We start from the raw sequence: 72089 nt of genomic DNA, 5'->3' as shown, positions 1-72089 counted from the left end.
AAAGTGTAAAGGTAAAATTCAAACATCTTTAGAACCTAATGAGGTAATTAGAGAAGTGAAAGTTTCAGAAATACGTCATAAGGATTGTCAGAATAGAATAGCAGCAATAGAACTGCTATAAACGAAGGAAAGACGTAACGAATATAACAAGTAAAAGACAAGACAAGAGTTGGTACTAATATAAAGAGATCAAATTATTTGGAGACAATTAGAATCATGATATAAGTACTACGGAAACATTTCGAGAAGAAGAAGAATGACAGATAAGGAAATGACTAAATTATTAAAGATCTAATGATTCTGTTAATGTTGAAAGTTAAAGATGAAGTTAGTTAAAGGTTAGAGATAAGAAAGAAGTTAAGCAAAAGCTAATTAACGAGAAAAGTTCTCGAAACAGCTAAATGTTAAAGAAATATAGGAAATTCTTGTGAAGTTATTATAAATAAGGAATTGTAACATAAAGGAGAGACATTTTTAACTGACACGTCAATTAATGACTCGAGAAGATTTTTAAGGACTAACTACAGAAAGTCAAGGGAGATAAGAATACAAATAATATCGGTCAAAGAGAACGGCTGTACAAGTTACACGATTAAAGGTATCGTGAAGTGAAACGTCTAGGGTAACGGAAAAAGGAATGAAAGATCATAGTCAACAAGTGACATGAAATTCACGGTAGATCAGAAAAGCAAAGGATGGAGAAATGGTAGATAGTAAGGGTGCAACAGGCTTAGCTATATGAAAAGACAGTAAATATGTTAGATATAAAGTTAATTGAAGAAAATTAATTGATAAAGAGCGAAGTGTCAGACAGTGAAAGAAAGGAGTAAGAAATAACAAGAACCAGTAAGAAAGGAAAGTGATAATTACATATGATAATAACGAACATAACTACAAGTAATGACTATAAGAGAAAATATTTATAGGAATATGTCTAAGGTAAATACATCATTAAGACGAAATTAACACGTCGTGACCATTCACGTATAAAGAAGATGAGTAACAACCCCATGGCTACTGGGAATGAAACAATCAGATAGTAACAAACAGATAGCAATGACGCAAGGACTGTGGTATCAAGTATACGTCCAAAGACCATTTTATCTCAGAAGAGATAACAGACTAGACGGAGGTACCAGTAAGAGAATTCTCAGCGATGTAACAGCAAGCAACTATTAAGAGTTGAATAAACAATCAATTAACAACAAGTATGAAGTTATAGCTGTGCATGGAAAACTAAGAGTTAAGTAAAAGGAAAAGTTGTGATCAAAACGTAGTAATAAACGTCAAGGAAACTGTAAGGATAAGTTAAGATCCCAACAAGATTTATGAAAATTCGAGGACGAATTTTTATAAGGGGGGAAGAATGTAATACCCCAAAATAATTAGTTAGCTAATTGGACCACGTGTCCAGTTTTGAGTCGCAGAAGTGGTGATATTGGAAAGTTTTCCGATATATAAGTTTCAAGTAAGTCGGTTTTGAGAAGTTAATTATGAGAAAATTAAGGTTTATATTTCAACTCTAAAGTTAGAATTGGAATTAAAAGGAAAAATGTCAAGAAAAGTCTAAAATGAAGTGCAGGGACCAAAGTGGTAATTTAGCCACTTTGTGATAAAAATAGAAATATTGGAATTTGACGGAAAGTACTAATATCGAGCTTCGTATTATTTATCGGATATAAATAATACGTATAAGTCGTAATAAAAGAGTTTAACGATTTAGCTATGGACTAAATCGTAAGAAGGAAAAGTTTAAAAGATAAATGATAAGAAACAAAAAGAACAAGGACTCAAGTGAGCTTTTAACCAAATCATATATATTTAAGGAATTATGAATGAAGAAGAAGAATCAGAGTCCAGAAGCTTCAGTCGATCGATTTCCGTCGTTTCGCCGCCGTTTCTCCGTACGACGTCCGATTCACGTGATTTTCGCGGCAATCTCTTCGGAATTCAATCCTCTACTGATCTTGAGCTTCATTTCAAGGTAAAGTTTCGGATTTTTGGTGCTAAAAGCAAGTTATAGGCTGTTTTAGTTTAGGAATTGGAATGATTGATTTAAACTCGATTTTTAACGTTTTTGGAGAAACAAAGTTACGGGTTTTATCGGAAACGAAGTGGTTGGTGTGTGTGGCAAGTGATAGCACGACGGGAAGCCCGGAAACGATGTTTCCGGAGACTGCGTGCAGATCGCACGTGGTGTGCGATCGCACACCCGTGGTGTGCGAACGCACACCTGTGATGGTGTGCGAACGCACACCAGTGGTGTGCGAACGCACACCAGTGGTGTGCGAACGCACACCAGTGATGGTGTGCGAACGCACACCCACAGTGTGCGGACGCACACCGGTGTGCGAACGCACACCCATGGTGTGCGAACGCACACCACCTTGTGCAGACGCGTATTCCATGAGGGACTAAAACGGACTTTTGTCCGAGGGACTAAAATAGACTTAGCTCGACGTTTTACGCGAGTGACGATAATGTAAAGTATTAAAAGAAATATGTAACTCTCGGATACAAGAAGTAGTATTTAATACGTCGTGGACACGACTAAGAGTTTCTGAATACGAGAGTAATACAAAGAATGAAACCAATAGTTAAATTATGAAAGTACTATATGTATTAAAGTATAAAGTGCACGTCTAATCAAAAACAATGTACCAGACGTGTCAGCGAATAGTGGAGTCAGTAGAAGCGGACTAGCGGGGGCATACCATCAGATCGATCATATCATTTCTTGGTTTGCGGTCACTGTGAGTTGCACTTTACTTTCGTGTATTATATATAAAGTTATTTTATATAAATACGTACACTGTTTTTACGCATCGCATGTTATATAATTGATTGAAATGTTATATGCTTTATTTAATTTCTGTATATAAGAACCAGTATGCGATCCGATGAAACTAGCTACCTATTGGGTGTCAATAGGCTGTGTGATCACCAGTATCGAGTCAGTCTAGTATATTTGCATTTAAGAAACGACTTGACACAGCTGGGAGCTGTTGATGATTATAAAATTTATGTGGCTGGGCCACCAGCGAGTTAGACTCGCGATTGATATTTACGATTGGGTATATGATTTAGATACGCAGAGTGAACTCGGCTACGGTGTAGCCTGGAAGTCCCCGTATCTAGTGGCTGGGCCACCAGCGAGTTGGACTCGCAATTGATATTTACGTTTGGATTGAATGATATGTGATTATTCGAGAGATGAGTCGCATGCTAGGATATTAGTTTCGTACGGATCAAATACCTGTTTATATGTTTTACATTAATATTTTCTTGAGATGCGATGCTATGTTTTTATAATAATACCGTTAGTAAACTGCGAACTCACTCAGTATTTTCCCAAATACTGACCCCTCACCTTTGATGTCTTTCAGGTGCTTAGCTTGTGGACTTAGCTAGAGACCAATTTTGGAGTGCAGAAGTCATCTGTATATGTTAGTTTATGACTTCTGTTAATGCTGCAGTAGTGGTCCGGTGTCAGCAGAATAGTAGCCTAGTCAGCAGTTTTATTTTGATTGTACATATCGACTGCTGTCTTTGTTTATATGTTTTTGATAGGCTACGTGTTTGTATATGATCCACGGCCCCAGATGCCGGTGTGACAGTTTGAGACACTAACTGCTATGTATAGTACCGCGAGGCCAGTTCGTACAGGGTACGGTAACTAGAGCCCGCGAGGTTTTGAAACAGTTAGTGTGTATATTTGGTAATATGTTATATACGAGTATTGGCTTCCGTTGTTTGTTGTTATTTGTTTATTTTATATTTGCGAAAAAAAATTAATTGTGATTTTAGGCTTGCTACGGGTTCCGGAGCTACCACTCCCGTTCCCTAGCGCCGGTCGCGGCTCAATAGTTTGGGTCGTGACATTCTTGAAAGTAATTTGAACTTTCAACTTGATTGGCATGACTTGACTGGTTTTATTCAGGTGGTTTAAATCTGGACTGATAAGCAGATTGATATCCAGGTGGATATCCATGTTTTTTGTAACAAATTTCAATGGTATGACCCTCAAAGCCACAGTATGTACAAACAGGTTTCTTGTTGCCAGGTTGAGCATAATAGTTGTTCCTTCTAAAGCCTCCTCTGAAATTTCTATTATCTCTTCCTTTAGCATAAAAGACATTTGAGTCATATCCTTGTTCATCTGAGTCATCACAAAACTCTTGATTGTGTTCCATGCCTTTTGCCATAAAGACACTTGATTCATTTCCTGTATTGCTTCTGCTATTGGAATTTTGTCTCTCATGTTGGATAACAAGAGCAAAGACCTTATTAATTGGGGGTAATGGCTCAATCATCATGATCTGAGATCTTACTGTACTGAAATTCTCATGAAGACCTTTCAAAAACTTGATAGTTTGATCATTCTGCCAGTAAATCTTAACAGAGTTCACCATTCCACAAGCACATTTTGGTTCACATGAGTATAAAGGCAAAGGCCTAAGACTTAACAGTTCATCCCATAAGGTCTTAAGGTGAGTATAGTAATCAGTAACTGTCAAGTTATTCTGATGAAACATAGAAATTTCTTCCTGTAAATCTCCTAATCTATAAGCATCTCCTTGTAAAAATCTATCTTGTAGATCATTCCACACATCAATGGCATTATCAAGACTTAGTATGCTATATGCAATAGAAGAAGAAACAGCGCGCGTAAGCCAAGAAATTACCATATTATTGCATCTTTCCCAAGCCTCATAAATCTGATCATCCTTGTGTGGAACAGGAATTGCTCCATTAACAAATTTGAATTTGTTCTTTGACAGTAATGCTTTTCTTATAGCACGACACCATTGATGATAATTTCCTCTAGTAAAAGGATTAGCAACTAAGATTAAAGAAGGATTTTCTCTAGGGTGAAGAAAATAAGGACCGAGGAGGTTTTTTTCTACTCTCAAAACGCGATCCGCCATTGTTGAACTGATTTCAAGCTAAAAGGAAATAATAGATTGAATTAACAGGAAATGAAATGAATCAAAGAAAGATTATTGAACTCAAAGAAGTATAAAAGATTTTTTAAGAATGAAGAACAGATTGAAAAGAATAGTGTTTGGATGCTAAGAAAATGAAAGAAAGTCTGAAGAAGAAAAGAGAAATGAGACAGAGCAAAAACTAAGCTCTGATGATTTAGCAATATTTTAATTTTTTTAGTTGATTTAATTAATATTTTTTAATTAACTAATTAAAATTTATATAAAATTTAATTTAAATAAATTTATTAGTCAAAGTGAATTATAATCGGAGTAAAAATACAATGTTGAGATAGTTAAGGTTTATTTTAATTATAAATAATTTTAAATTAATTTTAATAGATTCTTCTAATAAATTTATTTTTAAAATTAATTAATTATTGAATTGATTGATTTAGTTAAATTTGGTTTTACTAGTTTTACTATTTGGTTTGATTAAATTGGGTTACTAGTTTGTGATGTTGTCGTATCAGCTAATTTTGCTTAGTTGGAAGTGACATGGATGACATGTGTAACCCCCTTCTCTAAACAAATATGAAAAAAATATAATAAAATCATAAATCAAAATAAAATAAAATATCAAAAATCTTTATTTGGTCATTTATTAACAACTGCGAAATATACAATTTCATTAAGTTTGCAAATATCGATTTTAAAACAAAAGCTAAATGCTAAATTCAAAAATAATAAATAAAATCTAAACTCTGATGACACTGTTAACCCACCTAATCAAACCAATTGACTGATTGCACGAACCTAGATGGATGAGTCACTGCGGCTTATCTCCTGAAAATAGGTGGCAAGGGATGAGCTGCCTACTCAATAGAATATAGCTAATTATATTTATATAAATATATATGACAACAAACAAAACAAACAACAGAATATCATTATTAATAATATATATCGCACAAGATACCAATACATTAGTATCCCGACACCACCCTAGTGTTTAGCAAAACGCACAGGATATTCTATGCTTTCGATAATATCCCGGCACCGAAGTGCCTAGCAAAACTTTGATCATATCCTTTATCTCATCATTTCACAATTTAATCGTCGCATCTCTAAACCATTGGATATAATGGTAAGCAAACTGTTAACCTCCTTAAATATCAAAATTTATTTATAACTGCCTCATCAAACATAACCAATTACTGACAAACACGTATCCATCATTTTCATGCTTCTCAAGTTTCACAAATATACAGCATGAAAATAAAATAAACAGACATTCCTATACTCGTTCAGACCACTAACATATAATAATCATGTAACACAATAAATGACAGTCACATAGTAAAATAACTCACATTTAGCAACCAATTAATGTACATAAATATAATTAACTATACTTACCTCGATCGCGCAACAAACTAATCATCATTTATAGCACCCAAAAATCCACTTTACCCGCGTTTCCTAAAATTAGTTATAGCATGCATACACATTAATTTTACATTAACAATGCTATGATAATCAATAAATATTATCTTGTTTTGCTAATTTCTAATAGCATTTATTAAATATGTCGTTTATTTATTCACAAGTTTTAGGACAAAATTCATACAATTATTATAATTATAATTTTATGGACTAAACCGCCATTTTCCAAAGTTTAAGAATCAAAATGTTGACAAAAGTAATGTTTTTGAAATTAAAGGGAAAAGATATGAAATTAAGTTGTTTCACATACACTGTACCAAATTGAAAAGAAACACACACAAAAGTTTACTGTAACATCGAATAACGTTATAATATAATAATAATGAAACCTCTCTTTTTTTCTTGTGTCCAGAATCAATTATAACACACCATTTTCTCATAATCTATTCTCTTATTAAATACATTATAAATTTTAAAAATACATTCTTAAAGCACTGTGTATACAAAATTGACTTTAATATTTCAGATAATTACATTACGTTATCATAAAAAGAAGAAAAAGAATGAAAATTTAAGTGTTCAAATACCTCAGTAGCTTGTTGATATAGAAATTGAACAGTAGAGAAGGACAACAATACGGCTGCATGTTTCTTTTTTTTTTAAGTGTTATGTTTGATTTAAGAGATTAGGGTTGAATATTTATAATATACAAATGGTTTAGAGTTTTATTTTAGAAAAGGTGGAATACCAACTTTTCCCTTATTTTATTATTGAATTATCTATTTTCTTTTATTATTTTATTTTCCGGATGTTACAACAAGTGTGCAATAAATTCGGTTCGATTCAAAAATAACTAAAAAAGAAATAGAATATATAAGATTTGGTTAAATCTGGTGATTTTTAAAGGTTTAACTATAACTAATGCAAGACGTATAGGTTATGCATTTTTTGGTGACTAAGCCAATTTTAAATTAGTTTTACTTAATTCATTTAATAAATTTATTTAATTTAAATTAGTTTAAATTAGATTTAATTATATTAATTAAAAAATTTTGACTTATTTTAGTTAGTTAATTAAGAAATATTAATTATTTTTAAATTTAAATAAATTATAATAATATAATTAATTAAGTTGATTTAAAAATTGAGTTCTATTTTTGGTTTGGTTATGATGAAGTTTGTCATGAGGTTTGGTCAGATGAGGGATGTTGCCATATCAGCAACTCATTGAGTTGGCAGTGATATAGTGGACAAGTTAACAAATAATTGGTTCTATTTAAAAAATATTACTAAAAAATAACGTATATGCTAAATCAGGCCCAATTATTAAAAGTATGGCTATAGCTGACAAAATCAGCGAAATCTTTAGTAATTTACTAGGACCGAGTCTTTTTTTTAATTCATATGTTAAAAGGCTACATTAAAAATTAGTATTGATGGATTATGAGCTTTATGACGGTCTGTACGTACAAAACAAGATAGATCGCTAATCTGATGTTGGTTGTCCGATTATCTCTCTGATGCTTAAGTCAGTATTGAATTTAAGGAAGAATAGTTGTATAGAATTCAATTGTATGTGTAGTCATACTTTATTACCTTATATAGTGATGACGGAAAACGTACTAGAGTCCTAATAGGAAAGTGATTCTTTAGGAAGTTGAATATTTAGGGATGCGTCCTGTTTAGAATTGACTCTTAAATAAGGTGATAATATTAGACCATAAAAAAACTATCATATTCCATTTAAATTGGGCCAGCCTCTTTTTAGAATTCCATACTTTGGGACTTTCCCTATTATAGATTGGCTCCGAATAGAAGACTATCTTTAGCTTATTTAGAAGATTTTTGGTCTTATAGAATTTTCTTATTTATCGCTGTTATAGTTGTTTTTGGTCTCAATCTCTTAATTATGTTCGTATCCAGATTTGGGTCTTTTATAATTGCCGAATCCTAGGGGATTCAATCGATATCTCTTTAGCCGAATCCGTATGAACTTAGTTCTTCGGTCGGAGAATCCCGTAGGATTCAACTTTGTCACCACGGTTCGTTGGCGTTAATATTCTCTTTAACTTGTTTTGTAACCTATTATTTCGACGGTATTTTTAAATGCTAATCATGTTTACTCTTTTAATGAGTAATTATTTCTTTAGGGTGAGTCTTCTCATTTTTTTGAGTGTTTTATTGGAGCTCTCTTACAAGTATATTGATTTTATGGGGTATTAATGTCCTTCGAGCCCTCTTACAAATATATTGATTTTATGGGGTATTAAAGTCCTTTTTTTAGATCTGGTCACTTTGTGATTTATTATTTCTTTTTTTTACTGTTCATGTATTTTTCTTTATGAGGTGAACCTCGTATTTTCTTTTTCTCCTTTTTTTGGTGAAGCTTTACTTTATTTTTTTTGAGAAAATTAGGAAACATACTCTTTTTTTAAAAATAATATGATTTCCTACCTCAATAAGGAAAAAATAGAGAAAATACCTCACCATTTTAATGTTTTTATTTTTTTACTCTAACACCTATTTATATTATAATTATACCTACTTTTTATTATTATTTTACTCTAAACTTATTTGACAATTCATTCATTTTTTTTCTCTGTCCTTTTCTCTTTTTTCTCCATTTCTTTTCTTCTCCTTCTCTGTTCTTTTTTTCCGCCATTTTTTTTCTTCATTTTCTTCTTCTTCTTCTTCATTCCTTCTTCATTTTTGTTTCTTCTTCATCATTAATTCATCATTTCGTCGTCGCTCCGCCATCATTCCGCTGCTGCTCAGCCGTTTTTCATATTCAATTTTAGCATTTTTTCCTTGACTCGTGGTGATTAATACGATTTGTTTAACTTTCAGATATAAATAATTACTCTTGAATTTTCTCAATTTTAGATCTAAAAATCTGCATTAAAAACGTTTTTATACACAAAAAATGATTTTCTGAAGAAAAAAAACTGCTTCTGATTATCATATGAGTATCATCACTGCATTATCATGCAAGTATCATAACACTGCAGAAAAAGTCAATTTTTTATTAAAAAACATCGTCTGATTATCATGTTATTATCATGTCGCATGACATTAATTATATGATTATGATAAGGTTATGATAATACAAATGTACGATAATGATAATAGTATGATAATGTTTTTATGATAATATAATTATAAGCTTATAACAGTATGATAATATGATATTTACATGGAAAAAAATTACAGAAATAGTGTCATATGATAATGTTTTATCATATGATAACGAGATGATAATATTTATGGTACATAAATGATGATATCTATGATAATGTATGATAAAATAGTGTCTGATTATCATGTCGTTATCATAACACTAGAGTATGATAATTAGATGATAATGAATTATGATAAGGTTATGATAACTGGATGATAACGTACGTGAAAATAGAATTATAAAAAAATTCATGACACCATCATGATAATCAGATGATAATTAAATAATAAATTATGATAATATGATACCTGTATGTTTAAAAATTACAGAAACATTATGATAATGAGATGATAATGTAAAGATAATATGATACCTGTATGAAAAAAATAATTACAAAAAAATTATGATAACGAGATGATAATATGAAGAAAATAGTATAATTATATGATACATGTATGAAAAAAAACAATTACAAAAAAATTATGATAATAAGATGATAAAGTGAAGATAATAGTATGATAATATGACCTTATTATACTTCATTATCATACTATTTTCTTCACATTATCATCTCGTTATCATAATTTTTATGTAATGATTTTCATATGGGCATCATATTATCATACTGTTATCGTAATTTTATTATTATGTCGTTGTCATAACATTATTATTTAGGTACAATAATACATTATCATCTCGGTATCATATGATTATATTATGATAACGAGATGATAATACATAGATAACAACATGATAATCAATTTTTTTTGTAGAAATTTTTTCTTTATACAGTGCTATGATAACAACATGTTAATACAGTGATACTCATATGATAATCAGAGACTGTTTTTTTTACATAAAAAATCATTTTTTTTTCTGTAGTGTTATGATAATCATATGATAATCAGATACTGTTTTTTTTTGCAGAAAATCGTTTTTTTCATCATAACATTGTTTTTTATGCAGATTTTTAGATCTAAAATTGAAAAACAAATCAAAAGTAATTTATTTCGATTTGAATGTTATAAAAATAGCAATAATCACCATGAATTAAAGAAAAGTTTGCTAAAATAAAATATAAAAGAACAAAGCGACGGTGGAGCGATGAAGAAACGGCGACGGAGCGATGAAGGAACAAAAAAGAAAGAAAGAAAATGGAGAAGAAAAGAAGAAGGAGAAAATTGACGAAGAAAAAAAGAAACAGAGAAGAAGAAGAAGAAGAAGAAGAGGCGAGAGTATTATCCTAATGATAGAGTATTATCCTAATCTCGTTATCATCAAGAACCATTATTTGGCGTCGGTTCTTCCTCATTATTTATCTTCTCGGCAAGAAACCAAAATTAAGAATTTTTAAGTAAGTAGAAAATGAACTGATCGTTCCCACAGACGGCGCCAAATAATAGTTCTTGATCTGCCGGTCTGAGTTTGATCCAACCTACAAAGGAAAATAGGTTAGAAGGATTCGAGCCGGTGTTGGCTCGAATACCCTCTAATGCCTAAGTCAGATAAATTGGAGTAGTGTTGAGAGTGAATATGAGTGAAATTAGGGTTGACCTGACTTAGGACTCGGTATATATATACATCGCAGTCATTGTGATGTGTTAGGAGTGTTCTCCTTTATTCTGAGCTCATCTTCTTGTTATGATGAGCTGTTCTTTGTCATTATCCCTGATCTTCAGAGATGACTAGCTTACCCGTGTTACTAGTTGGTTACTGTTGGATTCTGGGTTAGGGACCTGCGACTGGTCTTAATGTTTGTGACCTGCGTCTTGTTGCAGTCTTCTGTTACTGTTTCAGGTGTGATATCCATCATTAGTCCCTCACCACAAGATTGTGTCTTTCAAGCATTTATGTTTGTTGTTCTGGGCCATTTTTGGGCCTGTTTCGTGCTGTCCCTTTTCTTTTTATCCGTTGGGATTAAATGCCTCTTCAATTGCCTTTTCAATTTCGTTTTTCAAAATTTAAACTGCTATCATTTCATGCTCCTGAATGTCCACCACGTTTCTATCTAGTAACTGCTGTCGCGGTTTCCTAGATCCTTCTTTAAATTTCTTTGCTTTTCTTCCCGTTTTCTTTTACTTTGTTCTTCACTGATCATTTCAAAAATTTCTTTGCTTTTCTTTGTCGACATTGTTCCTTTTCGCCTTAGTTCCTCCTTGTGGTTTCCAGGTAAGTTTCATTTTCTTTCTTGATTTTTCGTACTGAGTATGACGCGCACTAGGTCTTCTGTGTCTCTCCCTTCGTCTGGCGCTGCCGTTGATTATCGTAATTCTTTAAATTCGTTTGTTACTAATATCGATAGAGAGTCTTTGGGTGAAATTCGTGATGATTATGGGATACCGGTGGCGTATTCCCTTTCTGTCTGTGGCGCTCGTATGAGTGCTAATGAGGATGTGGGTGATGGAAAAGTAGTTGTCTATAGAGAACAGTTTCATTGCGGTTTATGTTTCCCTTTGGATCCTTTGATTGAGTCTTTTGTTAAGGAGTATGGGATCCCCTTAGGTCAGATCCATCCGAATGCGATTCGAGTCTTGTGTTGCTTTGTTGAGTTAATCTGTGACAAGGGTTTGGTTCCTACTTTGGGTCTTTTGAACGAGCTTTTCTTTATAACTCGTAGAAGTAATGAATTTTACCATCGTTTGGCTGCTCATAGAGATAGGCATCTGATTGATGCTTTGCCCAAAATTACTAAGCGTTGGCAACATTCCTTCTTTGTTGTGGGTCATGATAGTGATTTTGTTGATTTCCCCTCTGATTGGGTTGATGACTCTGAGTCCCTATCCTTTCCCCCACTTTGTGCTACTGACTCAGAAGCAATAGATTCCTTAGTAGATGATTCCCAGTCCCATTTATTCAATTGTTGTGACTTAGTGGATAAACACCTTCATCGTAAGTTTCCTCATATTGAGTTGCCTCCTCGTACTGTGACTGAGGGGCCTCTTGAGAGTGATGGTACACTGTCTCAGTCTTGCCGTTCTCCTTCACCTCTATCTTTTGTAGATTTGACGTTTGCGTCTCAGGGTATGCTTCTTGTTAGTCTTTTCTTTGCCTTTGTCATAATTGAATGTTCACTTATCCATATTGCCTTTGCAGGAATGGGGGACAATTTCCTTGATGCCTTGACTCTTACTTTTGATGATGACTCAGCCGTCATCAATGGGTCTAGGCCTGCTTCATTGTTACTTCCCCCTCGTCCAACTGTCAAGATTGAGAAGAATACTGAGTCTGGATTGCCCCCTTCTTCTAGTAAGAAAGGGCGGGATATTCGTGATCGGACCAGACAGGGGTCTGCGAAACGTCTTAGGAAGAACTTGGATTCCTGTCCTAATCCTAGGGAATGGTTGGAGCAAAATATTGAGGGGTTGTCTGCTTCCTCCCCTGAGGTGTCTTCTTTAATTTCTCAATTTGTGCAATTTTCGGAGGACATGGAAGTTTGGGACAGTTGTACTGGGTCTGGTGCTTGTGACCGGATCGATTCTGCCTTGCTGCAGGTAAACCTTTCTTACTGTTTCTTTCCTTTGTGACTCTTTGGCGTGTCTTTGTTTTTGTGTTCTTTTTCTCTTATTTCGTGTTTCTGTTTCCAGCTTATTCAAGGAAATGCCTTAGTTTGTCGTAAGGTGGAGGAGACTGCGTCGTTGGAGCTGAGACATGAGAAAGAAATGACCCTGTTACGAGACTCTATGTCTGCGGAGAGGGTGAAGCTGAACAAGCAGAATCAAACAGCTCTAGATCGTGTTAAGATCCTATAAAAGAAGATTTCTGACCGTGAAGCTACCATGTTGCAACTTCAGGCCTCATGTGAGAGGCTGACTTAAGAACAGCAAAACAACAAAAGAGATGCTAACATTTACATGAGTGGATGCTTGACTGACTTTTGCGCTACAGTGATCAAGATAGTTCGTGAAGATTATCCAGATTATGATATCAACAAATTTCTTTCAATTGATCTCCGGGCTTTGGGTCAGCATGTTGCGGCTAAGGTTGCTGCTAAGAAGGCTGGATTACCTGTGTCACCAGTGCTTCCTTCTGATGTTATCAGCGAGGGTGTGAGGGATGCCGTAGATCCCGGTGAGAAGTCATCGGGTCTTGATCCAGATGTTTGTAGCGACAAGGGACCATTGGGTCAAACCTCTGCGACAAAGACAGCTTTGGTCTTGGTCAAGGACTCCCATCTTTCTGGTATTGAAACTTCTAATGCTCAGGATCAAGATCCCTTGGCTCCTGACTCAGCCGAGGAGAATGTGGAGGATAAGATTTCAGAAGATATGATTGGTCCAAAGGAGGGAGCGACCCATCTAGAGGAAGTGTAATTGGCCGTATGTTGGGCCTTTAGCTAGCTTTCTAATTTTTGTACTACTTTCATTATAGTACTTATGTTCGTTCGTTTTCTTTGCTTGGAGGGTTTCATGGGAAACTCTCCTTTTCTGGTATTTCTGAATAATTGTGATACTTTATGAATGCTATTTACGTTTTCTTTTCATTGGGTCTTTTTACTGAGTCATGATTGTGCATGATAATTTAATAGATGTGTTAAAAAATGGAAAGAATACGAGATGCAACTTTATTCATTATTTGTTGCTACATCTTTCATTAGAAGTATTTCTTCAAATTCACGATATTCCAGGTTCTAGGCAATGGTGTGCCTTCTAAATGAGCTATTCTATATGCTCCCTTCCCTACGACTTCAGTGACTCGGTAAGGCCCGTCCCAGTTAGGTTCGAGCTTTCCCATTCCTGCAGCTCCTTTCCCTATTTCAGCTTTTTTAAGGACTAAGTCTCCTTCTGAAAAGCTTGGTTCCTTGACTCTAGCATTATGATACTTAGTCATTTGTCTGCGGTAAGCTTCTGCGCGTATGGCTGCTTGGTGCCTTCTCTCTTCTAACAGATCTAGGCACAGCTTTAGTGCTTCTTCATTGCGCTCTTCGTCTATGACTTGTACCCTGAGTGTGGGCATTCCCATTTCTACAGGAAGGACAACCTCTGTTCCGTAAGTGAGCCGGAAGGGTGTTTCTCCTGTGGCCCTTCTGGGAGTTTTTCTATAAACCCATATGACATGGTACAACTCGTCTACCCATCTCCCTTTCAAGTCTCCAAGCCTCTTCTTGATTCCAGATAGGATAGTGCGATTGGTGACTTCAGTGAGGCCATTGGTCTGTGGATGTGCCACGAAAGTGAACTTCAGGTTGATCCCCAGTTTAGCGCAGTATTCCCTGAACTTGGCGCAATCGAACTGTTTCCCATTGTCTGTGACTAGGGTATGCGGTATCCCAAACCTGTTGCGCATTAGTATATTTTTACTTTAAAGGATTTTATTTATATAATTTTGAAATTTTACTTGCTCATAACTTCATTGGAAAGCCAATTGATGATCTTCTGGGACGTTATGGTGCTCATTGGTTGCACTTCTATCCACTTGGTGAAATGATCCACTGCGACTACGATGAACTTAACTTGCCCTCGAGCTGGGGTGAATGGTCCTACTATGTCCACTTTCCATGTCATGAAAGGCCAAGGACTTCCAATTGCTGACTGGTGGGCTGCCGGGGTTCTTATGGTTGTGCAAAATCTTTGGCATTTGTCGCATTTTTTCACCATATCTTCTGCGTCTTTCTTCATAGTCGGCCAATAATATCCCTGGAGCAGTGCTTTCCTGCTCAAAGTGGCTGCTCCCTCGTGTGCCACACATTCTCCTTCGTGGATCTCCTTCAGTACATAAGCTCCGTCTTCTACCGAAATGCATTTGGACCACGGGTGTGTGATCGAGATCCGGTACAAAGTACCTTCTATCATGGAGTAGACAGACGATACTCGTACCTGTTTTGTTGCTGCTGCTCTTCCTTCTGGGACCACTCCATCATTTAGGTATGCGAAAATGGGTTGCATCCAAGGATCTAGCTCTGTGATTGGTAGAATTTCTTTCTCGTCTACTATGAGACTCATCCTCTCCTCTTTCATGTAGAGTGAGAGATATAGGGGACTTTTTGTTGCGGCTGCTTTCGCTAGTGCGTCTCCTCTCATGTTTCTCTCTCTGGGTATTGGAATTATTTCCCATTGCCCACCGTTCTTTTTTATTTCCTTCAACATCACCTTTTTTCTTTCCATGTATTTTGCCATGTTGGCATCTCGTTTGGAATTGACCTAAGATTTGGCTGGTAACCAGCTGGGAATCACTATGGACCCTTAGCTTTTCTGCTTTTACTTCTTTCACTAATGTGAGTTCTGTTAGAAAGGCCTCATATTCTGCTACATCATTGGTAAGGCGTGAGCATCTAAATAAGTTTATGCAATATAAAAAATATCAGCGTACTTGCATACCTGCCACGTTGTTGGTAGCTTTAAACTTCAAATGTACAGCATGCTCTATGACCACCGTCTGAGGTCCGAGTAACACTATTCCTGCCTCTGCCCCCTGCTCACTGGAAGCTCCGTCTACAAACAGATTCCAGGTTATGTCCTCTGTGACTGAGTCAGGTGGTTTCTCCGTCATTTCTGCGACGAAGATTGCCAGTGCCTGTGCCTTCAGCGTCTTCCTTGGCTCGTAGCTGACATCGTGCTCTCCCAGCTGCACTGACCAGCTTACTAGTCTCCCGGATGTTTCTGGGCGATGGAGAGCCTTGCGCAGGGGTTGATTTGTTCGGACAATGACTGTGCGCCCTTGGAAGTACGGTTTGAGCTTCTTCGTTGTGACCACCACAGCTAATGCCAATTTATCAATGGTTGGGTAGTTGAGCTCTGCGCCTTTAAGCGTCCTTCTAACATAGTAGATAGGTTGCTGTTCTTCCCCTTCTTCTCGGACCAGAACGGAGGCGATCGTCTCTTTTCCTACTGAGAGGTAGAGGTATAACATCTCTCCCGCGATGGGTCTACTTAGTAATGGCAGCTGAGTCAGGAAAGACTTCAGATTTTCAAACGCTTTCTGACAATCCTCATCCCAAGTGAATTTTTTCATATTACTTAGTTGCTTAAAAAATGGCAAGCATTTTTTAGCCGATGAAGAGACGAAACGTCCCAGTGCTGTGACGCGGCCATTTAACTTCTGTACTTCTCGGATATTTTGCGGAGCCTTCATGTCAGCTATGGCTTGGATCTTCTCAGGGTTAGCCTCTATTCCTCGTTGGCTGATCAGGTATCCTAGGAATTTGCCTTCTTTGACCCCAAAGGCGCATTTGGCTGGTTGAGCTTCATTCTGAATTTGTATAAGACTGAGAAAGTTTCTTCTAGGTCTTGGGCGTGTGTCTCTGCCGTGAGGCTCTTTACAATTATGTCATCAACATAGGCTTCAACATTCCTTCCTAATTGATCTTTGAACACGAAATTTACCAATCTCTGGCACGTTGCTCCAACATTCTTTAGTCCAAATGGCATGACGTTGTAGCAATACGTCCCTTTGTCTGTTACAAAGGAAGTCTTCTCTTGATCTTCCTTATCCATGGGTATCTGGTGGTACCCTTGCGCAACGTCTATGAAACTGTACAGGATGTAGCATGCGGTTGAGTCTACTAACTGGTCTATGCTTAGGAGCGAGTAACTATCTTTGGGACAAGCTTTGTTCAAGTCAGTGAAATCCGCACACATTCGATATTTCCCATTTGACTTTTTGACTAGGGCAATGTTGGCTACCCAGTCTGGGTACTATACTTCTCGGATGAAACCAGCCACTTCTAGCACTTTAACTTCGTCTGCGATAACCTTCCACCTCTCCTCTGCTAATCGCCGCTTCTTCTGTACCACGGGTCTGCTCCCTGGCTTTATGTTTAGCTTGTGTGAAGCTATTTTTGGATCAACTCCTTTGATTTCTGCTGGTTCTATAGCGAACGACTCCGCGTTGTTCTTTAGGATGGACTGTATTCCCTCTTTCACCTCTTTTGGGACATCTGTCCCTACCTTTACTACTTTGGTTGTAGTTATTTCGAAGTCCTCCATGTCTCCGACTGGTTCTACGCCTCCTACTTCTTCTTCGTCTAAGACCATCCCAGGAAAAGTGGCGATCGGTAAGCTTTCTCCTTCTTCTGTTGTTATCATACAACACTCCCTGGCCATTTCTTGGCTTCCCCTTACTACTGTTCCCTCTGAGGTGGGTATCTTTAAAGTCAGTAACCTGATGCTAGTTACTGCGCTTGATTGGTATAAGAATGGTCTGCCGAAGATTCCGTTATATGCTAGAGGTAAATCTACCACGTTGAACTGGGCATGTAGTTTCTTGAGTGGCCCCTCGGTCTTCTCACCTAGCTCTACATACAGGTTCACAGTTCATTCCGGCCGGATTGGCTTTCCTCCCAGTCCGATAAGTGGGACAGACACTTTTCGTAAGTCTGTGATCGATCCTTTCATCTCTTTAAAGGCTTCCAGGGTTAGCAAGTTCACAGAACTTCCTTCATCTATTAGGATACGCTTGACCCGGTGGTTTCTTATCACTGCTTCTATCACCAATGCATCATTGTGAGTTCCTCGTACGTGTCCTCCATCTTCTGGGCCGAACGAGACTTCTTGAGCTATTTCCCTTTCAATTGCGAAAATTGTCGCAGAACCTCTTCTGTTCCTCTTCTTCTTTTGGGAGTTGCTGTAAGGCTCACCTCCATCGATAACATGTATTACCCCTGCGACCTCTTTGGCTTTCTTGTTCTGTTCTTCTTTTTCTGTGGTGTCTCCTTTCCTCTTTTCTCCTGTCTTTTCGTGGACGAATTTCCTCAGCACGTCAGATTGGATTAGTTGTTCTATCTCTCTTTTAAGATTCCAGCAGCGATCTGTGTCGTGGCCATAGCCCTCATGAAAGCGACAGTACTTGCTCTTGTCTCGTTCCTTGTCTGGGTCCATTCTTCTGGGGGTGTTGAACATCACCCGGTTTTGCTTCATCCAGCTGAGTATATAGACTGGGGCTCGGTTCAGTGGCGTGAAGTCATAAGGTCTGCTCGATCCTCCGAATCTCTGCGTTCGGGGTCTCTCCTCCTCTTTCTTTCCTCGATATTTGGAGTTGTCTTGTTTCGTTGTCTCCGACTGCTTGGTCAAAGTTCTCCTTGCTTCGTCTAGTTCTACATACTTGTGTGCTATCAGCATTAAGTCTTGGAAGGTGGTTGGCTTTTTCATCAGAATTTTGTCTCGGAGCTCTTCAAATCGGGTCCCAATCTTCATGGCCTCTATGGCTGTGTCGTGATTAAGATTCTCGATTTGGACCGCCTCTTTATTGAATCTTTCCACAAAATTCTTCAACGTTTCTTGGTCTCCTTGTTTACATTTTTTTAAGTCGCTGGAACCTTTCTGCATTGGGATGTTGGTCCTGAAGCGCGCTTTGAATCTTGTGGCCAAATCGAAAAAGGAACCGATTGAGCCAGCCTTGAGATATGAGTACCACTTCTGTGCCGAGCCTTGCAATGTTGCTGGGAACACTCTACAGAGCATTGGGTCCGTCACGTCTTGCAGCATCATAATAGTTTTGAATTTGGAGATGTGGCTTTTTGGGTCTCCTATTCCATCAAAAGAGTCAAATGTTGGTAATTTAAACCTTTAAGGGAATCGTACCAATTAGATTTCAGATTTGAGGGGGGAGTCCTCGTCCTCCTCGTCTTCGTCTCCTCCCTTTCATTCCTCTCGAAATTTCCTCATGGCGTTGTTGATTTTCTCGTCAATGTCTATTTGCTCCTCTGCTCCTCTTCTTTTGTTTGAGGAGTGGCTTTCTTTGTCTTTCTCTGGGGCCTTCTTCTTCTTCTGCGCTGAGACGGCTGTTAGCAAAAAATACTAACTTGTAATAATCCGGAAATACGGAATCGATCCCACGAAGACAAAAGGTTTAAAGTGAGCGAACGCGTATTTTGAAGTTCAATTCGGAAAGCAACGATCAATTGAAATTATAGTAATGGTTACGGAATTTAAAACTAGTGAAATTAACACTTGAAGCAATTAAAAACTAAAGTAATTAAATAATAAACGGGATAAAACAATAGGTAAAAGGCGTTTAGAGGTTGTTAATTAGATTTGAAACGTTCTAGTTAACCCGGGTTGATTTGGTAATTGGTTCGGGTCAAGTCTTTCTAAAATGCCTAATACACTCTCTCGAGTCCGCAATTAGAACTAATTGTAATTAAATTAATACACCAAAATCTAAATCGCTCTCGCGTAATTAAATTTCGATTATACCAATTTAATCCAATCACGAAGCTAACCTATAACCGATTAAGCCTTAAACCGCTCTCGCGTGATTAAGCCCTAACTAAGTGATTTGCTAATTCCGGGTTATTAAGTGACTCTCGCCTAATTAATTACCCTTTTAACCTAGGATTAGGAGATCAATCTATCCTAGGCATTAAGCATACAAATCACTACAAACCCTAATACCCAATCAAACCCTAGTCAACTAATCACAACCAAACTTCATCAACAACCCCTAAACTAGGGATTTAGCTACTAATCGCAAACATCATAGCAATAACTAATAAGTAAGCCTTAGAAGTAAACATAGTTTAGAGATTAATTACCTTGCAATAATTGAAATGGGGGCTACAAATCTAAATCTAGTGCATAACCCTAAAAAGGAAAATAAGGTGTCTTTAAATAGTACTACCCAAAACAAGGAATAAAGCACAGCCCAATCTTGGATGTTTGGCCCAATAAGGAAATGTTTTGAGAAAAGCTGGAGTCCCTTCTTTCTTCTTGTCTCGAATCGAGACACACAACTTTTGGATGTGTCTCGATTCGAGACACACAACTTATGGATGTGTCTCTATTCGAGACACATCTTGCATACAATTCTGCTTCTTCTTTTTCTAGTGTCTCGAATCGAGACACACATATAAGTGGGGTGTCTCGATTCGAGACACCTCTTAACAAGGGGGGGGTGGGGAATCACTTCTCTTGCTTCCGGATTTAGCTCCTTTCGCACTTGACTTCCGCTTCCGCTCATTTTCCACTATTCCGGCCTCAAAACTCTCCGTAATGCTCCTGATTTCCTGAAACATACACACCCTCTATAAGGTATACAATTCCAATGAAAAACGAGGTGAACGCATATAAAAGCATACGAAAAGACATCCTAAAGATAGGAGTATTTTACTCCTATCAACGGCTTCCTTGGATACGGGCTCATTGTTGATATGGATTTGATTTCTCTTTATTGTTTCTGCGCCTCCGTCATTCTCTTTGTTCCTCAATTCTCCTTCTTTGTTTCGTGGAGGAGCATCCGTTTTACCTTTGTTTGCATCTTTCTGCTGAGGCACTGGCTCGGACTGCCCCCTTCCTGCTCCTTCTTCTCCTGCTTTTCTTCATTGCGTCAGAGCTTCGGGTCTGTGCCTATCTGCTGGGACTGTAGGTTGCGCTTCCTTCCCTGCATATGGCAGAACCGATGTAGTCAATGTCACTGTTCCTTCTGTGTCTAAAGACGGGAAAGGAATGGGGTTGATTGGCCTCTGGTATCCTTGATAACTGGGGTGATTCCAAGGAGGATATCCTAGATACCATCCGGATTGCAGATACGTCATTGGTGCTTGATATTGGGGGTGTAATAACTCCACGGTGATTGCGTCTGCCCCGGGACTCCTCTTCTTAGGGGCGGTGGTGTAATATCGTACGGTACTCCAGTTGTTGGTGGAGTAAGGTGTTAGTAATTTTACTTACCAACTTGTGAATAGTGGACTATAAGTCCGAGTTATCGTACCCACAAGGATGAGAGGTTCAAAGTGAGTCAATTAGATTTTGATCTTCAATTCGTTTAGCAAGGGAATAAGCGTTTTTCTTATTAACCAATCAACCAACTACTAAAAACTTATGCTAATCTAGGAATTATCAAATTACTAATTTAAAAGAACGAATAAACACTATAATAGTTAACGAAATTCAAGTGATAAAGAGGTTTGGGAGTTAATAATCCTCCTAGGTCATGCAATCAAGGGTATCGGGTTTAGGGTTCTAAACGAGGGCCGAGCGTTCTAAGATCGCAACTCCCGCTCTCTCGAGCCTCTAAGAGCTACAAAACCACGACTAATCGAGCTTAACCTACTCTCGTAGCACTAAACGCAATTAGAGGCAATTAACAAATAAATCACAACTCATAGGCCACCTAATTACTAACCCACTCTCATGGTGTTACTAATTAAGTCTCTAATTAACAAATCCAACTAATAAACCCTCTCTCAAGGTGAAAATTAATTTAAGAACAATACTTAGGTAGCTAATCTAAGCAAGCTTTAGGCTCCTTAATTAGAACAATCAACACAACCCCAAAACCCTAACCCCATCATACACAACTAGGATTCAAATTAACCCCCAAACATGGGGTTTAGCCAACCATGGTGAAGATAACAAAAATTACTAATTTATCAACAATCATTAAACATCTATTGCTATTCATAATTAGTGAAAGATAATTACCTTAAGTAGAGCTTGTGTGTAAATAAAAGTATTCACTAGATAATGAAGCTTGAGATAATAATAAGACTTGTAGTAGAAGAAAAATCATAAAGAAAACTAAAATCTGGAAATTACTTGTCAAGAACAATAAGAACAATTTTAGATCTCTACTAAAGGAGATAAAAAGTACTATATTAGGATTGAGGCTAAAAAGTGTAGAATGGTTTACCCTAAAAACATAAAAGGCCTTATATAGCCAAGCCAAAAGAGGCTAAATGACAAATCCACTAGTACAAAGGTTTGGCCAAAAGGGGAAATGGGCCCAACTAGCACACGGACCCAAAAGGATTTTCATTCCAGCTATTTTCTTCATGTCTCGATAGAGAAGCTCTTATGAGGAAGCTTCTCGATCGAGACCCCATTTTGGCTTGCTCTCGGTATCTTTTGGAGACCATGGTCTCGATCGAGAAGCATAGTACAAGAGCCTTCTCGATCGAGACCTGCCTAAAAACAGGCTTCTCGATTTGCATCCCTTTGTCTCGATAGAGACCTTGATACACCTTGGGTCTCTTTCATCTAGCGTTCTAGCTTCCGTCTTCTAGATTTCTTTGATACTCCGCCCTTTTATTGACCAAAACCTTCATATTCGCTCTGATTACCTGAAATAGCACATACACGTAATAAGGCATACAATTGCTTTAAAAATGCATATAAAACGTTCGAAGCGATGCTAAAAAGACTCGAATCGATAGGAGTATTTCACTCCTATCCAACCTCCTCACACTAAGCTCTTGCTTGTCCTCAAGTAAGAAGAATTTCTCACTTAACAACTACGGAACACAATCTTAGCAAAAATTGGACTACTCACCAACAACTATACTCCCAATTTATGAAAACGCAAATGCAACATCTAGTGTCAACAACTCACGAATCATGCAAACAAATGAGGAATGCAATAGACAAGACATAAGGAATATGGCACTTTGAACAATTCAAGAAGTTAATAAATCTTTCAATTGGCACTTATGAGAGCACTATCATTTAAGGGACATGCGATACTTTGGTCAACTTTAGAGGTGGCCATGGGCCGGGTCAGCCCGTGAACCGGCCCGGAACCGGCCCGGTCAAACCCGGACCGGAACCGGTCAAACCCGGAACCGGACTAAAACCGGCCCGGAACCGTACAAAGGGCGGTTTCGGGCCGGTTCCAGATTTGTTGAACCGTGACCCGGCGGTTCCGGGTCGGAACCGGCGGTTCAAGGGTCGAACCCGTTAATAAAAAATATATATTATATATTTAAAATATATATTATATTTTTATTATATAATATATTTACTTTTTGCAATAAAATATATGTTATACTCCCTCCGTCCCACTTTAGAAGTCCCATTTGACTTTACACACAGATTAAGAAAACATTAATTATTCTTGTCTTTTCATGTTTTTTCATGTTTTGCCCCTATTAATGATAGTGGAATTTTCCATAGAACTCTTTTAAGAGAACTAAAATAAGGGTAAAATAGGGTATTCAATGGAAAAATATTCTAAAAATAGTAATGGGACTTTTTAAATGGGACATCCCAAAATGGAATATGGGACTTCTTAAACGGGACGGAGGGAGTATTTATTTTAGTAGAAGTTTTGGTTAATATTTTAACTTTTTAAAAAAAAAAAATTATTTTCTTGTAATACTATCTCCGTGAGTTATTTTATTGTTAAATTACATTTTTTAGTAATTAAATTTTAATTTTATTTTTAATTTTTTTTCTAAACTGTCTTAACCCGGAACCGGAACCGGAACCGTCCGGTTCCGAACCGTCATGGAACCGTCTCTTAGACGGTTCCGGGCCGGTTCCACTTTTTCTTGAACCGTGACCCGGCGGTTCCGAACCGGAACCGCCGGGTTATGAACCGTGGCCACCTCTAGTCAACTTAGAATATGAACACCAAGTCAATCACCCAAGAGCATTAAACACGAGCACATAATTCTCACATGATTTCTCTCTTTCGCACAAGTGTTTAAGGCAAGGAAATGCAACACACAATCACGGAATTCCCATAGGTTTGCTCATAGTCCTAGACTCCACTACTAGCTCGGTAATTGATAATTATCATATGGACTTGTAAGGGTTGTAACGTGGCCAAGGTTCGGGGACGGTTTAAGTTGATATGTAGGCTAAAAACTTGACTTGAAACTAGGTGATACTCTATCATCGGACTTAGGTTAGCTTGGAATTTTGGCACATTTGAACTCTTGTTGCACCCTAATGCCCTTATTTCTTTTCTTTTCTTGCTTTTCTATCTCTTTTATTATTATTATTTTTTCTTTTTCTATAAACTTTCTTTATTCTTTCTTTGTTTTGTTTTTCCCCCCTTTTTTTCTTAGGCATAGACTTCCGGCTTTTAAACTCGAGTTCAATCTATCTTGTTTCATCAAGCTTCTACACCAACCTCCTCACACTAGTTTTCCAAGTCAAGTTTTTGGGTGTTTTCAAGCGGAAATAGAAAATGGGATTGCTAGGTGACAATGGTGATATCAACAAAAAGTTTAGGCTCAAGCTTGTGTCTCTAGAGGTACAATGGTAGGCTTTTAAAGTGGTCTCTAAAACAATGGTTACACCTAATGCCATATTCATCTAATCATCAATTACTCAACATTGCAATTTCGAATGGACACCGAGCAAATTCTAGGAATTCTCGGCAAAAAGACACTCACAATAATCTATTAGGCTCAAAAGTGCTCACATAAAAGTGGTGTTGTGCTCAAATGCTTAAATCAAATGAATTCATGCCAATGTATGTTCATAGTCAAAGCGACACAACAATGTTCCAATTCAAGGTCACACATCATGAATCCGAATCAAGTATCTCGGTCATGCCTAGAGATCATACAATTGTAAAACTTGCCCTAATGCCAACTCAACATGTCTAATTCCATTGCATTTCATTAAGCAAGCATCAACCGTAAATTGTTTAACTAGATAAAAACATTTAAACATTCATAAACCGGGAGATAATACTTGTTTTGACGAATTTTCTAAATTTGCACGGATTCTCATTCCATAATCGAGATTTCAAACAAGAGAATTACGGAGGTGACTCACAAACTAAAACAACTATCACAAACTAAAACAAACTAGACCCAAAAGACTCGACATAAAGCGATAAAAGCAATGAAATAAAACACACTAAAACGAGATACAATCTTTGCCAACCCTCCTCACACTATTTCAAGCTTAGCCCCTAAGCAAGAAATAAAACAAAAATAAGCAAAATTGTATGAGTTGAGTTAGAAGGATGCAAATCTCGATTTAGTTGAATTTCGGAGGCTCGGGAGAAGGAGAAGGAGTATCAATCCAAATGTCGCCCGTGCCGTTCACATAGTCACGAAAATCGCGCCCATGACGTTTCACTTTTTCCCTCAATCGCTCTTGATAATACTCCATCTTGCGCCACATTTTCCTTTGGTCCTCCATGAATTGAGTTTGCGTCGCCATGAATTGGCGTTGTTCCTCATAGAACCCCATTGGTGGACCGTGACCCCATTGTGCATCCGCCGGAACCCTTTCGCCTTGGGTGCTTGATTCTACCGGTTCTTTCCCCGCTCTTCTCGATCTCGAAGGTGGTCATGTTGGCTCCGGTGGTGCCTCCCCCGGATATTCCGCTTCTTCCCCAAATTCGGCTTTGTAAGCCGCCACAACTCCATGTTCCTTGACCCACTTCTTCCTACGGTAATAGGGCAACATGTCATCCTCTTTTGCACACCCGGGTTTCTCCAAGTGATCGGAGTCGAGCTTTCTAGCCGGAATCGGAGTGAAGTTTGCAAAGGCTTCGTCGGAAACACCCAACATCAAAGAAATCCGAGTTACCAACCAACCAAATCCAAGTTTGGTATCATCATTCGGCACATCCCTCAAATTCATGATCAATCGACACGCCATGTTCAACTTGTAGGCCTCCACATCCGGATGCATAATCGCATTCATCATAAGAACTTCGGTTTCACCGATCTTGTTGTATTCATGCCTTCCGCCGAAAGTGTGCCCCACCCATTTCAAGATAATCACAAGGACGAAATCCTTCACATCGACCATTTTGGCCTTGTAACCTTCCATTCCCGACGCTTCCAACCAAACATCTTCATAGCTAAATTCTTTAGGATTGTCCTTGAGTCCCGTAGTTGGCAACCCAAACTCCGCTTGTAGCATTTCCATTGTCAACACATGCTCCACACCTAGGAGCCGGAAATGGAGTGTCAAATTGTCGTCACCTTGAGCTCGAAGCGTGGTGAAGAATTCCCATGTTAATTCTTCGTATCCGGTGGTGGAGCATTCCGCTAATCGTTGCAACCCAAGAATTTCAAAGTAGCGCTCCACACGGGTTCGTACTTCCAATACCACGATGGAGTGCCAATCAAGTATGAACGGGATAGCAAAAACCCCCTCCTTAATTTTCTTAAATCGCTCTCCTTCCTCCACCGACCGAATTTGGAATGGAGCATCATATTGCCTTGTGAGGGCGGCCGGAGTGGTGGTGCCGACAACTCTTGAACCAAAGGCGGTTGTCTTCTTCCTTGAACGGATTGGTTGAGGGCGTGGTGGTGGTGGTGGGTTTTATGGTTCAAGTTCCTTGGTTGGGAGGCTAGCGGAGCTCTTTTCGAAGTTCCGGATTTGCCCATGTTGATTGGTTGCAAAAGGGTGTTTGATTATGTGTTTTCCTTGATTTTTAGTGGTGGTTTGAGTGGTGTTTTGTGGTGGCCGGATTTCTTAAGAGAATAAGAATGGTGTTTATGGCTTTTGCTATAAGAGGAAGGCTTTTTAAAGAAGATGAAGAGGTGGGTGTGCATTTATGGCAAAATTTGATTTTTTGAAATGGATGTGTGAGATTAAGACAACTCAGCAATCCATGTCAATTGTGTTTCCTTTGAATGGTTCAAGATCGTGTCACCTCAGCAATCCATGTGCTTCTCTTTTTGTGTCTCTTGGAAATTGCAACTTTGACTGAGTTCAGAGGGAGTCTCGATCGAGACCCACCTGGGAAAAAGAGTCTCGATCGAGACCCCAAAATTGGCATGCTCTCGGCTTCTCAAGGAGAGGAAGGTCTCGATCGAGAAGTCTAATTCCATGAGCTTCTCGATCGAGACCAGGGAAAAATTTGGGCCATGGTTTCTCAACGCAATCCTACACACCACAACAAAAAACAAATACCTCGGCATTATCTTGAATACAAAATGATAAATAACAAAGAGAGTAAAATATAATAAAAAAACAAAACTAGATTTAACTCAGACAAGGAAACGGAATAAACACAAATAAAACTAACCTCTCGGGAATGCCTCCCGAGTGCGCTTTTTAAGGTCGAAAGCTTGACCGTCAAACGGTGAACTCAAGTAGGAGTAGTGAAAGATATCTCATCTTCCACTCGGTTCGTTAAGGGCCCGAGATACGGCTTACACCGATGCCCGTTAACTTTGAAGGTTTCGCCCTTAGAATTCTCCAATTCCACCGCACCATGATTCGCCACATTCCGGATTTTGAATGGACCACTCCATTGGGACTTGAGTTTACCTGGAAATAACCTCAAACGTGAATTGTAAAGTAACACAAAAGATCCCGCTTCCAATATCTTAGGAGCGATATGGGCGTCATGCCACTTCTTCGTTCTCTCTTTATATAGCTTAGTGTTCTCATAAGCCATAAACCGAATCTCATCTAGCTCATTGAGTTGAAGCAACCGCTTCTCTCCCGCCGATTTAAAATCGAAGTTCAACTTCTTTATAGCCCAATATGCTCTATGCTCAAGTTCCAAGGGAAGATGACATGCCTTCCCATAGACAATACGAAACGGAGACATCCCAAGTGGAGTTTTGTAGGCCGTTCTATAAGCCCACAATGCATCATCCAATTTCAATGACCAATCTTTTCGGGATCCATTCACCGTCTTCTCGAGAATTCTTTTCAATTCACGGTTCGAAACCTCAACTTGGCCACTAGTTTGGGGGTGATAAGGAGTAGCGACTCAATGGTGCACATTATACTTCCTCATAAGAGCTCCAAATTGCCGGTTGCAAAAATGTGAGCCACCGTCACTAATAATCACTCTAGGAGTCCCGAAACGGTTTACTAACCCCTTTAGGAAGTTCACTACCACCTTGGCATCGTTAGTGGGCAAAGCCTCTGCTTCCACCCATTTCGAAACATAATCGACACATACCAAGATGTATTGGTTCTTGAATGAAACCGGAAAGGGCCCCATAAAGTCGATTCCCCACACATCGAATATCTTCACTTCTTGAATCGATGTCAAGGGCATCTCATCACGTTTGGATATGTTACCCACCCGTTGGCATCGGTCACAATGGTCAACAAACTCGTTGGCATCCCGAAACAACGTAGGCCAAAAGAACCCGCTTTCAAGCACTCTAGCGGCGGTTCTTGCCGATCCATAATGGCTGGCTTCATGACAAGATGATAGAATAGGCATCATTTCTACCAAAGCCACACATCGCCGCAACATCCCGTCTCCATAAATTTTAAACAAGTAGGGTTCATCCCATAAATACCTCTTAACATCGGATAAAAACTTCTTCCGTTGATGCGATGTCAAGTCCGGAGGCATAACTTCCGATGAGAGATAATTGGCGAAATCAGCATACCACGGCGTTTCTACTTCCCGAATCATCATAAGTGTTTCATCCGGAAACCGCTCATTAATCTCCATACCAATAGGAATCAGCTCCGGGTTTTCAAATCTTGATAAGTGGTCCGCTACCACATTCTCCGTGCCCTTTTTATCCTGGATTTCTATGTCAAACTCTTGCATCAAAAGTATCCACCGAATAAGTCTTGGCTTGGCGTCTTGCTTAGTAAAAAGATATCTCAAAGCGGCATGGTCGGTATAGATGATGGACTTTGATCCGAGCAAGTATTGCCGAAATTTATCCAAGGCAAACACTACCGCCAACATTTCTTTTTCGGTGGTAGTGTAATTGAGTTGTGCTCCTGCCATCGTCCGGCTAGCATAGTAGATCACATGCACCCGCTTGTCCTTTCTTTGCCCCAACACGCAACCCAATGCTTGGTCACTAGCGTCACATATTAGCTCAAAAGGCAAACTCCAATCCGGAGATGAGATAATAGGAGCGGTTACAAGTGCCTCCTTAAGCTTCTCAAAAGCACCTTGACATTCCTCTGTGAATTCAAACGGCGCATCTTTAACTAGCAATCTTGTCAAAGGCCGTGCAATAGATGAAAAATCCTTAATGAATCGCCGGTAAAAACCCGCATGGCCTAAAAATGCCCGAACTCCTTTGACCGTGACCGGAGCAACTAGCTTCTCAATAACCTCCGTTTTCGCTCTATCAAGCTCGATACCCGCTTCCGAGATCCTATGCCCAAGCACAATACCCTTTTCTACCATAAAATGGCATTTCTCCCAATTAAGCACCAAGTTGGTCTCCTCACATCGTGCAAACACTCGCTCAAGATTAGCCAAGCAACCATCAAATGAATCACCAAAAACGGAGAAGTCGTCCATAAATATCTCCATTATGTCCTCCACCATATCGTTGAAGATTGAGGTCATGCAACGTTGAAAGGTTGCGGGGGCATTGCACAATCCAAATGGCATCCGTCTATACGCAAACGTACCGTAGGGGCAAGTGAACGTTGTCTTCTCTTGGTCATCCGGAAAGATCAAAATTTGGTTATAGCCAGAGTATCCGTCGAGAAAGCAATAGTACTTGTGACCCGCCACCCGTTCAAGCATTTGGTCAATGAATGGTAGCGGGTAGTGGTCCTTTCTAGTCTCCGCGTTCAACCTTCGATAGTCGATACAAACTCTCCACCCGGTAACCGTTCTTGTGGAGATTTGTTCCCCCTTCTCGTTCTCTACTACCGTCATTCCTCCCTTCTTAGGTACGCATTGAACCGGACTAACCCAACCACTATCGGAAATCGGATAAATAATCCCGGCATCAAGAAGCTTCACTATTTCCTTGTGCACAACCTCCTTCATGTTAGGGTTCAATCTCCTTTGCCTTTGAGTACACTTCTTGGCTTCATCCTCAAGATGGATCTTGTGCATCACCACTTGAGGACTTATGCCTCGAATGTCGGAAATTTGCCACCCCATGGCTAACACATGCTCCTTCACTACTTGCACAACCCTCCTCTCTTGTTCCTTAGAAAGCTTGTTCGAGATAATTATTGGCAAGGTCTCATTCTCTCCAACATAGGTATACCGAAGATGAGATGGAAGTGGCTTCATCTCGACAATTGGAGGCAACTCGGAAGATGGTGGGGTCACACCATTCTTTTTGTTCAAATTTTCCAGCTTAGGTTCCTCTTCTTCGGTGTATTCATCATCCACAACCCCGGAATGAAACGTGACACTTGAAACACTTGGAAGTTCTGCTTTCAGATTCTCAGAGGGGATCTTGATCGAGACACAGGGGTCTCTATCGAGACCAGGTATAATTTTGCCTTGTCTCGATAGAGAAACCCCCGTCTCTATCATGACCAATGGTTCTCTGAGATACAGAGAGCAGCCATTTTTGGGGTCTCGATCGAGAAGCATGTAGGGATGAGCTTCTCGATCGAGACCTGCTTCTGAATCCCCGAAATCCTCGAATTTCTTTGGAACTCCCCGGTTTATCGCTTCCATATTTTCCTTCAACTGGTCCTTCACAAGTTCGTCTACCAAATCAACGCGCATACACCCCTCTTCCTCGATGGTACCCCTCATAACCTTCTTCATGTCAAACTCAACCGTTTCTTCATCAATTCTCAATGTCAATTTCCCACCATAGACATCAATTAAAGCTCTCCCGGTATTCATAAAGGGCCGCCCTATGATGATTGGGCATTCCTTATCCACCGCGTAATCCAAAATAACAAAGTCCACCGGGAATATAAACTTATCAACCTTCACAAGAACATCTTCAACAATTCCATACGGCCTCTTCAATGAATGATCCGCTAGTTGGAGTACCATCGAGGTGCTTTTCACGGTTTGATCTCCACATAACGTCCTGAAAAGATTTAGAGGCATAAGATTAATACTAGCGCCAAGATCACATAAACAATTTATTGAACTCATAGTGCCTATAGTACAAGGTATGGAAAAACTCCCTGGGTCCTTCAACTTAGCCGGTAAATCATTCAAGATGATTGAACTACAAACTTCCGGAATGGGAACCGTTGTACCACTATCCCAACTTCGTTTGTTGGTGATGATGTCCTTCAAGAACTTTGCATATTGCAGCATCTCCCGGAGTGCATCCGCCAAGCTAAGATTTATTTGCAATTTCTTGAAGATCTCAAGGAACTTGTGAAATTTCTCATTCCCTTGAGCTTTTCTTAGCCGGCTTGGAAACGGAACCGGTGGTACAAACGTGGTGGCGGTGGTGGTCTCACATAAGGCTCCTCAACCTCGATAACCACTTCCTCACACTCTCTTGGCAACTCTTGACTTGAGCTTGCTATGTCAACAACCACTTGAGGTTCATCCTCCTCCACAACATGCTTCTTCCCATTTGCTTTCTCAAGGTTTCTCCCACTTTGGAGCTCTACCGCCTTAACATGCTCCCTTGGGTTGTTCTCCGTAGTAGAGGGCAATCCTCCTTGAGGTCTACCTTGAAGGGCTAGGCCAAGTTTGGAGATTTGAGTCTCAAGGATTTGGTTAGTAGCGGCTTGGTTCTTGTGAAGTTGTCTATTCTCAAGCTCCATCTTGTCTAACTTTTCCATCATCCTTGCCATCACATTTCCCTCATCCGTATTCCTTGGTTGTTGGAACCCGGGAGGATGTTGTGGTCTACCACCGTAATTGTTCCCATGGTTTGGGATTCCATGATAGTGACCTTGTTGTTGTGGAGGCCAATTGTTGCTTTGGAAGCTTGGACCCGCTTGATTAGACCCTTGAGCATTGCCTTGCCCCTCTTGATTTCTCCACCCGAAGTTTGGATGATTCCTCCATCCGGGGTTGTAGGTGTTAGAGTAAGGGTCGTTAGCTTGCCTTTGTCCCCCAATGTAGTTTACTTGCTCACTCAAGGCTTGACCCGTAATTAAGCACTCTCCTCCCGAATGGCCAAAGTCTCCACAAAATTTACAACCAACTTGAACATAAGCCACCGGAGCGTTTCTTTGCATAGGAGCGACTTGTTTCTTGAGAGCATCCACTTGAGCTTGGAGCGAAGCATTTGCAGCTTTTATGGAGTCCATCTCCCGCACTTGATCAAGAGTCATGAGTGACTGTTGAGTGGGTGGCGCTCTTCTATCCATAGGACCCCAAGTACTACTAACCACAGCTAACTTTTCCAACAATTCAAGAGCTTCTTCATAAGTCTTTTGCATGAGCGAACCGCCCGAAGCCGCATCAATAGTAGCTCGGGTAGTGACATTTGTCCCATCATAGAATATTTGTATAACGTGCTCTCTATTGAGCCGATGATGAGGTACACTCCGTTGTAAATCCTTGAACCGCTCCCACGCCTGATGAAGTGATTCTCCTTCAAATTGAACAAACTCAAGTATGTCTTTAGTCAACTTTGTAGTCTTGCCATGAGGAAAATATTTGTTGAGAAAGGCTTGAGCTAACTCCCTCCAATTGTGAATAGACTCATTTGGTAGAGAATGTAACCAAATGCTAGCTTTGTCCCTCAAGGAGAAGGGGAACATCCGAAGCTTAATTTGGTCCGCCGTTATCCCATGAAGCTTGAATGTGTTTAGAACACCCAAAAACTTGGCGATATGCTCATTAGGATCCTCATGACTCAACCCAAAGAAGGCACAACGATTTTCCAAAAGTTGAATAGTACTTGGCTTGATCTCAAAGGTTGCCGCTTGAACCGGCATTGCGAAGCATCCAAAAGTGGCATTATCCACATCCAGCAAGAAAAACTCGCCCAACTTTTGTCTTTATTGGTTTTGCACTTGTGCGTGCACTTGGGGTCGATCATCCCTTGGGCGGTCTTGTTGCCTTGGTCGGTTCACATTCCCTAATGGAGGAGCGGGTGGAAATTGTTGCTCCCCTCCATCCATTAGAGGATTGAACCTCTCTTCCTCATCATAATTGTTTCCCTCGTTATTCATTACTTCGGGTATACGGGCTCTTCTTCTTACACCTCTTTCGTAGTTACCGAGGTTATCTTGGTAAGGTTCTAGTGGTAGATTTGCTCGTCGCGTATTGTGCATACACGAAAAACGAATTCCTTCACAAACAAAAACAAGAAAACCGAGCGTAAATCACGAAAGACAATTAACCATCAATAAAATAAAAACAGAAAATAAGGCTAACTCGACCGAATTTCAAAATACTTTCAATCAATTAAACGCAACCTCATCCCCGACAACGGCGCCAAAACTTGTTAGTAATTTTACTTACCAACTTGTGAATAGTGGACTATAAGTGCGAGTTATCGTACCCACAAGGATGGGAGGTTCAAAGTGAGTGAATTAGATTTTGATCTTCAATTCGTTTAGCAAGGGAATAAGCGTTTTTCTTAATTAACCAATCAACCAACTACTAAAAACTTATGCTAATCTAGGAATTATCAAATTACTAATTTAAAAGAACGAATAAACACTATAATAGTTAACGAAATTCAAGTGATAAAGAGGTTTGGGAGCTAATAATCCTCCTAGGTCATGCAATCAAGGGTATCGGGTTTAGGGTTCTAAACGAGGGCCGAGCGTTCTAAGATCGCAACTCCCGCTCTCTCGAGCCTCTAACAGCTACAAAACCACGACTAATCGAGCTTAACCTACTCTCGTAGCACTAAACGCAATTAGAGGCAATTAACAAATAAATCACAACTCATAGGCCACCTAATTACTAACCCACTCTCATGGTGTTACTAATTAAGTCTCTAATTAACAAATCCAACTAATAAACCCTCTCTCAAGGTGAAAATTAATTTAAGAACAATACTTAGGTAGCTAATCTAAGCAAGCTTTAGGCTCCTTAATTAGAACAATCAACACAACCCCAAAACCCTAACCCCATCATACACAACTAGGATTCAAATTAACCCCCAAACATGGGGTTTAGCCAACCATGGTGAAGATAACAAAAATTACTAATTTATCAACAATCATTAAACATCTATTGCTATTCATAATTAGTGAAAGATAATTACCTTAAGTAGAGCTTGTGTGTAAATAAAAGTATTCACTAGATAATGAAGCTTGAGATAATAATAAGACTTGTAGTAGAAGAAAAATCATAAAGAAAACTAAAATCTGGAAATTACTTGTCAAGAACAATAAGAACAATTTTAGATCTCTACTAAAGGAGATAAAAAGTACTATATTAGGATTGAGGCTAAAAAGTGTAGAATGGTTTACCCTAAAAACATAAAAGGCCTTATATAGCCAAGCCAAAAGAGGCTAAATGACAAATCCACTAGTACAAAGGTTTGGCCAAAAGGGGAAATGGGCCCAACTAGCACACGGACCCAAAAGGATTTTCATTCCAGCTATTTTCTTCATGTCTCGATAGAGAAGCTCTTATGAGGAAGCTTCTCGATCGAGACCCCATTTTGGCTTGCTCTCGGTATCTTTTGGAGACCATGGTCTCGATCGAGAAGCATAGTACAAGAGCCTTCTCGATCGAGACCTGCCTAAAAACAGGCTTCTCGATTTGCATCCCTTTGTCTCGATAGAGACCTTGATACACCTTGGGTCTCTTTCATCTAGCGTTCTAGCTTCCGTCTTCTAGATTTCTTTGATACTCCGCCCTTTTATTGACCAAAACCTTCATATTCGCTCTGATTACCTGAAATAGCACATACACGTAATAAGGCATACAATTGCTTTAAAAACGCATATAAAACGTTCGAAGCGATGCTAAAAAGACTCGAATCGATAGGAGTATTTCACTCCTATCATAAGGTTAATTCTTGGCGCAACTCCTCCTCCAATGCTGGCTACGGGGAGAAGAGTCGGCCCGCTGCTTATGGGCAAAGCCCCCGTCGTTACTACCACTCCTGGTGGCGTCGGTTCTTCCTCATTATTCATCTTCTCGGCAAGAAACCAAAATTAAGAATTTTTAAGTACATAGAAAACGAACTGATCATTCCCACAGACGGCGCAAAATAATGGTTCTTGATCTGCCGGTCCGAGTTTGATCCAACCTACAAAGGAAAATATGTTAGAAGGATTCGAGCCGGTGTTAGCTCGAATACCCTCCGATGCCTAAGTCAGATAGATTGGAGTGGTGTTGAGAGTGAATATGAGTGAAATTAGGGTTTACCTGACTTAGGACTCGGTATATATATACATCGCAGTCATTATGATGTGTTAGGAGTGTTCTCCTTTATTCTGAGCTCATCTTCTTGTTATGATGAGCTGTTCTTTGTCATTATCCCTGATCTTCAGGGATGACTAGCTTATCCGTGTTACTAGTTGGTTACTGATGGATTCTGGGTCAGGGACCTGCGACTGGTCTTATTGTTTGTGACCTACGTCTTGTTGCAGTCTTCTGGTACTGTTTCAGGTGTGATATCCATCAATAGTAATTGTCAATTAGAATGGGACACCTAAAATAGAAAATATGTTCAATTAGAATGGGACGGAGGGAGTAACAACTTATTAAAATAATGACAATGATGGCAATATTGTGATATCATCATTAAGATTTTAATGCATTTATTGCATAATTATTACAATATTGCCATCATTTTAATGAGGTGTTGTATTATGAATGGCATAATATACCACGTCATCCATAAACTAAGCCACTCATAATATAACACCTCATTAAAATGATGGCAATAATGACAATATTGTAATATCATCATTAAGATTGAATGTATTTATCACACAATTATTACAATATTGTCATCATTTTAATGAGGTGGTATATTATGAGTGGCTGAGGCTACTGATGACGTGGTAGACTCGGTCTACCTAAGAATTTCTTAGGTAGACCGAGTTACTGATGACGTGGTAGACTCGATCTACCTAAGAATTTCTTGGGTAGGCCGAGTCTACCACGTCATCCGTAAACTAAACCACTCATAATACAACGTCTCATTAAAATGATGGTAATGATGGCTACATTGTAATATCACCATTAAGATTTGAATGCATTTATTGCATAATTATTATAATATTATCATCATTTAATGAGGTGTTGTGTTATGAGTAACTTAGTTTGCAGATGACGTGGTAGACTCAGTCTAACTAAAAATTTCTCTAAAATGCTTAGTTTCTTTAAGTTAAATATATGATTAACCATTAAATAGAAATCGCCAATTCCCCCCTTTCCTATGTGAATGAACTTTTCATTCTCAATAAAATTAAAATTCACTTAAACATTTTAATAATAAATAAATAATATATAATTATTAAAAAATTCAAATATTTATTTAAAAATAAAATTATATATTTTTAAACAAAAATTATTTTTTAAAAAATAAAAAAATTATTTTTTTTAAAATAGAAAATAAAAATAATTTTTTTTTTAAAATATATAATTTTGTTTTAAAAAATACAATAAATATGTTTTTATTAAAAAATAAATAATAAATAATAAATATTTTTTTGCAAATGTATACCCATTTTGATTTTTATACTAATTTAGTGAATCAGACAACATATGAAAATAATCATTCTCTTTCCCATTCTTTCTCATTCTCATTCTCATTCCGATTGTGATTACCAACCTTGAACCAAATGCCCCTTTAGTATGATACTTACATGAAAAAACAAATTACAGATAACGTAGTAAAATCATAATTATTTTAAAGCCGAAAGTAAAAACATAAATCTGGAAAATATGTGGAGTATTTTTTTTAAATTTTTTCATGTCGAAGTAAAAAGTACAAATATTTTTATTTTTTAGATAAATACGTAAACAACCCATAATAACACCTTCTGAAAATCCAGTACATAAAAATATATTTTACATTTAATTATATGAAGAATCAATTTATAAAAAATTAATATTCTTTTTTATCGTTGGAGAAGGAGGAATTTTAACGCTTGTGGGGATCCTATAATCAAAACAAAATTATAGCTTGCATAATTACTATGTAAACTAGAATTCATGAATAATAATAAAAAAAAAACTAATACTCATAGTTAAGTTAAAAAAAAATATTATTACCTGGTCGGTGTGATTATTTGCCTAGTTTAATAAAAATAGTCGTTACCTATGGCACAAGAATCTGGTTATTAATTATAAAAGCAATTGCCATAGTAGCGCGAAAAAGGGTGTGTTGTTGAAGAGTAGCACAAGGGATAATATAATAATATGCAGTTTTCTCAATTAAAAATTTAAACAGCAGACCCTTCAAGTCATTGAAAACTTCTTAAGTTTCATTGATTGGACCTTTCCATGTATGGAAATAACTTTGAAGCTTTCATTTGAATATTTTACCAAATTCAGGTGAATATTTCCTCTCTAATTTGTTTTCGCTTGACAGGGTCATAATTGGACGAGAGCTTTGTAGAATGTAGTAATCAATTTGTTTCTTGTATTTATGGATTACATTAAATTTAAAAGACAAACTTCCAATTTTTAAAGCGCGGGTGGTAAGACTCTCTTCTAATTTAAATGAGGTTACGAGTTCAAATCGTATTCAAGATAAGAGCTTCGTATTCCGGATGGGAGCTATCCGACTCGACTGAGAATTAGTTTGGATGTAAAAGAACTAGACACGTTGTCTCATAGTTGAAATTCGTCCTCTATACCTCATACACTTTGACCCAAAAAAATAATCTTTCAACAAGGGTATTTTTAAATTTTAGAAGACGTAATAACTTTGATATCATATCGAGAGTGAGAGTATCTATTGTTCAAATTAAATTCGTTTTAGAAGTTTAGATAGAGCTATCAAATGCTGACTTATTGTATAATTTTTTAAATTTGCCTCTAGATCTGTTCATAGCATTGACTTGTTCATAAAGAGAACATGTGTAAACTGTCTGGACATAAATATATATAATTATCATACCAAATATCTATACTTCATTGAGTTTCTCTAGCTGCGGAAAATAAAAACTATGAAGATCTTTAATTCTTTCTGTTCTCTGTTATTTCTGTTCTCTGTTCTTTCTTCTTTGCAGAGTCCAATTCATGCTGCCAAAAAGGCAAGAAAATACTATAACTTGTCTTTAATTCCTTTTATATATGCAAATAAATATGTGTGAAATGGTCCATATGTATAATTTCAAGAAAATAATTGGAACTTGTCTATTCTTTCTGTTATCTTTTTACTGATTATTATGTGTTATTTATTTTTGTACAGTCTTATGTTGTCTACTTGGGGCGGAGTTCGGATCGTGTATCGGAACTTTCTTCGACATTGGATAAAAATGGAACTCCTCACTCTTATTATGAATTGTTGGGCTCTTGCATGAAAAGGTGATTACATTTTCTTGCTTAATCTCTTATTATGACCTCCTGACTCTTATTATGAAGTGTTCCATATGGAAAAATTATTTCTTGCGGTATTACACTTGAAAGGGTATTGAACTATTTGAAAACTGCAAAATGGGTATTGAACTATTGTTTTGTTATAAATTGAGTATTAAAGTTAGCGGAAACATTCAAATAGTGTATACTTTCAGCCACGTGTTTTCACTGATTGGACGAAAAATGGCTGGGAGTTCTAATTTTATAATGTTTTGTTAATTTTAGTATCCATTTTGTTCTAAAAAAATATTTAATGTCTATTATGTAGTTTAGTGCTCTTTCAAGTCTAATATTCTTATTTCTTGCTTTGAGATCTGCCTATAAGCATCTTTGATGTGGAGTGGTAGTAATCTTTGACAAGTCATAACTTTTGAATGAGTTGGAGTTATATGGTGCATAATATATCAAATCGAACAAAACCCAACTTTTTGGTTACTTTTCTTGCTGTTTAAGTTGCATCTCATTAATTTATAGCATTCTGCTTATTTGTTTTCGATTCATTATTTATTTATTATATCCATTATCATTCGAGTTACTATTTAGATCCTAAAATATGTCTTATTTTGTTATTTTAATTATTAACAACTTATATTTTAAAGGATTAATTTTATATTAAATCGCCATATTTGTCATATTTTTCATTTTTATCACGACCTTCAAAATTGTTATATAAAACCATTATCTTCTAAAAGGAATTTAAATCTATCCCAAGTTTATATCTGGCGAATGTCATATGAAAATTAATAGATTTATTCTTTTTATCACATATAAAAAGAAATATGTAAAAGTAGTGATTTTATATGTAGTTAACTCTTCCAACAATTTTTTGCCAAGTTATTTTTCGATAGCTTAATCAGCGAAAATTCGCCGAATTTTAAAACGGTGATAAATTAAAAAAATGAAAAAATGATGATTTTATATAATAATTTTTAAAGGTAGTGAGAAAAAAAATAGTGTAAAGATGATTATTTAATATTAAATTAACTCTGTTTTAAATTATATTTCATTTTTTTAATGCGGCTGTTTCACTCTTGGGTAAGTGATTGGGAACCACAAAATTTTCGGATCATTTTACTTTGTTCATGGAGCTTTGAATTTAAAATTAAACTTTAATTTCAATTAATTAATGTGATATTTATTAGTAATTGGTTAGCATATTTATTATGGCCACGTGTCACACAATAAATGGATGGTTCATAATCCTACGTGGCGAATTAGATTCATACAAATATTTCTCCTACGACACACATATTGAGTTTATCTTTTGTTCCTTATGTGTGTAAATGTAAGAGGAAATATAAATTAATCTATCAGGTACTAGGTTTAACTACTAAAAACCTCCCCATATTTAAACTCTTTTTTAATTACACCATAAAATCTCCAATTTTATCCTAATTATATTTGTGTTTTAATTGTACCTCAAATTGAAATTTCATATGATTTTATTATTTTAAGGATGAGAATATTCAAAACAATTCAATAAAAAGGTAATTTCATATTTTTTCAATTTTAAAAATACAAAAAAAATACTTTATTTTTAAAAACATTCAAATAAGTCTTAATTAAATGAAAAATTAAATTGATATAATTAATTAATTTTTTAAATTTTATTGAAAAAATAAATAAATTAAAATCCAAAATTTTATAAAAACCGCTTCCGACCCCACCACTGGCACCACATTCTGATTCACGAATCTACCGCAGCCCACTGCAGCTCCTTCTCTGATATGGAAATTAAAGGAGCTGCTCTCCTTTCCCGGTCTGGAAAAAGAGCGAGCGACTCCTTCTGCAGATTTGAGAAGGAAGCAATCTGGAAAAAGAGTGAGTAGATCCTTCTCCTAGAGAAGGAGCTGCTCGGAGAAGGAGCGGGCTGCTCGGAGAAGGAGCGGGCAGCTCCTTCTTTCGGAGAATGAGCTGTTCGTATAAGGAGCTTCTCCTTGAGCAGCATTTTCTTCATAGAAGAAGGAGCTCCTTCACCAGAGAAGGAGCTGCTCCATCGGAGACTCAAAAACAACTCCTTTTCCAGTTGGCCGCAGCGGTTTTGAAAATTTGAAGTGTTTTTTTTTAAAAAAAAAATAGAAGTTGTATTAATAAAAATTTTGTTTTTTTTCATATTAACGGTTTTTAATTTTAAAAAGTTATTAATAATTAATATAAGTTAAATAAAAAATTATTATTATTTGTTGAATTATATGAGGAAGAAGGCTTTTGTTACTATTAATAATACTAATGTCTAATTAGAATATAGGTTAAAAATGAAGAATTATTTTAAAAAAATCTAAGTGAAAGAGGTCAATTTAATCTTTTGGTGTACAATTAAAACACAAACATACAATCAAGGTAAAATTGGAGATTTTTCTACGTCATGGTGCAATTAAAAAAAGTTCAAAGGTGGAGGCGGGTTTTTGAACAAGACCCGAAATTATAACATATTTTCATAAATACCATAATTTTTAAACTCTATTAGCCTTATCGAGCATTTTTATTTTCAAATATTTCTTAGCCTAGTTTGGAAATGATGTAGTTCAATGTAAATAAATCATGTACAGTAAATTTTATATGCATAAACGTATAACATTTTACCACGTCATCTCTAAATGATAATGGGCGAAAAAATAATGAATCAAAATGGTAAAATTTAAAAATCGTGGTATATTTTACAAACGAGCTATAGTAAGGCTAGATTAATTCATTTTGTCGATATAATAATAAGGTATAATTTGACAAAAATAATCAAATACTCAATGCCACATAAGCATAATTTTGAATGAATTAAAAAAATCTTCCAGTTGAAATGCAATTAAAGTTAATTTATTAAAATCAACTAATTAAAATTTAATGATCAAAACGAAATAATTCAAAGTTTAGTAACTCGCATAATAAATTATCGATCGGTCAATCTCTGGGTATATGTTGATATTGTATTACTCTATCAAAACATGAAGCAAGGAGAAGGCAAAGGAAGCAATATTCTATTCTTACACAAATTATATCAATGGCTTTGCTGCAACACTAGAAGATGACGAAGTTGATGAAATCTCAAGTACGAACTTTTTGCTTATACTCATCTATGGATTATCTATAAAAATCTGTTTGTTTCAAATAAATTTCACAATTTTTATAATATTTAATTGAATTTCTACAAAATATATGTTTGGTTCAAACAAATTTTCACAATTTAAATTTGTATTTACATTTGAAATATAGTTTTCAATTTATTTTATTTTATTTCATTTAAAATTAAATTTATATTTAAAATTCGGAAAACCAAACAAAAAATTTCATTTTTATATGATTTTCAAATAAATTTCATTTAGAAATAAAATGGAACGAATTCTAAACTAGAATTCATCCAAACAGACTCTAAATCTATACAAATTATTAACACTTTATGTTGTAAATTCAGAGCGCCCAGAAGTTGTATCAGTATTTCCTAATGAAGTTAATGAGCTGCATACTACAAGGTCATGGGAGTTTCTTGGACTAGAAAGAAACAGCCAAATCCCACCTGAATCTCCATGGCATAAGGCCAGATTCGGTGAAGATGTCATTATTGCAAATCTCGACACCGGTAATCTACATTAATACACATATTATAATATACCAATCATAAGCGGAAAATACCAAAGATATAAATCGTTTAATCGATAAAAATAAAATATATTATTGTCTCTTAACTTATTTTTATGATGAATTATTTCATGACTCGAGCAAACTCAAATAAAGTACCACATGTATTAGGAGTGTGGCCGGAGTCCGAAAGCTTCAATGACGAAGGCATGGGGCCGATCCCATCGAAGTGGAAAGGAGGGTGTGATACAAATGATGGAGTTAAATGCAACAGAAAATTGATTGGTGCAAGGTACTTCAACAAGGGCTTTGAAGCTGGTACAGGCATTCGCCTTAATTCAACCTTCAACACAGCTCGGGACATAGATGGTCACGGCACTCACACCCTAGCAACAGCCGGGGGAGGCTTTGTGTCGGGTGCAAACCTATTCGGCTCAGCCAACGGAACTGCAAAAGGAGGTTCACCTCATGCTCGCGTTGCCTCATATAAAGTCTGCTGGCCAGGTTGCTATGATGCTGATATCTTGGCTGCTTTTGATGCTGCTATTCATGACGGTGTTGATATTTTGTCGATTTCACTTGGAAGTCGTCCTCGAGATTATTTCAATCATGGCATTTCGGTTGGATCATTTCATGCTGTTAAAAATGGGATTCTTGTTGTTTGCTCTGCTGGAAACTCTGGCCCTTTTATTACTGCTTCAAATGTAGCACCTTGGATTCTTACTGTTGCGGCTAGTACAATTGATCGTGCTTTTCCTTCGGATGTCACTCTTGGAAACAATAAAACATTTAAGGTTTGCGTTTCAGTTCTATATATAGCTACTTAATTCATATTTTAGCTTATCAGAATAAGCATTCAGAGTTTTTTTTTTCGTAAAAATTTGGAGTCGAGAAATCAGGAATTGCACCCAAGCATTTCAACTAGGTTGACACGCTTTCTCATTCTTTCAGGGTTTCAGTTTCAATACCAATAGCTTGCCTGCTAAGAAATTTTATCCCTTGGTTTACTCTGCGGATGCTAAGGCCGTCAACGTCTCTGCAAGCCGTGCGTAAGAATACCAATCCTTACTCGTATAGGAATTTTTTCTACAAATCTCAAAGATATATTGCACGGAAATGGAAAATATTGTTTAAAAGAATAGGTTATAAATATAAAATTTCAGACTTTTAGAAGTGACAGAAACATAGCAATTCAACGTGCAATGTATGTTCCGTATAAATTAGGAAAAATTCTTATCAAGATTGTAAATTTTTGCAGACGATACTGTATCTCTGGATCACTTGAACCAACCAAGGTAAAAGGAAAAATTGTGTACTGTGAAGAAGGTCTAGTCCCTAGTGTTGAGAAAAGCTTGGAGGTAGCGAATGCTGGTGGCGCCGCGATGATCCTAGCCAATCAGTTCTCTTCTGAGACAATCATTCCTGATCCACACTTTCTTCCCACTTCAGTAGTCTCTGCAAATGATGGTTTTTCCATTTTAGCTTATCTCTATAACACAAAGTAAGTTCTTTACTCCGGACGTTCAATCAATAATTACTCTACTTTACATTACAAATTTGACTTAACCATTCAAAAATGTTTTAACTTTTAAACTTTTTTTGTTTATAGTGAAGATTTGCAAAACCGTCAATTTAGTTCATTTTTGAATTTGTTGTTTCGATTGTAGCCATTTGTTCATATTAGAGTCTAAAAAGCTCAAATACGCCCTTCATAGTGTTCTAATTTGTCTTTTACTATAAAGAATTCCATAAAAGCAAGTTTGAATATTTTTCACTCCAATTTAAAAAATGATTACAATTAAAACTGAAAATGAAAAATTTGCTAATATTAAAGATTTTGAAAGTTTTTACCATAAATAAAAAAAGTCAAAAAATAGCATTTTTCAATAATTAAGCCTATTATTGAATTCCGAATTTTGATTTATTTTCAGGTCAGCAATAGCTTATATAAGTGGTGGCACAGAAGTTGGAGAAGTGGCTGCACCTCTCATGGCTTCATTTTCATCTCCGGGGCCAAATGCCATCACACCAGAGATTCTCAAGGTGCATACTTTTACTAAAGCTCTGTTCTTAAAAATAAATGGTGAACAAAAAATCTCTAATATTATAATTTTAGCCGGATATAACCGCACCTGGAGTCGACATTTTGGCTGCTTGGACCGGAGCTTTAGGACCGTCTTCTCAACCCATAGACAAAAGAAAAGTTGAGTTCAATATTATTTCAGGAACTTCAATGTCATGTCCCCATGTTTCTGGAGTTGCGGGTCTTCTCAAGACTCTGCATCCTGATTGGAGTCCTGCTGCTATTAGATCTGCCATCATGACCACAGGTAATTTATTAAACTCTTTGGAGAACACATAAATTTCATAAAATTACATTGATTATTACTTAAATTAAAATTCTATGAATTTTCTTTATTTGTGGGCTAATATATCAGAAAAATAAGTTTAAGAACTAAATTATGTATTAATTTTATCGGTTAGATTCTTCATTTTTATCATCTGATGTTTTTTATCGGTTAGATTCTTCATTTTTGTCATTTGATGTTTTTTATCGGTTAGATTGTTCATTTTTGTAATTTGATGTTTTGATATAATTATATGGACTAACAAAATTGACGGACTAGACAGTTAAAATGGCTGAAATTAAAAAATTTGGTTAGATTTGCACCTCAAAAAGATTTAGATATTTTAATATTTTTATTTTTACCTTTTTATCGAGTTGTTTTTATAGTTTTTTTTTTACAATTCTTACATGACATCTTTACGATTCTACAGCAAAAACAAGAAGTAATATCAGACAACCAATGTACACTGATTCATTTGAGATGGCAAGCCCCTTAAACTATGGTTCAGGACATATCTGGCCAAGCCGAGCAATGGATCCCGGTTTGGTTTATGATTTAAACTACAAAGATTACTTGAATTTTCTATGCTCCATTGGCTATAACAAAACTCAAATCTCTGCATTTGTTGACAAGTCATTCAACTGCCCATCAGCCAACACTAGTTTATTGAACTTCAACTATCCATCAATAACCGTTCCGAATCTGTCCGGTACTGTCACATTGACCCGAACCCTAAAGAATGTAGGAACTCCGGGCGTATACACTGTCCGAATCGATGCCCCGAATGGAATATCGGTCGAGGTTGAACCGGTGAGTTTGAAGTTTGATAACGTGAAGGAAGAGAAAAGTTTTAATGTGACACTTAAAGCAAAAGAAATTAGAAGTGGCTTTTATGAGTTTGGTGGGCTGGTTTGGTCAGATGGCAAGCATAATGTAAGGAGTCCTATAGTAGTGAAGCAACGTTCTAGTAGGAGTTAAGTTATATTATTTAATTTAAGGCTAAACCCATGTAGAGGCCCTTGTACTATATCATTTTTGTTCAAAAAGCCCTTGTACTATTCTTTTATTCTTCAGGTCCCTGTACTTGACAAAATTTCGATTTTCAGGTCCTTTTAAAGGACTCGAGGAACAAAAAAATTGTAAGTAGAGGGACTGGAAAAAACTAAAAAAGGATCTGAAAATCAAAAATTATGTAAGTAGAGGGACTTGAAGAACAAAAAAATAGTACAGGGGCTTTTTGAACAAAAATAATATAGTACAAGGGCCTCTAGATAGGTTTAGCCTTAATTTAATTTGGGCCAAATGACAAAAAAAAATCAAACCTTTCATAAAAGTTTTACAAAAGTCCAAACTTTTCAATTTTATCCAATTTGTCCTTAAACGCATGAGTTTGCTTCAATTATGTCCAATTGCACATTTTCGCTTATATGGCGCTGATGTGTGGCATATGCCACATCAGCGCCACGTAGATGTCATATGAGTAAATTACATAGTTTGATATTATTGAAACGAAACTATTTGTTTCATAATAAATTTGATAAAATTGAAACGTTTGTACTTTTATGAAACTTTCATGAAACGTATTGTGTTTTTTGATTATTTGTCCATTTAATTTATATCACATTTCTTGAGACTAATTATTTTTCATTCATGAATAATAGTTCAAACGAATGGGTTTCGTTTTTAAAATAGAATTACTAGCTAAAGTTTTCTCTTCAGTTTTCTATCCTTAGCTACTATCCATTTAAGAGAATTGAACTGATAACTTTTATTGATCGAACGATATTGCAGTAGCTTAAGGCTTTTTGTAAATACCAATGTTGTTAAAACCGGACTAGATTGACCGGTCGGATGGGTTAACCGGGAACCAGTCATCTGTCCGGTCCGGTCAGCATAAAAATTCAACATCTAAAAAAAGCGAGTGGAAATCGGATCAAACCGAAAAAATCGGATTTGTTATCAAAATCCGATGACTCCGGTTTTTGAATTTGTTTTGTATTCAAAAGAGGACATGATTCATTGTGTATTTGTTTTTCCCGAGAACAGTGTACTTCACTTTATGTCAAAATACCCTAGTACCTATGCACTATAGTCTGCAACTCTCTTTTATTAAAATTGGCTTTTTTTTTATTTAAAATAATTTGACATATGAAAATAAAGTTTGTTAATAGAAAAGTTTTAAATTAAGTATTAGATTGTCTCATAAAATTAATAGTATGACTTCTTTAATTAATTTAACATATTAATTTCATTATTATATTAACTACAAATTTATATTATTATTTAGTTAAAAAGATTAAGTTTATATTAAAATTAAAAATACAGGCACGAAAAATTTAAATTTATTAATTTTTTCATTATTATTCAAAAATTCAAGTTAACTTTGGACTCATCTTAAAGTCGATTTAATTTCTCTTACGGTTTTAAAAATATTGCTCCCAACAGACATCCTCTCTTCTTCAAAAGAACGATAAGCCACTATTATTTAATAATTAATTTTATTTAATATATCATCCTTTTTCAATCAATTAAAATTATATTTTACATATATCATATTTAATTTTATTTGAATATATTATATTTTTATTTTTAAACCTTTATTATATAATTATAATTTAAAAATTATTATTTAAAAATCTTTTTTTCTTTCATAAAAATAATTATTTTATATACTCTTAAAAAGTGTTAATTTATAATTATATTTCACAAATAAAATTTAAAAAATATATTAATTTAAATATTTTATCATATCTTTTATTTAAATAATATATATTTTTAATTTAAATAATGTATATTAATTAAATTAAAAAATCCGATCCAACCCGGTTGAACCGGTCGAACCATAAATCCCCGATGAAGTCGGTTTGCTTTTCAGTCCGGTTTTAGAAACATTGGTAAATACAACTCCTACTGATAGTATAAAACAATAAAATAGTAATAATGATTGGGTTTATTATAAATTTGGTGTGAAATTTTATTACGATTTAGTTTGTGAACTTGTTAAAAAGTTACAAACTCGCTTTTTTAGCAGGTCACCATCAGGTTGTAGGTTACCAGCCTGATTTTTAACTATCAAAAAGGCAAGTTTGATTGCTATAGTTTTCAGACAGCAATACTAATAAGTTCAAAAAGAAAGAACTATTTCCAATTTAGTTTATATTTTCAAATAAAAAGGAAATAAACTTTTGAGATAGTGTAAATAACGTTGTTTCAATAATAATTAATTAAATTAGGCTTAACTAAGATAGTTTAATGAGTAATCCAACTGAGAATTCAGAATCGACTTCGCTACACAACATGCAGAGTGAAGTGCACCAACTCCTTGAATTTTTTTCATTTAAAAACAATTTTAGGTGATTCACTAGAAGAAAGATCTACTTTCGCAAATGAAGTAGGAAAACTGATAAAAGAAAGGTTAGATGCAATTGAAAGGGAAATAGAGTTAAAAAAAGATATAAGGACCAATAACTGAAAAATAAATTCTTCAACTTACAAAAAAACAATTGTTCTTTTTATTACAGATCCGGCAAGCAGCCAACATGAATAATAATAATTTGGCTCAAGACTGTAAGAAATTCTTAGATTTGATAGAAGAAGCTCCTCTGCATATAGATGGCATAACTTTTTAATGAGTTAGTCTCTACGAAAAACAATGTACAAACCAAATTATCCTCATAGAATAAAAAAGAATGTGTACCTAGGAATGATCCTTTGAGACCGTTAATTAGCCCAACGGCATATCTGAACTTAATTATGAAAAACATGCGTCTGAAAAAATAGATGAGTGAATTACTATGATTAAATTTATGGTCAAATCAGGTGGTTACACTTCTAGAGGTGTCTATGAATTATGCAATTGTGGGAATCATTAATAAGCCACACTCCAATAAAAAATAAACTGTTAAAAAAAAGTGTTTGCAAATGCAGTATTAGCTATAGTGGGAGATGCCTTAAAAAGCGAAATTTTTGGTTTCTCGTTGTCTACAGATTCATTAGAAAAAGAACAACTTTTTATGGTTTTAATGAAACTATATACAAATTTGTAGAATGTGCTATTTTTTGCTTGTGAATTTCAAAAATATTATTATATTTTAGACTTGCAGTCCAAAATTACATGTCAGAAGTATTTTTCGGTAAAATCCCAGATCCTTGACCAGAAGTAGCAAAGATTGCATTTCAACTTACTTGGCAGCCCAAAAATTACATGTTAGAATTATTTTTTGCTAAACTCTCGAATCCTTGACCAGAAGTAGTAAAGATTGCATTTCAACTTCTCCTAAATGAAGACAAAGTGGTCGATGGTTTAGGAGAAATGATATAAACTATGAGATATGCTATGAGAAAATCATGCCCTAAACTCCATGTAAGGCACGACGCAAAATGTCTTCTTTTTTTAAACAAGAGTTGTTGTTCTCAAATTGAATATGTTCCAGGTAGGTATGTATATTCTTCTAGAATAGAAGAAAAATCTAGGACAATATATTTTTTAATAAAAAAATATATTCAAAGGATATAAAAAGAGAAAAATATCCAAAAGAGATAGAGAGGAAAAGAGAAAGTCTGATAGACCAAGTAGGTTTATTAGAAAAAGAAATAACCTTAGAGAGTAAGATAGGATAGATGCATCCAAAAATATATGGTAAAGAACCTAAATGTCCTAAGGGAAAACCTTTGAGTAACTGTTCTCGTTGTTGGGTGTGTGGCCCTAAGTGTCATAAAGCTGATACTTGTCCTCAAAAGAATAAGCGAAGAGAAAATCTTATAAGAGTATTCTTTGAAAATGAGAGTCTAGCATGCGAGCCAATAGATTAAGAAGAATTTTCTAATATAAACTCTGAAATAGAACAATTTATGAAGTAGTTTTTGAATATGCAACTAATAATAACGAATCTAGTTTATGGACAACTCAATTACTCATGATGAACACTTCAGGAGCTGACATGGATGATGAGTTAGTTTTACTTGATACTACTCTGGTGCATGAAGAATCTTTTCAGTAGAAGGATCGATCTAGAAACTGTTTAGAACGAAAACTTCCTAAAGGTATACATCAATTCTATTTATAGTAAGTCTAGATTTAGCTTCAAATCAATATTAAATGTCTTATAATCTGAGTCCACATCTCAGCTTTTTAGCACAGAATTAGAAACGTTGGATGTTTCTCTAAGTACACTTACCAAAATTAGAGAAATGATCAACAAGTCTAAAGGTGAATACAAATACATCCACGTTGGTTTAGTCCAAGTGTCAGTCCTTTTGTTTAACATCCCAATGGACAGTCCTGTGATGGCAGCAGTTCTAAACAGAAAATGGAAGGAATTTGGTATTCAGACTAACCTAGCAAATGGTCCAGTTTGGTTTCAAAGGTATCCAAATTATTTGATGGCTTAACTGATAAATGTTTGAAAAATTCATTAACTTTTAGGATAAAATCCTCTAAGATGAATAGAATGCGTTCTCAGACCAAGTATTTGGCGTATCACACTATGATTGTCTTTATACTTATCAACACGACAAATTCAGAAGTGAGGAACATTTCTAAAGTAACAGAATTGTTTGAAGAAGGTTCATATAACTATAAGCGATTCAATAGGAAAGAAATAAACCTTGTAGAACTTAGTTGGCCCAAGACTTGGGTGCATACAAATTCAGTTGAATCTTCAAAATAAATAAGATCTTCTCAGATAACCCAAAGGGGAAAAGACATTATTCTGAATCTGGAAGAGCCTATGAGGAGTTTTAAAATCTCTGATCCTATTCTCTAGAGATTATTATCCACTAGGAACATGCTTAATGCTACAATATTAGACCAACTACCTAGAAGATCAGTTTCCAGTGCAGCAGAAAATAGGATAGAAATTACTAGAACATTGATAAAAGAAGAGGATGGACAATCATCTAATAATAGGAGAATTATAGGCTACAAAGAAGTAAGTCTGACTATTTATGCATATGAAGAAGAAGGCCATAAAAGTATAAGATTAATGCGACATGTAATAATATTTCACTACTAGAAAACAGTCCTTTAGCAACGGATATTTCCGTCGGTATAAGGCTAAAATCCATTGCTAAATCAATTTTCGTCGGTAAAAGGTCGAAATCCGTCCCTAAATCAAGATTTTTCTGTCGGCAATTTGCTATTTTCTAAGAGTGAGCTTGTTCGAAAAATCCAAATAATTTATCATCGTTCAATGCCTTTTGTATAAATATGGAATATGACATCACCTATTCCATTGGCATCACAAAAGATCTTTAGCCAGGAAAAATTCAATTTGAGCACTTATATTTCACTAACATTCAAATTTTCAGGTTATTATGATTATTGTCTACATGCATTAATTGACACAGAAGCAACAATCAATAGTGCTAGACCTAATGTATTATAATGATGGTTGAAACCATTGGCCGAACCTATTGTTTTATGCATGACAGGAGGTTAGGTGAACCTAGTAACACATTATGCTCAAAAGTTTCATGTGTATCATAAATGAAAAAAAAATCATTATTGATATGATTTTAGCATTTTTTTTTTGAACTAGATGCGGATATCATTTTAGGAAATGCTTTCCTAAAAGGGTAAAAAGAAAATTGTCCGTTTGTGCAAGATGATGTATTTATTTCAATTGTAGGTGTCAAAATCACAACTCTTGCGAGTCCACAATTGAAATTCAAATTTGGTTTTTATCCAGCGAAAATTTCAGAGTTGTGTAGATCTATACCTTGTGAGCCAGCATACAGAGTGCGAGCACAATGTAGTGAGTCATGGATTGATTGTTTATTTGGATAAAAAATTCTAATGATACCAATTGGCATGAGAATTTGTGTCAAACACAAAATGTAATAGAAAAACTTATTTTAAGAAGCATACAGCTTGGAGGAAACAAATAGGATAAGTTTCTAAACAAATTAACTGATAACTTTAGTGAAGACCATTTTAGTTATGAGTTTTAATTGGTATAAAATTTAAACTACAACTGAAAAATCCTCATACTATCATCAGATCAAAAAATATAACTTATTCTGAAGAAATGATAGAGGAAATTGGTAAACAGAATCCTGATTTGCTCGAAAAATGCTTGATTAGAAATAGTGAAAGTCCACATTCTAGTCCAACTTTTATTGTAATTATTCATGCCGAACAAGTGCATGGAAAATCACAAATGTATATAGACTATCGTCAGGTAAACCAAATGACCAAAGATGATGGCTATAAGATTCTACAGCCGGAGATGTAATTGACAGGTTAAGTCTTAAAAAACCGTCATTTTTTTCTAAATTTGATTTATAGAGCAGTTATTGGCAAGAAAAAATGAAGGAAGACTTTATACCATTAACAGCATTCAATGCTCCTCAAGGAATGTATTAATGATTAGTATTGTCTTTCGGTTTGAAAAATGCTTCAGACATATTTTAACCCAAAATGGATAATGCTTTTTAGGCATTAAAGAAATTTTATGTGGTCTCTATAGACGATGTGTTAGTTTATAGCAATAATGAAGCTGAACACATGAGTCACCTTGAACAAGTGACTGATATTGTTTAAAAGGAAGGAATGATTCTACCTGAAAGAAAGATAGAATGGTTTAAGGAAAAGATAAAATTTCTAGGGATAGAAATAGCAAAAGGAAAAATATGGCTACAAAGTCATATCTCTGAAAAAATTATCAATTTTCCTAATGAATTGGAAGATAGGAAGATTTAGTGGTCTGGTTAACTATATAAGACAATTCGTGAAAGATTTGTCCAAATACTTAGAAAGGATATTTAGGGAATCTTCAAATAAAACTTCTTAGTATTGAAATGAAGAAGACACTCTAGTTGTACAACAGGTAAAAGAAAAAAAAGTCATGTTTAAATTTACCCTTAGATATAGATGAGTTAGTGTTAGAGGCAGATGCTTCATATAAAAGTTGGGGTGTAGTCCTTAGAATCAGAGGGAGAAAACCTGAACCTATTTATAAGTATTGATCTAGAACTTTTAAGGGTGCAAAATTAAATTATCCAATTCATGAAAAAGAAGTATTGGCGGCAAAAAAACGGAATGAAAGCTTTTTAATCTCTTCTTATAGCACCAAAAGGTTTATTCTTAAAACAGATACAACTTGTGTTAAAAGGTTTAATAATTTGAACTTCAGAAAAGCTAGACAAGTTAAACTCTTGAGGTTGCAAGAATGGTTTAGTTATTACAAGTTTTCTATTAAATATATTGCATATGATAAAAATGTGATAGTTAATTCTCTTTTTCGTGGACTTTATGATACTGTAGATAGATCCTGCTGCCAAAAACAAGTTATGCTGAATTTGTAAAAAGGAAGGGCATACAAGAAAGAAGTGCCATGCGAAACGAGAAAATGAAGAGAATGATGAGAGCGTAAGCTCTGGTCCTAAAAGGACGAATAAAAAATGAAGGATTCAAAGTATAGTCTTTGTTGGCGGTGCAAGCAACTTGGCCATTTTATCTCAGAGTGTCAAAGGGGAAGTGAAGATGCGAGTTCAAAAGAACTGATAAAATCTAAAAAGGTTTATGAAAAGGTAAAAGAAAAAGCTTTAGTTCCCCAAAAGGAACGAAAGGAAAAATTCTTGGTTCAACATAACGAGAATACAAAGTCATTGGTGTCTCAAATGTCGAAGTAAGTTTATCTAGCCAAAGGAGTTGCAAAATTTGACTTGACTAAAGAAAGAGCTGAAAAACTTCAAGAAGAATCATACATAAAATATAAAGAAGACTATGATAATCAACTTTCTTCTTAAAAGGATAGCTCTGAAATACTATAAGGTGACATTTTAGGTCACGAGGCTAGTGAAAGTGCTAGTGAACCTACAAAAGTTTCAAATCAAACTCGTATTGATGAATAATTTATAAACTATTTATAAATTTTAGTTTTTTTAATTTACACAATTAACATATACTCCTTCCGTCCCAAAATAATCGTCCACTTTTTTTTTCTTTTTGTTCCAAATAGTTGTCCATGTTCCTATTAGACCACAATTTTGGAGGTTGATTTTTTCATATTACCCTTATTTAAAGTTTACCATTTAATGCTATTAGCGTAAAAAATAAATTAATCGTCATATTTAATAAGGATATGATGAAAAAATGAAAATAAAACTATAAAAAGTTAGAACATTAATTGTATTTCTTAAACTGTATGAAAAGGAAAAAAAATGGACTACTCCCTCCGGTCTATAATATTTGTTGTCTTTTTGGCTTTAACACATTAAAAAAACAATTAATATGTTTTAATTTATAAACACTTTTACTAAATTAACCCTACATTGAAACTTGCTTATATTTATGACTATCATTTTTATATGTTTATTGTATTATTTTAATAAATTAATGGGGGACAAATATGAAAAAAATAGCAATTAATTAATGCTCTTTTGATATTCTAACATGACAAATATTATGGACGAAAAAAAGTCAAATGCGACAAATATTATGTACCGGAGGGGATATTATTTTGGAACGGAAGGAATAGTACGTATTTAAAACAAGACCTACATATATTTATTTATGAATGTGGGAGATGTATTTCAAAGTTATTGCACACCAAATAATTTAGCTGTATCTTCACATGCATGAAATAAATGCCATAAAGGATGAAAGACATATATAAGCATTTCATGGATATCTGGAAGTGTAGCGAAGACCTTCCAACTTCTAGCTAGTTGACTCTGCAACTAAGTTACTGTTATCTTTGATATTAAATTATTAATTGGATATTAAGAAAAATATCTCATTTTTTTATAATGAAAATATTTCATTTTTTCAAGAATAATAATTTTTCGTCTTTAAGTTATTAATTTATCGAAATGCAAAGGCTACAGGTTGGAATTTTTGATATATCCATTTCAGTTTTTCTAAGTCTTTAGGCATGTGATGATGTGAGATATTTATATCCCTTGAATTTCGGAGTCATGCTGATTTTAATAGCGTAGTTTGTAAGAAAGGACAGCATTGAACTGAAATCCTTCTCTCTCTATAAAAAAAAATCTCTCAACTCTCTAAAAAATCTAAATCAAAAATCATAGTTTTGAGGAGGTGGTTTTGGCCTTTGGTCGGGAAACCACCTCCTCCATTCTTTTAATCTCTATTTTTAGTAATATTTAGTTATTGTCCAATAAAGAACATCCTTTCATTTTAGATGGATAAAGAACCATAAAGGTGGTTTTGGTGGCCGAAAAACCACCTTCTCATTTTAACTAGTGGTTTTCTTCAAAAATCACACTAGTAGAAAATAGAAAATTACAGATGAAATTTTTTTGATTTAACGACGGATTTTAACCTTTTACCAACGGAAAACTTAATTTACAGACGGATTTCAGCCTTTAACGACGAAAAAATCCGTTGCTAAAATGAGTTTTATAGTAGTGTCAGTTAATGATGTTTTTCTTTTTTTTTTTCGTTAGTCGATTTGACAGATCTTTACTCAGATTACAAAAGTTAAAAGCTTTTTGATCGGATCTAAATCCTCAACTTAAAAAATAAAGTCTTTGTAGTTGCTTTTTTCTAATATGTTCTTTAGTGTTGTGTTTGTGTTTTATTAGATCTTATTTTTGGATTCATCTTGAAGATAAGACTTGAAGTTTCAAAAATAGAGCGGCTTTAAAATCATATTTTTAACGTTTGAACCATAAATGTATTGGGTGACCCGTTTGGTGGTTTGCAAAGCCTTAATCGATGACTGTATTTACAGCTGCATTTACACCTCTTATAATTATTGTAGAATAATTTTTTTAATCTGTTGAAGAACCATTCATTTATTGTATTTTTATTATTATTAATGGAAATTTAGCCTATGACAAAAAAAAATATCATTGTTAAATATAATGAATAGGTCACGTTCTTAAAATAATACTGTAACAGTAAATAGTAAATCTTAAATAAAGACAATATAAGAAGATTAATTATAAAAATTGTGGTTTACTAAAAATAGGCAAAAATAGACAATATTTGTTGATTACTAATATTTTTTGAATCGAACCAAAAATTTAATTGGTTCAGTTTTGAATCTTAAATAGATATCGATACTAAAAAAGTGTACCAAACCGAAAAATCAAAATATACATACCTTCAATTTTTAATTTGATATTCTTAAATTAATAATAAAACGTAGTATAATTCAATAATAAATAAAAATAATACTATAATAATTTATATTTTACTAATCACTACATTCATATTATTTTGACAACTTTAAAAATTTACATGTTATATTCATCATATAACACGACTGTAACACCCACTACTAGAAAGTGTTTTAACCCACTACTAAAAAATATTCTAAAAATAATGAATATTTATTTAAAAAAAATTATTATGAAAAAAAATTATTTTACTATGCGGGAGTAAATATTTATTCTTTTTAGTTATATTTAAATATAATATATATAGATATTGAAAAATAATCAGAGTTGGTTAAGATAGAGGTACGCCTGAGGGAACTTCAGGGTTAAAGAGGATTGAGTTGGGGCAATGGAGGGATGGGTGACCTACTTGAAAATTTGCAAAAATCATAGGGTAGTGACGGTGGGTGACTTGTCGTGGGTGGGTGGATGACAGTGGGCAGTAAATTAAATAATATAATTTATTTTACGATTTAATCCGGCGCTAAATTTTTAAAATTTCGTCGCTAATATTTTTTCTGTCGCTAAATAATTAAGCGACAAGGAACTTAGCGACGGATGTTGGCCATTTAGCGTTGGAAAAATTAATCTGTCGCTAATGACATAATTTTAAATAACAAATCGCACTAGTATATATTAACTATGAAAGATCAATTGGAACATACTTCCTACTGATTTTCAATAGGACTGTGTGATCACCAGTAGTATGCTAATTATGAGTTTGTTTCTAACATAGAGGTTAGTTAAGTCACTGGATGTTGGAAGTGCTAGGGACCCTGATTTAACAGTTTGAGACGGCTGAACGGTTACGGTAATAGGTAACACTATGATAGTAGTTTAACGGTTACGGTCTAGACACCCGACTTAGACGATAGTGATTCAGTTTACAGTCTAAGGCCCATGTTGTGTAGGTTGAGACCTATATAATAGTCTACCTTGTAAGGCTTCATCTGAATCAGTAAATGGTAATATTTTATATATACAAATATTTTATATATATGCGGTTTGAATATTCAATTGTAAAATTGTGAACTCACTCAGAAATGTTATATTTATGACCCCCCCAATATTCACCTTTCAGGTAATCAAGTACGAGGTCGGACTTCCATAATAATTATGGAAGTCAATGTCAACCATACCTCTAGAGCTGCAAGTAGTTGGGTACCGGGAAGTCTGTCTTTCTGTTTACAGTAGTTCAAACTTATTTTGATATACTCTAATTTAAACTAATGTATATGTATATGATTGAAAAGCTGCATGTTTTTAAAAATGCTTTGCCCAGTTGTTTAAGAAATACACTGGTTTCATGATTTTAGCATTTTAGGATTGTATTGGAAACAGAGCAGGTACGTCATATGAAATTGATATTTGCGCTCTCTTTTCTTAAAATACAATCACGGTCTTAAGACCCAATTTTTGTATTGTGGCATTGTATCTGGACAGGGCTAATATGTTATTGGAAATGACAATTGTGCCCTGATGTCTAGAGATACAATCACAGTTTACGATCGTGTTTTTAATAAAGGTTTAAAGTGTTTTTGCAACAAGGTTGAAAGCCTTTTTATGTTTTAAACGCGAAAAATTAATAAAGAGTTTTAGACTTACTACGGGTTTCGGAGCAACCACTCCCATTCTCTAGGGCTGGTCTCGGCTCGAGTTTCGGGTGGAAATCGGATCGTGACAGCGACTTGACTGCATGCACTTTTTGTATAACTCCTAAGGTAAATTAATTGAAGTGATTTAATGATTACTTTCATAATCGAAAAAAGAATTTTTGGAGAAATATTGACCTTGAATTGTTTATATTACAGGTTCTTACCAATGTTTTTGGAAGTATTACTTTGTCATATTAAACGTGAATTATATAACATTCTAAAATTCAGATCCAAGCAAAAGAAAGTAATAAGTTTAAACTACAATGCATATACTTAATCAGTGATGATTTTAAAATTGACGAGTTGAAATAGCTAGTTTTAAATTTTTTGTTTGTTTTAATTTCCTCAGAGGCTATCTATCTATGTACAATAATCAAAACTACATTATGAGGCTATACATACAAAGTCTATTAATCATATATGATGGGAGTAGAATTACTTCTATTTTTCGATGTTGTTTTAGTGCAATTATCTCGTATTCGTGTTTATTTAGGGTTTTTTGTAATTGTTTTTTTAGCATTTTAGGCCCAATGCCAGTGTACTTTGTGTGTTTTTAGCCTTTATGCTAGCTATTGGGATCAGAATTTAAATATTGCTAAAAAAATTGCGAAGTTTTGAAGAAATAGACGCCGAGATTTTGCCACTTTCCATTCAGTGGTCATTTTTTAATATTTCTAGTGAGATAATGTTCTTTATAAGATATAAATTAGATATCTTAATCTTTACAAAGAATAAAAAAAACTCATTTGGAGGTGTCTACATTGAGTTATGAAGTTTTGAAGTTGGTGGTCATGCAGTAGTCAAGTTTGCACGAATGTGCAAGAACGTGCAGCCAAGGGAGATCAAGTGGGAGAGTTTTTGTATAGCCTGGCACGAACGTGCAAGACATTAAAATTGAAATACACAAACATGCAAAACTATGCATAAAAGTGCAGTTTGTTTTATTATCTTTTTGCAATTTTTTTACGTGTTTTGACACTGTTTTCCATACGGAAATGTTTAAATTAAATAATAACTCCGAAAAAAAAACACATGGAAAAGGAGCAAACCCTAATCAAAACATAAAAGCACTATACAAGCAAGACAAAAGCTCATAACATAAGAGTTAATTAGGCTAGTTTCATTACTTTTTAGTTTACATAGTATTAGTCGAGCTCAATTCATTCGAGCAATTGGGTATCATTTAAAAAAGGTTTTGCTTAGTGAGTGTCAACTGTTCGATTTTAGTTTATTTTTGTGTTAATTTTCCACTATTAATAAGAACATCAGCGGAATAAAGGAACGAAGGATGAAGACGAAGACGACATTCTTGTTGTGCTTTTATTATTATGTATAATTAAATCCTTTTGAAGATTAACACTTAGATTATGCTTTTTCATTATTTTATTATGGTTTAGTGACAACTGTGTCTTGTTTATAATGCTTATTACTTATGTTTGATTTGGCCAATTGAATGTGATTTATATCTTGATTAGACTTGAGAGAGATAGTTTAAGATAGACTGATAAACAGGAGCTTTAAAATTAATAACATGAGAATGATTTAACGATTAAGTGTTCAGTAGGGATTACTTAATAATTCAAATTCAATTGATTATATTAATTGTATGATAACACGAAACTGAATTAGATGATTAAAAGTTGATTAAATTAGAGTGTTTTTAGTCTATGATTTGAGAGTGCAAGATTGGAGGTTTAGAGTAGCTCAAATTTCAATTGGCATGAATGTTTATAATCCTTGAGCTAATGAAGTATATGAAAAGGTGTTTATCCTTGACTTCTTAGTATTGTTTTCATTTATTTTAGGGTTAACGTCACCATATAACACAACCTTTCACCTTTTCTTTATTTAAGCACAAACTAAAAAGTGTTTCATCCGTTAGCACAACCTTTCCAAACTTTTCATTCTATAACACGTTATGCATTTTATGTGTTGCTTTTTTTTGTTAAAATGACGTCGTTTTTGGTCGTACGAATGACTAAAACGACGTCGTTTTAGACATTTATGCTTTATATGCCACATGATAGAAAGTTGTGCTATTAGTTGAAATGTTTTATAGTTTGTATTTAAATCGAAAAAAAATTCAAAAGGTTGTGTTATATGGTGACGTTAACCATTTATTTTAAGTATTTGCATTTATTTTACTTAACTGTTATTTTTAGTCCATACAATATTAAAATCAACTATATTGTGAGACAAATAGGAGTAAATTAATAGGTGGATAAAATGAATAATATGTATAGGTATTATTGGTGATTGTTCTAGTGAAACTGGATCCGATCTCTTTAACCTTCTTGGTTCGACCTGTGAAACATAATAGGTCAGAATGATTCGAACCTCCTTGGTTCGAATAAACTCTTATGTATAAGTTAGTTTTCAGTACATGAATAATGTGGATATATTATAAAAGAATGAATTGGTTTATACCTTACTAAGACCCCTCTTTATACATGCTATGTCTTAGTGTATTAGTTGGAATTAACCACTCGAAGAGTAGTTTATTCAAACTCTATTCCTACATTTATGAGATTCAATATGATCTAATACTTCTAGTACGGTTCGTCCATTCTTGTCAGAGTAGTTATCGGAGTAAGAGTTAGATTGGAACTCGGGTTCCGTTCAAGTCACAATTGGGTCCACACTCAAATTAGAGTCATGACTCAGATCGGATTTGTAAGCCAAGGTCAATAAATATTAAGGTTACGACTGGTGCTCGTCGATACTCAGCTAAGGATTGGGATTTAAGGTCGAGAGTCAGGATTAGTGTTAGGGTCAAGATTCGGCGTCAGGGCTAGAATCGGGGTTAAAAGTCATGTTGGATTGGGACTCGGGGTTAGGTTAGGGTTAAGATTGGGTAAGGATTAGGACTCATGATTAGAGTGAGGGTCGGGAGTTGAGTTGGGATTAGAACCAGAGTTGAGATCGAAACTTCGGGTTTTATGTTGGGGTTAGGGTCATGAATCAAAGTTGGGGTCGAGAAACAAAGTCATAAGTAAGAGGGGTCGGGATTAGAAGTCACAGTTGAGACCTGGGTTGGAGTCTGAACCTTAATATGGATAAGAATCTAAATATAATAGGTGCTTGTGTTGGAATCAAAACTTAGATTGGGGTCACATTCTAAAATCAGATCAAACTTGGGAGTCGAATCGGGATCAGGATCAGGGTCATAATTTTGAAATTCAGACTTTTGGTCGAAACTCGGGTCTGAATTTAATAAACAATTTGGTAAACTAGTTATGTTTTCATATACTCCCTCTGTTCCACCCTAATTATCAAGAATCTTAATTTCCATATAATACTTAATTAACAAAATTCATTAAATGAAGTCTAATTTTATATTTATATCATTTTATTATATTACATGTTACACGTTTTACAAAATGATCATCTTAATTTTTTTTTTTGATGAATCAAATTATATTAAAAAACCCCCAAAGGAGGGAAAACCTTAAACTCCAAGCTTTCGCACAAGAAGTGGCACATACTAGATGGCACACTAGAGGCTACGACTAAGAGAGAAGGTTAAAAGGTTACATCTCGAAAAGAATACTGTAAGGATTTCTGAAAAAATCCAAACCTGAATACGGAAAACTCCTACTCTTACATTTAAATAAAAAAACTACTTTCGAGAGGCAGTTGTACGTGACATCCATACTAGAACCGGTTTTCCCTTGAAAGATACGATTATTCCGATGCTTCCAAATCTCCCACACTGTCAGACCATAGCATCCGCCATAATTCAAAAAACTGACCCTTTGGAACAATCTCTAACCATTGCCTGTAGAAATCAATAAAAGAGTTTGGGAAAACCCACATGATATCAAGTTTTTGAAGAATACTATGGCACACCTCTCTAGCGAAACGGCAATGAATAAATAAATGAACTTGTGTTTCCTCCACATCACACAAAGAACATTTATCATTCTCATGTTGAATGATTAAACGTCTAGCTAAGAAGTCAAGCGTTGGCACTCTATTATGAAAGGCAACCCATATGAAGAACTTGATTCTTGGAGGCACATAAGACTTCCAAATATGAATAAATGGAATGGTAGTTAAACATGACTCCCTCCCCACTGCATCTTCATCAACGTGCCTAACAACCACGGTGCGCCTCTCCTCAGCATTTCCTCCTACATTAACAGCAGCAGCAAAACCCCGTCTCTCCTCAGCAGCTCCCCGCTCCTCGGCAACAGCTCCCAGGCTGTCTGAAACAGCAACTGAATGGCCGACCACAATAGCTCCGAGTTCGTCCACGGCAGCAGCTCCAGTTTCCAGATCAGTAGCTGAACAACTATCTGAATAAATGGAGCAAAAAGATGCCGCTGTGTAGTAACCTCTCGCAGTGTTCCAAATAACGTCGTCTCTTTGATTTACATTCTGATTTAGACGAGAAAAAATCGTATTCAAAGCTGTAAATAGGATCAATTCATTGCCACGAAGCCGACGCCTCCATCTCCACCCATTTATCCACACTTCTCTTATATTTGCCCTTTTCATATTAGACAGGTTGAAGATACGAGGAAAAATCTCCGAAGCTAAACCTCTACCCATCCAATTATCATGCCAGAGTGATATCGATCTCCCATCACCTACACTAAACGTGGCATTGGAAATAAAAATGTTCCAAGCCTGTTTATCAACACAACAAATTTTTCGAATACCCTTCCATATGTAAGAGAATTTCTTCGGCTCACCACTATGTAAATCCTCCCATCCGGCAATGGTCGAACAATGAAGAATAACTTTATTCCACAACTTATTATCATGATTGATACGAATTCTCCAAACCCATTTAAACAAGAGACTTTGGTTGCGAACCCGAATATTGTAGATGCCTAATCCACCTTTTTCGAAATCCTTGCAGATATTTGACCATGAAACCTTACTAAGAACCCTTGAAGTAATATCCCCTTTCCAAAGAACCCGTTTAATATACATCTCTAGCGTAGAAGAAACACTAGACGGCATATTATGGACGAACATGTAGTAAACAGGAATACTAAAAAGGACAGATTTAATAAGCACCAATCTACCTGCCGGAGATAACATAGAACCTTTCCATAAAGCCAAGCGAGACTTAAAACGCTCCACAACATAATCCCACAACCCAACTGTAAGTCTTCGATTTGCTAATGGTAGGCCCAGGTAAGTGATCGGCAGTGTGTCAATTCTGCATCCAACAACGCCCGCAGCTTGAAGAAGGTCACTATTATTGACATAAATTTAAATTTAAATTTTAATAGTAAAAGAGGATAAAAGTAAAAGAATTTAGATTTTAAATTTTAAATTTAATAGTAAAAGAGGATAAATTTAAATTTAATTTTTTTTAAATTTAAATTTAATTTTTTTTTTAAATTTAATAGTAAAAGAGGATAAAAGTACAAGAATTTAGATAAAATATAATAAAATTGAAACTGTCAATTGGAATAACATTTAAAAAAATCACATATTAAAATAGGGCGGAAGAAGTATATTAAAACATACTCAACTATTTACAATAACCTTCATTTTATTGTCACAAGTTTGCCAAACTAAATTATTAAAATCCTAGAACTTTAATTTAGGGATGCGATTTTATTTTCTATTTTCCATTCAAAAATAACATTGATACACAAATGGTTTTTTAAAGGCAAGGGAATTAACCACATTCACACATGCCAATGGCCAGAGGAGTTTGGGGAAAAAAATATACTATCTGTAATTCTGTATATATGAAAAGTAAATAAATTAATAACAAATGTTTATGTTCAAATTTTAATGAAGCTAGTCCATAAGTTATCTTTTAAAATTTTAATTAAAAATTTAGAGTTAATCCATGAAATCACCTTTTATTCTAATAAGTTGGTGCATGCTAATTAAAATTACAGGTTCGCGTTAAAATATCATTCGTAGTGTATTGCAAACATAAAAACTAAAAATCATTTAATACAAATTAAATTAAAGGTTATTAAAACAAATTTATTGAGATATTACATATCTCATATTAAATTTTAAAAACATATGTTTATTTAAATTTTATTTAATAATTTATATATATAACATAAAAATTCAACTCAAAAAATATATGCAACTGAATCTCATAATTTAATTATTGGTAAAAAATTTATTAACAATTACGTTAATTTTACATATAGCATAGTAATAATAAATGGAGCTTCTCTACGATCAAATAAATAAAGAATAATTTATAAAATAAAATGAGTTATCAATATTAATTACTTATTTAATAACGTATAATTTTTTTATAAATTTATTAACATATATTGTAAAAAAAATTAATAGCGTAAGTGACGATATAATTACATAATATTTTAATATATGAAAACTAATGGTTGATTATTTATTTATTTTTTAAATTCCTTTTCAATATTATTTAATTTAAATTTTTAATATATATATGAATCCTACCGTATAAAATTTCTGGATCCGCCACTGCCAATGACATTATATCATTAGTAAGCATATGCAATCATTATAATAAAACTAAAAAGTAAGAATTAATACAAAAGCTTAATAGCTAAAAGGTTTGAAAACTTCCATGTTTATGGAATAGTGATTATAAAAATGTAACAATTGTGAAACATTATTTGTGTAATAAATTAATGGCCAAATGAACAAAAAAAAAGGCACCTTGTATGAAAGTTTTATAAAAATTCAAATCTTTCAATTTTATCTAATTTATCCTGAAACGTATGATTTTATTTTAATTTTGTCCAATTATGTAATTATATTCATGTGGCGCCTACGTGGCGCTGATGTGGCAATGACACACATCAACGCCACATAAGTAAAATTGTATATTTGGACAAAATTGAAACGAAATTATACAATTTGTCCGGATAAAATTGAAAGATTTTGTCTTTTGTGAAACTTTCATGAAACGACTGGTATTTTTTAGTCATTTGGCCTAAATTAATAAGAGGTTTGTCATATTAAAATATTGAATGATAAAAAAGTAAACAATAATAATTTTCTAATTGCACAATAATATTACAAAACCGTTGTGTGAAATACACATTTTGTATTATGGAATTCTTTCGTTTAAATGAATTGTTTTATTTTATATTATCCGTTTCAACATTTTGAAAAAACCCTAACCGTCTCTCTCTTTTGAAAAACCTCTCAAATCCTAATAAGTTTTTTTCTTCTTGTTCATTTGGGGGGTGGTTTTTAGCCATTTTTGGCCAAAAATCACCTCACCAATCTCTCAAATTTAGTTTTTTTCATAGTTTTTATCTTTAGTTTTTGAATAAAGTTTCTTTATTAGCCAATTTTGGTCTAGATTTAGAAATTATTTTCTATCATAGTATTTTAATTGAGATTAGATATAATCTAATCGAAATTAAGAGTAGTTTTTTTCATCTTTGGAGATGAAATTGTTTTTTGCGGTACAATCGACTTGGATCTCTGAAACAATTATAGGCAGTATCTTACGACGAATTTCATCAAGTACAGGTATGTTTTGCGTCAATATCGATGTTGTTTTTAATTTTCAAGAGAACAGATGTATCACAGAAAATGTGGTCAGTCGTGCATTCGAAGTTAGACTTTCTTAAAACGTTCAATAAATCTAGATTTTATTATTAGATCTAGTTTTACAAATTTGGGTGACCCTTAATGGTTAGTTTAGCCCTAGTCGATGACTATATTTTTACAGTTCTCATCATTTTTTTTAGAATAGTTGACTCAGTATGTTGAGAAACCGTTCATATAATTTTTGTTATTATTAATGGTTTAGTCTTTGTTAAAAAAAAAATGAATTGTTTTATGGAATTTTACCGAACAGATTAATTAGAATAGCCCCCAAAATTTGACTTTTCATAAGGAAATGTGTGGACACAACATTATATAAATTGAGCACAGAATACACTATCACTAGGGAGTGTTATAGTTGAGAAGAAGAAATGAAGATCTTAAACCTTATGATTTCTCTTCTGTTTCTCTTCTCTTTCTCTCAGATTCCAGCGCAAGCTGCCAAAAAGGCAAGAAATCAATTCTTTATTATTCAAATTTAAATAATAAAATGTAGCTAATTATGTATATTTGTTTTATCTACAGTCTTACGTGGTGTACTTAGGTACACATTCTCATGGATTTGAGCCTTCTTCTACATTGGATATTCATGGAATTGCTGAGTCCCACTATGAGTTATTAGGTTCTTGCATGAAAAGGTACATTAATTCAAAAAAAAATTACATTGTTAAATTTGCATACTAATTCCCCCATGCCACCATATATATTATATTCTATTTATGAAAATTCTTTTTTATGATTAGTATTTATGAAAATTCTTAATGGAAAAATGCAGCAAGGATAAGGCAAGAGAGGCAATATTCTATTCATATACACATTATATCAATGGATTTGCTGCAATTCTTGAAGATGAGGAAGTCCATGAAATTTCAAGTACAATAATTTCACTAATTTTAAAGAATTTTAATATTAATTTTAGCATGGAAATTTTGATTTATTTGGTACGCTATTTAAATAAAATTTCAGGACGGCCAGAAGTTGTGTCGGTATTTGCTAATGAAGAAAATGAGCTGCATACTACAAGATCATGGGAATTTCTTGGTCTGGAGAAAAATGGACAAATTCCGGCTGACTCTTTGTGGCGAAAAGGAAGATTTGGTGAAGATGTAATTATTGGCAATCTGGACACTGGTAACTTATAAATTTCTTTTTTATATGTGCATTAATACGTGGATTTGTTTGGATAATTAATTATGTAATGGGAAGTATGTCATGTGACAGACATTAATGTTGAATCGTGACTAATTTTCCATTATAATGATGGCCACAAAATGTGTTCAAGTTATCCATATTAAATCACTAGTTTTATGTATTTCCATTACAATGGTGAAAAAGAATTAGACCAAATTAAGACTCTAATATTAATTTATAATATTTTTATTATTAGACTATATACATAATGTAGAAGATAATTACTTCTCCATCCTCCCAAATTGTTAGTAGTTTCATTATGATAAAATATAATATTAAAAAAATTATTTAATCCAGGTAAATGAATTAATTTATTATAATGTTGTAGTCATTGTTTCAATATTTTTGATTTTTTTAATAGATTTTAATAATTAATAAGGATATATATGATGATTAGCCATTTAAGTAAAAAATGACCATTTGTAAAATAGGACAAGAAAAAGTTGTCTATCAAGACCGATGTAGTTTTTTTTTTAATCTTTAGCTTTGCACGGATCTTAAATCGAATAATTATAATATTAAGTACATCTGAACAATAATTTCGAATTAATATTTTTAATTACTATCGCCAAATTATCTCTACTCTCTAGGATTTCTAAAACTAATGAAATTAAAATGATTGTTTTTAGCATTACACATATAGCGATGTTCCATTTAATTTATGAAAAGAACTAATCAAACAATGTCATTAAGATCTGTAAATCAGAACTAATAAAACGTGATTATAGGAGTGTGGCCGGAATCGGAGAGCTTCAATGACGACGAAATGGGACCTATACCATCGAAATGGAAAGGAAAATGCGACACAAACGATAAGGTTAAATGCAACAAAAAGCTAATCGGAGCAAGATACTTCAACAAAGGCTATTTAGCTTCTTTAGGCACTCCTCTAAACACTTCCCACGACACCGCTCGCGATACGAACGGCCATGGCACACACACCCTCGCCACAGCCGCAGGACGCTTTGTCTCGGGTGCTAATTTCTTAGGGTCCGCCAACGGAACTGCGAAAGGAGGTGCACCGAATGCTCGGGTTGTTTCGTATAAAGTTTGCTGGCCAAGTTGCTTTGATGCTGATGTATTAGCGGCTTTCGATGCTGCTATTAGTGATGGTGTTGATATCTTGTCGGTTTCGCTCGGAAGTCGACCGAGATTTTACTTCAATCATGCCATTTCGATCGGTTCGTTTCATGCGGTTGCTAATGGGATTCTTGTTGTTTGCTCTGCCGGAAATTCTGGACCTTCTATAAGTAGTTCTTCTAATACTGCACCTTGGATTTTCACTGTTGCTGCTAGTACTATTGATCGAAATTTTACTTCGAGTGCCGTCCTCGGCAATAAAAAGATTTACAAGGTTCGTATTTTTCTCGTTGTTTTAAAAAAATTGATTTCAGTGTCATTCGAATTTTAAATTTTCTTTTTTGGTGATTAAATTTTAATTTTATATCAACGAAATTGTTTTTGGCAAATGGTTTTTGATTTGTCGACCAAAATTTATTCTCGTAAAGTTTAGTCACCATGATTAAAATAAAAAAATTAAAAAAATTAAATGACTTGAAATTTAAATCTCATATGTTTTTCTTTTTGGAATGTGTTATTCTGGTCCGTCACATGATCAATTAAATTCTGTCAATTAAGACTAAGTAGATCCAAAACTTTAAAAAATCATGTCAAATAAATCTAACATGAGACAAAACAATAATAAAATTTTGCACTATTTTATATGAAATAATGTTTTTAATAAAATCTTTGACCTTAATAGAGGAAAATAGATCTAATTCATCAGACCATACAATGTGGATCAAGATATCTTTCTTTTTCATTTTGGTCCATAAATTTATATGGCATTAATGATCAATTAAATATAATTTGTTTATTATCCATCTGAAATTGAATTATTTGGATATATTAGATCTGATTTTAAAAACTTGTAGATCTATTTGTCCCTTCAAATAATGGATTTTACAGTTATAACTATTTCAGATTAAGATAAGGAACAATTTTACAGTAATAACAATCTATACATTTTGTATGAACAGGGTCTGAGTTTCAATACAAATACATTGCCTGCCAAGAAGTTTTATCCATTGATTAACGCTTTGGACGCTAAGGGTCCCAATGACACATTTGACAGAGCGTAAGCAGACAAAATTTTGCTAATTTAACTATTGAAATTAACAGGCTAAAGGTATAAAAATAATCCTTTAAATTTTTCAGAAAGAGTACATACATTTATTTAGTTATATTTTTACCAATTGGGCCCTCTATGTTTTAAACGGTGCAAAAAAAACCCTTACAGTTTATTTTTTTGCCACATAGATCCTCACGTTTTTAGTTATTTTTGTGGTTTGTTTTCAAGCGTGTGGGTTTATTTGCACTGTTAAAAAACGTTGACAGTTCAAATGACAAATAATAACTAAAAAGGCTTATAAGCTCTTTCGGAAATACGTATAGGGTTTTTTTGTACCGTAATGCCTTAATAATATGTAATGTAAATGTGTGTTTTTGGACAGACATTATTGTGTTGAAGAAACGCTTGATCCGAGCAAGGTAAAAGGGAAAATTGTGTACTGTGATGCTGGTTTTAATCAAGATATTGAGAAGAGCTACATTGTTGGTAAAGCTGGCGGAATAGGCGTAATCCTTTCGAGTTTTTTTACATCCACCCCTGAAGCTCATTTTATTCCTACTGCTGTTGTTTCTCTAAGCGACGGTCCTGCAATTTTAACTTATATCAACAGCACCAAGTAAGCAACCTATATTTTGGGTTTTAAATAACTTTCATTTTGGTTACCAAACATTTTTTCCCCGGATGGCAAGTAAATGATTTTCGGTGCATTTTTTCTTAAATTTTTTTGCATTATAAATTCTAAAATTTTATCAAACTATATGTTTATTTTGAAATTGATATAATAACTTTTAAATGACGTGATAAAATTGAAAATTAATAATCTCTACTTTCGAACCTGGGAACAGGTCACCAGTGGCTTATATAAGTGGTGCTACAGAAGTTGGAAAAGATGTTGCACCCGTCATGGCCTCATTTTCATCTCTTGGACCTAATGCCATCACTCCAGATATTCTTAAGGTATTTTATTAGCTGGATCAAAATTACCCCAGTTTTAAATTTTAGCATTCTATTTGTTATTTTTACAATTTTGAAGTTTAATATTTTTATTTGTTATTTTACAATTTTGGATGTTTTATCTAAATCAATTTAAATAAATTTTGATAGAGTTCAATAAAAAATGGCTATTTGTGTTTGGTATCCCTTTAATTATAAGCTCTGATTTTAGATTATATGGAATTATTTTCTATAATAAGATGAGTTTTCATGTTCATTTTTATTTACAACTGAATTTCATTTAAGCTCTGTTTTTATTTTTTTCAAGTTAATATGAAGTTCTAATTTCTTGAAATTTTGCCTGATTCTTGACAAATTAATAAAAATGTGCAGCCGGATATAACAGCACCTGGAGTAAACATTTTAGCTGCTTTCACTAAAGCACGAGGATCGACTAACACATTCGTCGATCATCGCCATCTTCCGTTCAATATTCTTTCCGGAACTTCAATGTCGTGTCCTCATGTTTCCGGCGTCGCCGCTCTTCTCAAAAGCTTGCATCCCTATTGGAGTCCTGCTGCCATTAGATCTGCAATCATGACAACAGGTACCAACATCTACGTACTAATGAACTGTAATTGCAATGCTAGAACTCATATTGAAATCTATAACATTTAGAACTAGTCCTCACATTTATATCCAACAAACAAGTTAAAAATTTATTGATAAAAATTAAAAATATTTTAGATTTTTAATTTATTTTTATGATAAAGTAGTTTATAATTGAAGAAAACATTACTAAATTTTAAGGAACTATCTTATAAATTTATGAAAACAAATTTTATGTCATTATAAAAATAATTTTACAAAAATACTCTTCAGATATAAACTAATTTATCATTAATAAAAAATGCTGAATTATATATAATTTACAAAAAAAACTGAATTTTGAATTTTTTGTTTATTCATTTTTTTGATAATTGGGGAGGAAGGAACGCTTGTGGGAGTCCAGCGATATGGGAGGATTCATTTTCTATATAATGAGTTTTTTATGGACGAAAATTTTGAGTGAGTAGCTCATTCGCCGTTAGCGATTAACAATTTTTACGACAAAAATGATAAAAGGTCCATATACTTTCCAATTTGTATTTATTTTGTCCCTATTTAAAGTTTTTTTTATTCAATAGACCCATTTATTTGTAAAATTTTATTTATTTGGTCTCTCTCATTGTTTGCTAATATGGTTCATTTGGCCAAGTTGTCGGGTTAGGTGGATATTTAAATTTAATCCCTTGCTTGTCTCAAGGCAACTATAATACATGTTCTTATTCCGTTCCAAAAGATCTAAAAGTTCAAAATAAATTAAATATAAGAACTAGATAAAAAAAATTAGTTAGACTCTTAATGTTTTTTATATAGTTATTTTTTGAGAGGATTTTTCATATAGTTCTTAGATAATTATGAATCTAAAATTGACGGAATAGACTGATGAAATTATTTATTATGAATATTCTATCAATTTGGTCATACTCACGAAAAGTTAAAAACATTTTACCCATATTTCCAATTATTTGTTTTCTCGCATTTATGTCCTCTTCTAAATCAATACCCTTCACCAACTATACTGACTACATATTAATTTTGTTTCAGCAAGTACTAGGACCAACACCAGAAAACCAATCTTGAACGAGACTCAGAGCCAGGCAACTCCATTCAATTACGGTTCAGGTCATATCCGGCCGAACCGGGCAAAGGACCCAGGCTTGGTTTACGACTTAGGCCCCAATGACTACTTGAACTTCTTGTGCTCAATTGGCTACAACAAAACACAAATATTAACCTTTAACAAGTCACACAAGTGTTCATCAGCCAATAGTACCTTGTTGAACTTCAACTATCCATCGATGTCGGTCCCTAATCTCTCCGGTAATGCAACATTAACTCGAACCTTAAAGAATGTCGGAAATCCGGGCACGTATAAGGTTCGTGTCAAGGCGCCTAAGGGAGTCATCGTCAAGGTCGATCCGAGGAGTTTGAAATTTACTAAGATAAGTGAAGAGAAAAATTTCAAGGTGATGATAATAGCGAAGGGATTATCTCGGAGTGACGGCTATGTATTTGGGACTCTGGTTTGGTCGGATGGGGTGCATAATGTAAGAAGTCCTATAGCTGTGAAAAAAAGCAAGAAATAATCTTATTTCACCTCGTTGTAATGAAGAAAAAGCAAGAGTTTGGGGTTTATTCGAATTTTTTTTAATGCTATGAAATTAATAAAAAAATTAAGTATTTTAATTAGTTTGCATCCTCTCCAAAATAGGGGTACCTACTACTCATTCCGTCCCAATTAAATTGTTCACTTTCACATTATCACACAGTTAAAGAAAATACAATTCGTGCTATGAATTTGTACAAATTTTAATTCTACTTTTCCTATATACCTTTATTTAATATAGTCAAAAAATCTCATTTACTAATAGATAGTAGTAAATACTAGCTCATTAGTTGATTTTAAATTATGAAAAAATTAACTTCAAAGGTTGTTATTTACTAGAAGTCTTAAGAGTTTTGAGACAAAAAAAGAGAAAGTAGACAACTCTATTAGGATGGAGGAAGTACTTGTTAAGCAAAATGATTTTTCTATTTATAATTTTGACCATTTTATTAAATATATAATCAAAACGTGTTTGATCCGATCATGATTACTCACATTAATTTATTTGGTGCAGCTAAAAAAGAAAAACTACATAACTTATGATATGGATATAGGCTTCATTATTTAAAAAAAAAACTTTTTTTTCGTTTATACCCTGATCTTGTAAAAAAGTCATTTCTATCCAATTTTGAATTTTTATGTTTCATCTCTACCTAAAACTACTAAAATTGCCTCTTTTTAATCAAAAAAAAATTTAAAATAATTTTTTAATTTATATTTATATACTAATTAGACATATGATATAACCTTTTATTTATTTGTTTTTAATTTTTTCATCCTATAATTCATTAAATTGTCAATTATATTTTTATATTGGATAGAGATGAAACCTAAAAACCCAAAATTGGGTACAAATGACTTTTTTATAAGATCAGGGTACAAACGAAAAAAAAGTTTAATGTGGGTTTTTTTTAAAATAATTAGGCCTATGGATATATAATTGTTTCAATTTATAAAATTGACAAATCTAACTGTTTAATCTATTTAAAATATATATTTGATAAAATTATCAAAATTGTGGATAGAAATATTATTAGTTTTTTACTTATTATATGTTCCTTTTTAATTGTTGAGTTAAC

The 72089-nt window shown here is 34.6% G+C and overlaps 3 protein-coding genes across 3 annotated transcripts; 2 read left to right on the top strand and 1 right to left on the bottom strand.

Moving 5' to 3' along the window:
* Nucleotides 1–17180: 17180 nt before the first annotated feature.
* Nucleotides 17181–18971, bottom strand: LOC126664570 (uncharacterized). The gene is made up of 2 exons (XM_050357023.1): nucleotides 17918–18971; nucleotides 17181–17779 (listed from the first exon to the last, which is right to left on the bottom strand). The coding sequence occupies exons 1-2, from the start codon at nucleotides 18969–18971 to the stop codon at nucleotides 17181–17183; spliced, it is 1653 nt and encodes a 550-aa protein (XP_050212980.1).
* An 18894-nt stretch (nucleotides 18972–37865) lies between these two features.
* On the top strand, nucleotides 37866–45853 carry LOC126677928 (subtilisin-like protease SBT5.3). Its single transcript, XM_050372746.1, has 10 exons — nucleotides 37866–37979; nucleotides 38138–38253; nucleotides 41250–41347; nucleotides 41711–41875; nucleotides 42046–42668; nucleotides 42826–42923; nucleotides 43133–43375; nucleotides 43806–43917; nucleotides 43991–44204; nucleotides 44653–45853. The coding sequence occupies exons 1-10, from the start codon at nucleotides 37893–37895 to the stop codon at nucleotides 45198–45200; spliced, it is 2304 nt and encodes a 767-aa protein (XP_050228703.1). The 5' UTR covers nucleotides 37866–37892; the 3' UTR covers nucleotides 45201–45853.
* A 19022-nt stretch (nucleotides 45854–64875) lies between these two features.
* On the top strand, nucleotides 64876–71093 carry LOC126664329 (subtilisin-like protease SBT5.3). Its single transcript, XM_050356678.1, has 10 exons — nucleotides 64876–64992; nucleotides 65069–65181; nucleotides 65319–65416; nucleotides 65510–65674; nucleotides 66463–67088; nucleotides 67774–67871; nucleotides 68248–68481; nucleotides 68711–68822; nucleotides 69192–69405; nucleotides 70449–71093. The coding sequence occupies exons 1-10, from the start codon at nucleotides 64915–64917 to the stop codon at nucleotides 70988–70990; spliced, it is 2280 nt and encodes a 759-aa protein (XP_050212635.1). The 5' UTR covers nucleotides 64876–64914; the 3' UTR covers nucleotides 70991–71093.
* Nucleotides 71094–72089: the final 996 nt, after the last annotated feature.

This window comes from Mercurialis annua, linkage group LG1-X (assembly GCF_937616625.2).
Source record: "Mercurialis annua linkage group LG1-X, ddMerAnnu1.2, whole genome shotgun sequence".
Classification (NCBI taxonomy): domain Eukaryota; kingdom Viridiplantae; phylum Streptophyta; class Magnoliopsida; order Malpighiales; family Euphorbiaceae; genus Mercurialis; species Mercurialis annua.
The sequence above is the reverse complement of the archived record's forward strand: the minus strand, read 5'-3'. Positions and strand labels throughout refer to the sequence as shown.

Coding starts and splice junctions, on each gene's coding strand:
- LOC126664570 (XM_050357023.1), bottom strand. CDS start 18,971: ATGATGCTGCAAGACGTGACGGACCCAATGCTCTGTAGAGTGTTCCCA. Junction 17,780..17,917: donor TATCCTAATAGATGAAGGAA/GTTCTGTGAACT, acceptor ACCTGTATGTAG/AGCTAGGTGAGAAGACCGAG.
- LOC126677928 (XM_050372746.1), top strand. CDS start 37,893: ATGAAGATCTTTAATTCTTTCTGTTCTCTGTTATTTCTGTTCTCTGTT. Junction 38,254..41,249: donor TTGGGCTCTTGCATGAAAAG/GTGATTACATTT, acceptor CAAAACATGAAG/CAAGGAGAAGGCAAAGGAAG. Junction 43,376..43,805: donor GCTTATCTCTATAACACAAA/GTAAGTTCTTTA, acceptor ATTTATTTTCAG/GTCAGCAATAGCTTATATAA.
- LOC126664329 (XM_050356678.1), top strand. CDS start 64,915: ATGAAGATCTTAAACCTTATGATTTCTCTTCTGTTTCTCTTCTCTTTC. Junction 67,089..67,773: donor GCAATAAAAAGATTTACAAG/GTTCGTATTTTT, acceptor TTGTATGAACAG/GGTCTGAGTTTCAATACAAA. Junction 68,482..68,710: donor ACTTATATCAACAGCACCAA/GTAAGCAACCTA, acceptor ACCTGGGAACAG/GTCACCAGTGGCTTATATAA.